Genomic DNA, 72089 nt, shown 5'->3' on the forward strand with positions numbered 1-72089 from the left:
CAGGCCATTGAAAGCACAAAAGAGGCAACATGAAGTTCAAAGACAAAAGGATCTACTCTCTTTAGCAAATTTTTGTTTTCATCTCTGTTGCTGCTTATCATTTTGTTTGGCTTCTTTTTTTTAACTGGGGATATAGTTGCTTTACAAGGTGTATTAGTTTCTGCTGTAAGACACGTGAATCAGCTACATGTACACATATATCCCCTCCCTCCCTTAGGGGTGGGATCACCCCTCTAGGTCACCACAGAGCACTGAGCTGAACTCTTGCTATACAGCAGGTTCCCGCTAGCTGTTTTACACCTGGCAGTACACGTACGTCAGTCCCAACCTCCCAATTCATCCTGCCCACCCCCGTGTCCACATGTCCATTCCCTACATCTGTGTCTCTATTCCTGCCCTGCAGGCAGGTTCATCTGTACCATTTTTCTAGAGGCCACATATTGGCTTGGCTAAAAAGTTTTGTTCAGGGTTTTCCATAACATCTCATGGAAAAACCCAAATGAACTTTTTGGCCAACCCGAAAATGCGCTCAACAAATTTTTAAGTATACAATACCATATGTTAACTACACCCCCATGAACGGGAGCTCTCTAGATGGTATTCATCTCACATACCTGCAACTCTATACCCACCAAACAGAAACTCCCCATCACCCTCTTCCCCAGTCCATTTTCTATACATTTAACTTTGTGCCCTTATGATAGACACACACACAGAGGCATGAAGAAATTCTTGGAGGAGATAGATAACGGATACATTTATTATCTTGATAGTGGTACAGGTTTCATGATTACATGCATGCGTCTTCACTTAGCAACTAGTGTACTACTTTTTGTATATCAGTTATATCTCAATAAAGCCATTAAGAAAAACAAACAATGTGTATAAATGTTGATGCTAAGAATACTAGGTGTACATGTGAATAAGGACAGTGTTAAGTGAGAGAATGTGTTCATTACAACGGGGAGCATGGCATACGTTGCAAATGCACCTGCATAAAATCTATCTCTAAGAGTGCTTGAAAAATACAATAAACTAAAATACTACTACAAAAGGAGGAAGGGAGAGTGTGTAGGAAAGAAAGAAAGAGACGGAGAGAGAAGGGAGGAAGGAGGGGAAAAAGAAGAGACTAAAACTTGCCATGTGGTCAGCTCTTGGATTTCCTTTTATAAATTCCCCTGAGTAGGCCATCATCCCCATTGCTCAGTTCCATGCATTCCTCAGCTGCCTTAGCAGAGCCCGAGAGAAGGACAATGAGGATGACTGGTGATGGGAGGTGGCAACAGTGGGGATTACATAACGCTGCTCTGCTCTCAATTCAGCTAAGAGCAAAGTCAGAAGGGCAAGGGAAGTCAGCTCTGTAGGACCCATTTAAGGCCTGGTGTGCATGCTCATTGGCCCAGTCGTGTCCTACTCTTTACGACCCCATGGACTGTAACCCACCAGGCTCCTCTGTCCATAGAATTTTCCAGGCAAGAATATTGGAGTGGGTTGCCACTTCCTACTCCAGGGGATCTTCCTGATCCAGGGATCGAACCTGCGTCTCTTTCATTTCCTGCATTGGTCTTTACCACTGTGCCACCCAGGAAGTCCAGAGCAGGCTCAAAATTCATAGCTTCAGTCCTTGTAAATCCTTTCCCTTACTCCTGCTCACCACTTACCTTGCTTACATATGGTGGTTCTGAAAATGTGGTCCCAAGACCAGAAGCATTAGCATCACCTGGGAACCTGCAAACTCCCAGCCTTCATACCATTGCAAAGAGTCGGACAGGACTTAGTAACTGAATGGCAGCAAGGCCTCATCCCAGACCTGGGATCAAACACTCTGGATTGGGATCCAGCAATCTGAGTTTTGACAAGTTTTCCAGAGGATTCTGATACAAAGTGTGAGAACCATTTCTCTAATAGCAGCTTTGCTTATCTTTCGAGCCTTATCTGCATCCAACCCAGGGACATTTAACCAGTGGAGGGAGGGAAGAGGAGAGTCATCTCACCACTGTCACCCCGAGGGGCATTTCTAGCAGGGAGGAGCTTGTGGATTTTGGAAAACAGAGTCAACACTTTAATAAAAGTTCCACAAACGTGGACCAGAGGAATCAGAAGACAAGGATTTAATGGACTAACTCCTTCCCAGGTGAGTCAGAGCTTCCAAAAGAACAGTAACTGGAGGTCATAATGGGGAAGCAACTAAAATCACCTCTTACTTGGCAACCCTGGAAACAGGTGAGCCTCCTGGGGAAGCAGCCATGTGAGAGAATCTAAGAGCTGCTCAGTTGAGAGCCCAGGTGTGATTCAGCATGGAACATTCTTGGCTGGGCCATCACGCACCTGGCAGTCTGCCGGAGGTGGGTGCGCCCAGGCACTTACAGGAGACATGGGGCAGCATCCTTGCCAGGTGCCTGGGACAGGGCTCCAAGCATCGGAAATGCCAGGCAGGGTAGCGGAGACAGCAGTCCAGCCTCGGAACAGGACACAGAGGAAGATGGAAGTCTTCTACCCAGCACCCGGATTGTGCATCCCGTCCCAGTTAGGGCTGGGTCAGGAGCTGGTGAGCCTCACTTGGATAGAAAAAGTGTCAGACACTTCTGTGAGGAGACAATGGAAAGGCAAGAGCTAATGGAGCCAATCCAACCTTGCAGGTTTAGGGGTTCAAATGAATTCAAGGACTTTTCTTTTTTTCCCCTAGATGTGGGATTTCAGGAGTGGGGCAAATACAACTGTGTGCTAAAGAAGAAAGAGCTTACGAAGAAGGCAGAAAAGGTTTGCAAGACATCAGAAAGCTCTGAGAAAACAATATTTTGTCACGTTAGGTGTAAATTAATTTTGAAAAATGGATTATATTTCTCTAAAAATACACACAACTCTGAAAATCAAGGCAGGGGAAGGAAACTGATAAAATCTGTTTTGGGTTTGGCAGAGCAGAGTCCAGTGTATTTCGGAGTGAGATACAGCACTTCAGGCAACAGGTTTTATCTATCATCTTTCTTTTTCTCTATCCATAATCATTTGTTTCTCTGGTGGCTCAGTCTGGTAAGGAATCTGCCTGCAATGCAGGAGACTTGGGTTCAATCCCTGGTTGGGGAAGATCCTCCTGGAGAAGGAAATGGCAACCCACTCTGTCCTGGACAGAGGAGCCTGGCGGGCTATAGTCTATGGGGTTACAAAGAGTCGGACATGACTTAGCAACTAAACCACACCCATAATCTTCACGATGCAAAGATTTTTAGAGGGGAAAACACCTTAAAAGTCATCCACTGGACTCCCTTGATGGATACATAAGAAATCTGCAGCTTAAGGAAGTTAAATAATGGTGTACAGTTCCACAAGCCAACAATGGCAAACTTTAGAGTACTTGAGGACCAGATCAGGGTCAAAATTAACAAGTCACACAGAAACCAGTAATAAGACAATCATGCTCCATTATCCGCTGAGAGATACACACATGATTACGTAATGATAAAGAGACCAATCCACCAAAAGTCACAACAACCCTAAACATGGACACACCAAACAACATAGTCTCAAAGTGTGTGAATCAAAACAGATAGAGCTGAACAGAGAATTAGACTAATTCTCCACTATTGTTGGAGACTTCCCTACCCCATTTCTCAGCACTCTGCTAACACTTGAAGGGGATGCCTGCAAATCTCCAGGAATATCTCTTCATGCAGCTCTCTCCCTCTTTTCTCTGCCCTATGAATTCTAGTTACCTTGATCTCCCTGGACTCCCAGCCCCACCTTGTCAACTCAGGGAGACTGCTGGGCTCCTCCCGAGGTCTCACTCACTGTTGCACAGCCTGGAAACTCAAGACAGTAAATTTTCTTTAAAACACATACACACACACATAATTTTTATAGATTTTGTCTGGATTTTTTAATTGTTTCTGGCAGGGTGATGGGCTTCCCTGGTTGCTCAGACAGTAAAGAATCTGCCTGCAATGCAGAAGACCTGAGTTCTATCCCTGAAGATCCCTGGGAAGATCTCCTGGAGGAGGGCATGGCAACCCACTCCAGTATTCTTGCCTGGAGAATCCCCGTGGACAGAGGAATCTGGCAGGCTACAGTGCTCGGTGATAAATTCCATGCCGGTCACTCTTCCTTGGGTGAGCAAAAGTCCTTATAGGAGTTTAAACTGGGGCTTGAGTCCAGTCACAGGGATCTTGGCAAAGAGGCCACAGCTAGGAATCTATCACACAGCATCCAGCAGGAATGTAGTCTCCGGAAGACTCTTGGGAGCCCATGATCAGCAGATTTATCAGCCATTTTTAATCCCAGTGGTAGAATGAAAATGTACATCACCATCTTCTCTGTGCCAATAGTGGCTAACATAGAAGAGTTCAACATGAGTTTTATTGAATATAGAGTTTGTTCATTTTTTAAAAATTGAAAACAGTTCATTGACCCAATTTTTTTAAAATTATAATTTAAACTTAATTCATTATAACCATCATGTAATAGAATGATAATGTTAACAGCTTTCTAAATAACTTTTAAATAATGGTATTAAAAATAAGTGAGATAATACAGCCCTTATAATTTAGAAAGCAATTTCATATGCATTATCTTTTTTAATCTTTTCTAATTTCTTTAATATAGATACATACACTAAAGCTCTTAATGATTATTTGACCTCAAATTTGATCACCTAGAGCTAGGACTCAAACTTAGATAATTATTTAACTGTAATTTACAACATATATAGACTCTACCTTTTGAAAAAATTGGTGTCCTTGGGGGAAAAGTTAGGGTCTGTTCTAAATTAAGAAGACTGAAGAGACAAAAGAAGAAAGTGACAATCATAACTCTAGATGGGATCTCAGTCCAAAGAAACAATCATAAAATATATATATATGGATAAAATTGAAGAAATTTAAGTATGGATTGGATATTAGATATCAAAAAATTATTATAAAATTCACAGATTTGCTCATGACGTCATCATTTGTAGGGGGAATATTCTTATTCCTGGGCTTCCCCAGTGTTTCAGTGGGTAAAGTGTGCCTGCAGAGCAGGAGTCACAGGAGACTTAGGTTCGATCCCTGGGTCGGGAATATCCCCTGGAGGAGGGCATGGCAATGCACTCCAGTATTCTTGCCTGGAGAATCCCATGGACAGAGGATCCTGGTGGGCTATAGTCCATAGGGTCACAAAGAGTCAGACACGGTTAAAGCAACTTAGCACACACATGCATGTGTGTTCTTATTCCTTGGACATGTATGATGAAATAATTTGGGGCACAATGACTTATCTACACAATTTAAAAATGATTCAGAAAAAGTTATATGTATATATTACACTCATATATAAATAAGCAAATATGACAAAATGCTAACCATCATTGAATCTAAGTGGTGGTACAGGTATTCATTCACCATATGATTCACTTGATGTTTCTTTATATTTGAAAGTTTTAATAATAAAAAGATGGGAGGAGATTGACATGACATTATTAGACTCTAAAATGAAAGAAAAATAATTACAAATGGACAAGGAACGGCTGTAGAACTATCTCCACTGGCCTATGAATTTTCCTTTCTTACATCAACCATATGTACGATTTTAGAGCCGTGAATGTGCTCATGCTAAGTTGCTTCAGTCATGTCCAACTCTTTGCGACCCTATGGACTGTAGCCCACCAGGCTCCTCTGTCCATGGAATACTCCAGGCAAGAATACTGGAGTGGGTGCCATTTCCTTCTCCAGGAGATCTTCCGGACCCAGAGATGGAACCCACATCTCCTGCATTAGCAGGCGGGATCTTTACCACTAATGCCACTGGGAAGCCCTGGTAATTTTAGAGTCACATAAGGGAAATTTGAACTGCATTTAAACTAGAAGCCTTTTTAGATTTAAATATTGTTCAAGTGAGTAAACTAGTATTTATGCAAATATATTTGAATGTTTTAAACCTTCTTTGTTAGAGCAATACAAATTTAGATACTTTTATTAATATTATAGAAACCCATTTCCAAATAGCCTGACAAAAGTAGAGAAAAAGACTACAAAGTTAATAATCTACAACATGCAATTTTCATGCTAAGACATACAGTCAGTTCTCCTTTTCCCTGGTTGTTAAGTTCTATAATGTTGCCAGGAACACTAAATTAACAAATGTTGAATCATTACTCCTGGAGGAAATGTGTATATATGTATAGATACATATCTTATATGAATTATATTCTTAAATCCACTAAACAACACATTCTTTAGATTCTATTGTCCTTGTCCTTATTTTTCCTAAGAGAAAATGAGGTTCAGAGTGTTAAATGATTTATCTGAGTCCGTGGATGTGAGAGTTGGACTGTGAAGAAAGCTGAGTGCAGAAGAATTGATGCTTTTGAACCCTGGTGTTGGAGAAGACTCTTGAGAGTCCCTTGGACTGCAAGGAGATCCAATCAGTCCATCCTAAAGGAGATCAGTCCTGGGTGTTCATTGGAAGGACTGATGCTAAAGCTGAAACTCCAATATTTTGGCCACCTGATGCGAAGAGTTGACTCATTGGAAAAGACTCTGATGCTGGGAGGGATTGGGGGCAGGAGGAGAAGGGGACGACAGAGGATGAGATGGCTGCATGGCATCACCGACTCGATGGACATGGGTTTGGGTGAACTCCAGGGGTTAGTGATGGACAGGGAGGCCTGGCTGCTACAGTTCATGGGGTCACAAAGAGTCAGACATGACTGAGTGACTGAACTGAACTGACTCCACATACAAGTGCTAGAGTTGGGGTTCAAACTCCTACCCAACCGGCCCCAGAGTGAGTTTCTCACGATGCTCTGTGCTGCCCCCTACCCTCTCCATCACCTGGTCCTCTCTCTGTGTGCATGCATGCTCAGTCTCTCAGTCATGTCCAGCTCTTTGCAACCCCATGGACTGTAGCCTGCCAAGCTCCATGAGATTCTCCAGGCAAGAATAGTGGATTGGGTTGCCATGGCCTCCTCCTGGGGATCTTTCTGACCCAGGGACTGAACGTGTGTCTCCTATGTCTCCTGTGCTGGCTGAAACAAGAAGGTAGAGAGTAGCTTTGCTTGACCTCCTCTAGGAAGTTGCCTGCTGGATGATTTTAAATTCTCACTGTTCTGTGCATGCCTGTGAATGACCAGAAAACACAGCAAATATCTATGTGAGGGTTATAAATAAATGTTAGCAAATTAGCAAATTCACATAGAATCTGCAAACAATGCAGATCGATGGTAATTTACAATTGTGAAACTCTCTACTGAATTATGATGGGCAGTACCCATGTTAAATTCATTTCTGTTTGTCCAACAGTGCTTACCCCCATGGAGGTGCCTGGTATATCTTTAATAAATAACTGAATGAATAAATGTAAAGTTAATATTCTAAACTCAATAGGTGGTGCTTTATCAGTAAGGTAACTCAGGACTAAGACAAGCAAGACCAGACAAAAATTACTTCTAATTCTTTCGTGACTTCAATCATTCAAATTCAAGATGAGCAAGCAATTAGTTAAAAGTTAAAGGGAAAAGTTAAAGCTCAGGACACTGCCTCCAGACTTATGGGGAGAGGGTGGGCAAGAATGCACCTACAAAATAAATTGTATATCTATCAAAACAAGAACTCATTCTTTAAAAATAAAGACAGATTTTCTCAATAGTGCTAAGTTCCCAGTCCACAGGCTTCCCAGGTGGTGCTGGTGGTACAGAACCCACCTGCCAACGCAGAAGACATAAGAGACATGGGTTTGATCCATGGGTCAAGCAGATCCGCTGGAGAAGGAAGTGGCAACCCGCTCTAGCATTCTTGTCTAGAGAATCCCATGGACAGAGGAGCCTGATGGGATACAGTCCATGTGGTCACAAAAAGAGTCGAACACGACTTAGGGACTAAGCAATTCTCTATAGCCCTTGAGAAAGAACTAAAGGTCCTTGACTATGCTTAATGACTCATGACTCCCAGTCCACAAAAAGCCAATAATAAACAGAATGCATCTTGTGACTGCATTCTGCATAGTATATTAACTATGAGTAAAGGCATAAAGTACAAACGTTAGTGCCAGCTCTTCCGTCCACAAACCTCATGATCAGTGAACGATCACATCCCTTCTTCCAAAGTCTGTTGGTGACTGGTCACTGTACAATCTGGATAACAATGAATAACAGTCTGATTCAGATGACACAGACAGCAAAGTGTGCGCTTGTGTTGCTTCTTTATCTCCCAGGGATAAACCTGTGACACATTATAAAAATGGGTAAGTGGAAGTGCGAACCGGCTAAAACAGATCACAGTGCAGCAGGAAATGAAAAGAGATCCTTCCAGAGGTGGAACCTGATTCTAATGTTAGTGGAGTCACAGAAGATCGTGGGAATGCGGACACTCCTGCCGTCACCTTAGGTTGTTGCGGCCAGAAGAAGTTAGTGAAGGCAAATGTATCGACATCAACGAGGGAGGATTTTTGAAAGAGGAGATATGTCCCAGAGGAAGTGATGCTTGCAAGGGACTTCACATGCAAGGCACACTCAGAGACATTTGATGATTTTGAAAGCACACAGAATGAAATGTTGAAAAGCTGATTCAGACTCAGAAAGGGCTATGACAGTTTACCAAAATGCTCACTGTGCATCATAAATTAAACAAAGAGAAGTCAATCACTGTTCAGACTACTCTTGATAAATTTTTTACAAAGAAGATGTCTTTATGCTCAATGTTTCAAATGCTTTCAATTACTTTACCAAAGAAACATCGTTTTTCCTATGTTTTAATTTTCCTACATATTTATAACTGACAGCAAGAATGTTCTTAATGTTTTGACAAAAAAATTAAAGGTCATTGAACACATAATTTTCCTATTGAGTATTAAGATCACTCTGCATGGTTTAAGCTTATGGGGTCAATTTATGGTTCCCACCATTATGAGAAGCATCTAGGATCATCTGTATTGGTAATAAAACAATATTATTAAACACAAGACTGGTAGGTAAGCAAAACAAAGTAAAAATGAAGTAAAAAATTATATTTACCTCTCCATGAAAAAAAAAAGTGCATTCCTATAAAACAAGCAACATACCAATGAAGTTCCAGAATTAAATTTTGTGTGAGAATTGGACCTTTCTTAAACAAAAATTCATAGCTCTGACATTTTCATTAAGAGGGAAAAAAATTTTAATTGTTTACATTTAGAAAAGAGAGAAACTTATAAAATCTGTCAGGGCTGCAAACAGAAGTGGGGAGAGGCTCAGAGCTGCCTCTGACAAGTAAAGCCTTGTGACACTCCAAGGTGTCTCCATACCTGGGAAGTCAGAGCCTTGCTCTCCCAGCCAGGCCACCCCTCTTGGAGGCTGGGCTTCATTGCAATAGCCTTCATCTGTAGCCTACATGGCATTTAACCAACCTAGGCAGCTAAGGTCAATCAGTGCTTGTTGCTTTATTGTGAATTAATTTTTAAAAACATACACCCAACGGGGCTTCCCTGGTGGCTCAGTGGGAAAGAGTCCACCTGCAGTGGAGGATATGCACGTTCTATCCCTGGGTCAGGAAGATCCCCTGGAGGAGGAAACGGCAGCTCACTCCAGTATCCTTGCCCAGAAAATCCCATGGGCAGAGGAGTCTGGCGGGCTACAGTCCATAGGGCCGCACAGAGTTGGACATGACTGAAGCAACTTGGCACGCACACACCCATACACACACACAATGACTTGAGATAAGGCTGTCATTCTATTCAAGCCCAGCCTACTCACCATCCGGAGTTGCAGATCAGATCAGGACGCTGTCTTCAAAATCCCCGACACCTCATACTTTATACAGTGGGGAAGGGCAACAAACAAGAGGATCTTACAGACCCTGTAGAAGTCAGCTGACAGCACAAAGACTGAGGATGAAAAGCCCAGTGGCCAAAGGGGAGAGGGATGGGGGAGGGAAGGACTGGGTGTTTGGGATTAGCAGATGTAAACTCTTATATACAGAATGGATAAACAACAAGGTCTTACTGTACAACACAGGGAACTATATTCAATACCCTAGGATAAACAATGGGAAATAATGCTTAAAAAAAAAAGAATGTCTATAGGTATATAACTGAGTCACTTTGCTGTACAGCAGAGATTGGCACAACAGTGTAAATCAACTGCACTTCAATAAAAATAAATTAAAAATGTGAGAGTCCAGTTTATTCCCGAGTGCTTGTCTGCTGAGCGTCTACTACAGCAGGCATGATGCTGTGAGCCTGGGACACAGAGATGGGAGTAACCACCAGCCATGGACCTCATGTGACCAGATGGACACATACACGAATGAAAACCTGTGAAGCTCTGCAGGAGCTTGACAAGGAGGTCATCCTCCTGCCAGGGCATGTAAGGGAAAGTTACAGGGAAAATGAGGCAGCTCCAGGCCCACTGCAAGGGCGGAGGTGCCCATCAGCTGGAGCCACAGAAGCAGGGCACAGACGGTGGAGGAAGGTGAGGGCGGTTCTGGGCAGCTGGCTCCGTATGCAGGTGGAGTGCAGGCCTGGTAGGAATGGCTGGAGATGGCCACTCAAAGGCAGGTAGCCACGGTCATTCCTGAAAATCTACTTTCTTCTCAGTCAAGGGAGATGCTTTAGATCCCTCAAGTAGAGGTGAAGGTTGGCCTTAGCTAATGATCACTGCACCCAACAGCAAGCCATGAGCCCCACCCCAAGCTTTGCTCAAGAGAGAGAATCATGGAGAGAGGACAGGATTAGAAGGCCTAAGCCTGGATACAATAAAGACCATGCATGTTTTTTCTGCTGCTCTGCCCCCAGGAGGCCACGCAGCTCCTAATAGATGGTTGGCAGCCCATCAAGGCATGTAGACTTAGCCCCAGTACCCTTCAAAAGAGGCTTTGGTTGTGCAAGGGAAAATATAAATGGAAGGGGCAGAAACAAAAAGTTTAAATCTCTCTTCCTTAGTGAAAGGCATCTTCTTTGATGAAGGCATTTTGGCTAAGTTTTTTCCATTATATGTTTTTCCTGTTGAGAGACTTAAAGTTTTCACTTGGCAGGCTCAAAGAGTTTGACTGGGGGCTGAGGCAGCTGCAAAAGATATTACTGGGTCTTTGCTCTAAGGAGGATTGGGCCTCCACGAAATAACATTCAGCCAAAACCGAAGAAAAATATAGCTTTTAAGGGACTTCCTGTGGCGAGGGCTAGCCAATAAATTTTAGGAACAGCAATATCTGGTGTCCATTTTTAAGTTGTTTCCTGCCCCAGGCTGTCATTTCCCGCTATTCCTCGATCCAGATTCTCTATAGAAGTCATTGTGGGTGGGTGGGGCTGGGGGCTTGAAGGTGGGGAGCCTCTATTCACCTTTGGTGTGAAATAGTAAGGAAGGCATCAAGGCACAGACATTCAGAAAATAAAAGACTTCAAAGAAAAGCTATGACAAACCTAGACAGCATATTAAAAAGCAGAGACATCACTTTGCTGATAAAAGTCCACAGAGTCAGAGCTATGGCTTTTCCAGTAGTCATCTACGGATATGAGAGATGGTCCATAAAAAAATGCTGACCACCAAGGAATTGATGCTTTCAAACTGTGGTGCTGGAGAAGACTCTTAAAAGACCCTTGGATAGCAAGGAGATCAAACAAGGCAGTCCTGAAGGAAACCAACCCTGAGTATTCAATGAAAGCACTGATGCTGAAACTCCAATACTTTGGCCACTTGATGCAAAGAGCCAACTCCAGTACTTAGGCCACCCCACAGGAAAAGCCCCCGATGCTGGGGAAGATTGAGGGCAGGAGGAGAAGCGGGTGACAGAGGATGAGATGGTTGGATGGCATCACTGACTCAGTGGACATGCGTTTGAGCAAACTCTGGGAGACAGTGAAGGGCAGGGAAGCCTGGGGTGCTACAGTGCATGGGGTCTCAAAGAGTCAGACATGACTTAGCGAGTGAACGACCCAGACGACCAGAGAGTTTCGGAATATGGGGCTGTTGGAACTACATAGCCCACACTGAAAGAAGAGTGGGGGAAACTCCAGATGTAGACCCACGAAGCAGGACAGAGCCTCCAGTTATACAACCTGGTTAATAAACGAAGGCTGCTGAGCCAGACACTCAGGTTACTTGCTGTGCTCCCTCCAGAAGGCTTCCCAGCTTTTAGATCATCGTGGGAGGCAGCGGCTACGTTTCAATTGAGCCTCTATGTTGGTTCTGTGAATCTACCTACGTGCAGGTCTTACCAGACTCACACTGGCTTTGCTGCTGCTTAAATATCCTACCTGCCACCTGCCAAGACCAACTGCCTCTTTCCTGACCGCTCAGCACAGCCAGCCCAGTCCCCTGCTACAGGCAGCAAAAGCAACAACTGTTCTCAGTTCTTGGCTCCAGTAAGATCTCACTAATTGGTCTTGCCACCAAAATACAGGTCATCCTGAATTGGGAGAGTAGTACTGGGGTGTGTGTGTGTTAAATACAGGTCATCCCGAATTGGGAGAGTAGTACTGGGGTGTGTGTGTGTGTGTGTGTGTGTGTACTACCATGTGCAAAAGAGATAGCTAGTGGGAAGCTGCTATATAGCACAGGTCAGCTGGGTGCTCTGTGATGACCAGAAGAGTGGGATGAAGGGGTGGGAGGGAGGTTCAAGAGGGAGGGAATATATGCATACAATATAGCTGATTCACTTCATGGTACAACAGAAACTAACATAGCATTTTACTATGTTTACATACTCCAATAAAAACAAAATAAAATGAAAGACTCCAGGTACAAAAGTAAAATAATACATCACCCTTATGGAGGCAACATCTCTGGAAATCCTACCAGGTTGCTCTCTTTTCTCATTCCCTTAAGAAATTCCTGATCCTCTGTGTTCAACCAATTGTCTTCTCCATCAGAAAGTTTGTTACCAAGAAGAAAAGGAAATGATCTTGATAGAGAAACCCTTAAAAGAGCATGGCAATCCAAAAAGGAAGGTCCATTCACTCATTTAACAAAAATTCCTGAGCTATGTGCTAAGCATAGGGAACACGATATAGAGTTGTTGTTGTTTTAATAAGATACGCAGAATATAGTCACTGTTCTCTGGAGCTCAGTCTTATCCAAGAGGCCCTGTGGTTGATTTGAGCACAAACCACAGGTGGGGCCATGAAAGGAAGGAACTCATTTCTTTGAGAGGTTTTTTATTTATTTTTAATTGGATGATAATTACTTAACAAAATTGTGTTGGTTTCTGCCATACATCAACACGAATCAGCCAGCGGTATATGTATGTCTCCTCCCTTTTGAACCTCCCTCCCATCTCCCTCCCCCATCCCAACCCTCTAGGTTTTAGGAGAAGACGTGGCTGAGCCTGAGCAGCCAAAGTGTGAAATCTGGCAATAAGCCCCCAGCAGTTAATTAGGCAAGGGGGGTGGGATGGGAAAGCAATGTGGCTCAGGGAGGCCAGCAGGTGCGTGTGGATCAAGGGAACAGAGCAAATCTGAGGAGCTGAAAGGACCCCTTCAGAGTGGGGTAAGCACAGAGCGAGGCAAGCCCACGCTCAGCTCCTACAGAGCCCCATACACGAGAAGAGGCCACTCCTAGCCCCACTCCAAAAGCAGCTCCAGAGGGGGCCCAGCTCCCAGCACGCAAGACCTTATGGAATCCCCACCCCCTGACTCTCAGCAGGACCTGCATTACTGCAGCCACCGCAGCAGGTAGGAGTTGGAAGTGGTCGACACACAATTTGGGAAAAAGAAACTAGAGACAGAATTAAAGTTTTAAGGGTGGGACTGGGGGACTCAAGACCTCTTGGATCAAGAGCCCTGTTCCTCAGAGCCACATCACTTCTATTTAGTGTCTGGGCAGGCAGAAAGGATCTGTTGTGTTACGAGGAAGTCAGTCTCCTGTGTCCCCAGTCATGTCTCCCATTTTATTGATTACTTTAAACTGTCTTTGTTATTTGCTTGTACAAGGGCTATCACCTAGCTGGAGGTCATAGACTCTCATATGCCTTGGGAAAACATCTTAGTGTGCACACAAGCAGCGTTCTGAACTTGGGCAGACCTGGCATTCCAAGGTCCACACTATGTTTTTCCTTAGCTTAACAGGGCATGGCAACCCCAACTGATCAACCCAATGTACTTTTATTTGGGTTATGCTGTATTGTTATATTTTGCTTTTATTCTTTTCCCATGGTGATTTTCTCATGGCTTAGCCAGAGCAACAGCAACAGGCAGTTGACTATTAACCCCTGCACTGCATCTTAATTTTGACCAACAGACTGTGGTAAAAGTTACTTTGCTTACTTCTTAGAAAGCTGGCACTGTCTTAAAACCACCGTGCCATGAGGAAGCCCAAGTTAACCACACAGAGAGACCACATGAAAACAGAGAGACACCCAGCCAGCACTTGGCCCAGGAACCCAGCTGAGGACCAGACACATGAGTGAAGACCTCATGTTAGACATTCATCTCAGCTGAACCTTCAGAAGACTCCAGCCCCACCCAAGGACTGACTGCAACTGAGTGAGAACCACCCAGCTGAGCCCAGTCCATCCACAGAACTGAAAGAGTGGAATAAACTGTGGTTTTAAGTCACTAACTTTTGGGGTGGCTTGTTCTGCCTGGACATTGGTGCTGCCAAGAAAACAAGACAAACAAACAAAAAAATTAGATAAAACAAAGCACAAGACATGAAAATGTAGAACTTCCCTAGTGGCCCAGTGGCTAAGATTCCTTGCTCCCAATGCAGGGGGCCCAGGTTCAATCCCTGGTGGGGGAACTAGATTCCACATGCCACAACCAAGAGTTTACACACCCTGACCAAAGATCTCACATGCCTCAACCAAGATCAAAGATCCTGTGTACTGCAATTAAGATCAGGTTCAGATGCTTTTGAACTGTGGTATTGGAGAAGACTCTTGAAAGTCCCTTGGACTGCAAGGAGATCCAACCAGTCCATTCTAAAGGAGATCAGTCCTGGGTGTTCTTTGGAAGGAAGGTTGCTAAAGCTGAAACTCCAGTACTTAGGGCACCTCATGCGAAGAGTTGACTCATTGGAAAAGACTCTGATGCTGGGAGGGATTGAGGGCAGGAGGAGAAGGGGACGACAGAGAACGAGATGGCTGGATGGCACCACCAACTCGATGGACGTGAGTCTGAGTGAGCTCCGGGAGTTGGTGATGGACAAGGAGGCCTGGCGTGCTGCGATTCATAGGATCACAAAGAGTCGGACATGAGTGAGCGACTGAACTGAACTGAACAGACAAATAAATAAATATTTTTTTAAAAAACCCACTGAATTCTCAGTTTACAGAATTGGAAAGACATTTAGTTACATTTATTTAAAAATAAAGTTTTCCAGTGGGCCAATACAGTTGTGCATTTCATGTCCTGAGTAGCCAGTGCTGCCCACACAGGCTTAACCGCTTCTGCTGGACGGAAGTCAGCTGGTGTCTACCTGTTGAATTTCTAGTCTCTGATTTGCGTCATGCGCTATCCTGACCGACGCTGATAGTTTCGTGTGTCCTTCTGGGCACGATGCTGTAAAACTGTAACCGAGTTGATTAATAAGGTGTCTCTATTTCCCCTCTTTCGTTCACTGCCATTTACAAGAAAACAGCGAAAGTGGGTGGCAAAATATAGCCCTGTCAGAATCCTGCCTTAACAGAAATAAAGAAAAATGTGAAACTGTCAAATCTCAAGTGTTCTATATCCAGAGGAACATTATTGCATCCTCTCTGGCATCCCTCAACATCCCATAATGCTCCTATCAGTGAGGGGGAAAAAAAAAAAAAAAGCAACACCATGATGAGCAGATGCTTCCTCTGGGTTTATTTTCATCTGGTTTGGGGAGGACCAGGCTGATTTTTGAATTCCAATAAGACAGTTACACATAGTATTCCTGCCTTTCCAGTTGGGCAGAAATATATTTTATTCATTATACCAGCCAGATTAAAATGCCCAGGAAGGGACTTCCTTGGTGGTCCAGTGGCTAAGACTCCGAACTTCCAGTGCAGGGGGCCTGGGTTCAGTCTCCTGTCAGGGAATTGAATACCACATGCTGCCAGGAAGAGTTCGCATGCTGCAACTAAAGATCCCACGTGGGGCAACAAAGACTGAAAATCCCACATGCCACAGCTAAGGCCCGGCACAGTCAAATAAACACATGATTTAAAAAATAATAATAATAAAACAGAATGCCCAGGAAGTTTCACCTTGGTCTGGGGAAGTCTAGTATTATTGGTAGAGATGGTGGATGTCATCTAATCTAGCTAACGACCTTAGACATTTATTTCTCCACTCAAAAATAGTTCCTTCCATGTCTCCTGTGAGCCAGGTTCTGTGCTTTCCCAATCCATCTGTCTCCTCTGTGGTGGATGGCTGTGGTCTAAGCCCGAAGAGTTTCATTTACTTGGGAGTTCTGATGGAGCTAGCTCTGAACCCAGGTTCAGGCCGTGATGCTCTGTGTTTTTCTATCACTCAGATTTCCAGAGTGGTGCTGGCACCTCTCCTTCAGGATGACTGGTTATTCAGTTCCCTCTTCAGTTCCAAGAAGCACTGCCTGTCCTTTCCATAAACTCCTTTTACTTTGTTTAAATAAGCCGGAGTCGGTTTTTATTGCTTACAACTGAGGAACGCCACCTGATCCATTCCTACTTACAGATCAGCAGGCAAGGAATTTTATTTTCCTCAAGACTTCTCTCCAGCTTCAAATAAAACAGAAAGCCCTGCTTTGTGTCAGCCTTAAACCCTTCGTGTTTTAATGTCTCTTGGATGCAGTGGAAGCAGTAACTTTTGATCATATTACCTTGAGAAGCTGTTTTGTGCCAGACATAATGGGGAAGTCCAAACTGCAAAGGCACAACTCTCAAAGCTGTGGGGAGACATCTCATCCACCTTACTAGACTGTAAGCAACTTTCTGTGAGATATTACGGTGTGTTTGTTTTTGTATCCTCAAAAATTCCTATGCATCAGCATGTGAAAGCAACCTAGATGTCCACTGACAGAGGAATGGATTAAAAAAAGATGTGGCACATATCTACAATGGGATACTAATCAGCCATAAAAAAAGGAATGAAATTGTGCCATTTGCAGAGACATGGATGGACCTAGAGACTGTCATACAGAGTGAAGTAGGTCAGAGAAAGAAAGATATATATCATGTATTTAATGAATATATGTGAAATCTAGAAAAATGGTACAGATGAACCTATTTGCAAAGCAGCAATAGACACACAGACACAGAGATCAAAGGTATGAACACCAACGGGGGAACGCAAATGGGATGAAATGGGAGACTGGGATTGCCATATATACACTGCTGCTGCTGCTGCTGCTAAGTCGCGTCAGTCATGTCCGACTCTGCAGCCCCATAGACGGCAGCCCACCAGGCTCTCCCGTCCCTGGGATTCTCCAGGCAAGAACACTGGAGTGGGTTGCCATTTCCTTTTCCAATGCATGAAAGTGAAAAGTGAAACTGAAGTCACTCAGTCGTGTCTGACTCTTCGAGACCCCATGGACTGCAGCCCACCAGGTTCCTCTGCCCATGGGATTTTCCAGGCAAGAGTACTGGAGAGGGGTGCCATTGCCTTCTCTGATATATACACTACCACCTATAAAATAGATAACCAATGAGAACCTACTGTATAGCACAGGGAACTCTATGCAATGCTGTGTGGTGACCTAAATGGGAAGGAAATTCAAAATAGAGGTGATATATGTATACATATCTTCCTACATGGTGTAGTGGTAAAGAACCCACCTACCAATTGCATCTCTCTTGAAGGAGATGCAAGAGACGTGTGTTCAATCCCTAGGACAGGAGATCCCCTAGGGGAGGAAATGGTAACCCACTCCAGTATTCTTGCCTGGAAAATTCCATGGACAGAGGAGCCTGGCAGGCTCCAGTCCATGGGGGTAGAAAAGAGTCAGAGACAACTGGGCACTGGACACACGTATACACACAGCTGACTCACTTTGCTGTACAGGAGAGACTAACACCGGAGAAGGCGATGGCACCCCACTCCAGTACTCTTGCCTGGAAAACCTCATGGAGCCTGGTAGGCTGCAGTCCATGGGGTTGCACAGAGTCGGACATGACCGAGCCACTTCACTTTCACTTTTCACTTTCATGCATTGGAGAAGGAAGTGGCAACCCACTCCAGTGTTCTTGCCTGGAGAATCCCAGGGACGGGGGAGCCTGGTGGGCTGCCGTCTATGGGGTCGCACAGAGTCGGTCACAACTGAAGCGACTTAGCAGCAGCAGCAGAAACTAACACAACACTGTACAGCAACTATAGTCCAATTAAAAATTTTTTTTAATTCCTGGGCATATGTGCTTTAAGAATAGAAGACATGGTTTTCAAGACTCAGTAGAATATATAAGACCACTGGATGGATGGGAGTCTTGGAAATAGAAGACAGTGTCTCCAGAGATTGGAGAGGATTTAAGAACTAAATCCTTAGGAACAATGACATTTAAGAAGAAGAAAGAGGTGGAAAGAAAAGCCAGTAATAGAAGCAAAGGAAGCAACCAGAGATGCAAGAATGAAGTCTGTTAACACAGAAGCCAGAGGAGACTAGAGTTTTGAAAACTGGACAATGGTCAACCGTACCAAATGCTGCGGAGAGTTTAAACCAATTGAATACCAAGAAAAATTCAAAGGTTTAGGCAACAACCAAAAACAAAATCATCGATGATTCAAAAGTCATTCCCAGCAGAGCAATGGCAACCAAAGCCAGGTTGTACTGGTTGGGGAGTCAACTCAGGGCATGACTTTTTACTGTGGTGATAAAAGATGAAAAGAAAGAATGGGCCATAGTCTGGGGCAAAAATAAGATGCAAAGCGTCTGCTCTTTGTGGAAAAAAATTCATAAAATGAGTAATTATTTTTAAAATGAAACGTCAAAGCTGATGCTTAGTTCTCTGACTACCACTACACCCCAAATCTCTTGCACTGCAAGGAGATCAAACCATTCAATTCTAAAGGAAATCAACCCTCAATATTCATTGGAAGGACTGATGCTGAAGCTGAAACTCCAATAAATACTTTGGCCACCTGACACGAATAACTGACCATTGGAAAAAACCCTGATGTTGGGAAAGATTGAAGGCAGAAGGAGAAGGGGATGACAGAGGATGAGATGGTTTGATGGCATCACAGACGTGGTAGACATGAGTTTGAGCAGGCTCCGGGAGTTGGGGAAGGACAGGGAAGCCTGGCGTGCTGCAGTCCGTGGGGGCGCAGAGTTGGACACAATTGAGTGACTGAACTAAACACCCCAAATGCCATTTTTAAATAATAAAAATAATTGGTACTTGTGCAGGACTTTGTGGTCTACAATACATGAGTCCATGCCCTCTCTCTGGTGTTTAACCAAAACTGATTTACTCAAAACCCCAAACCAAGAATAGTCTTATATTTAATCTGAGATGAACTAAGACTCTAAAACCCTTCCTTTGATCAGGAACTGAGAGCAGTTGAAAAGAGTACTGTGGTAATCCTCCCACTCTCCACCTCTTAAAAAAAGTAAGAAGCACTGATGCAAATAGGAGTGCTTTTTTTTTTTTTGGTGCTTTGAACTAAAAATCACCCAATACCACAGGAGTAGGAAAAGTGCCCACATGAAGGTTTTCTCTGATGAAGACAAAGACCAAAAAACCACTTCCTAACATGGTCAGTTATGACCAACCTAGATAGCATATTCAAAAGCAGAGACATGACTTTGCCAACAAAGGTTCGTCTAGTCAAGGCTATGGTTTTTCCTGTGGTCATGTTTGGATGTGAGAGTTGGACTGTGAAGAAGGCTGACCGCCGAAGAATTGATGCTTTTGAACTGTGGTATTGGAGAAGACTCTTGAGAGTCCCTTGGACTGCAAGGAGATCCAACCAGTGTTTTCTGTAGGAGATCAGCCCTGGGATTTCTTTGGAAGGAATGATGCTAAATCTGAAACTCCCGTACTTTGGCCACCTCATGCGAAGAGTTGACTCATTGGAAAAGACTCTGATGCTGGGAGGGATTGGGGGCAGGAGGAGAAGGGGACGACAGAGGATGAGATGGCTGGATGGCATCACTGACTCGATGGACGTGAGTCTCAGTGAACTCCGGGAGTTGGTGATGGACAGGGAAGCCTGGCATGCTGCGATTCATGGGGTTGCAAAGAGTCGGACACGACTGAGTGACTGATCTGATCTGAACATGGTCAGTGGGTCTGAGAAAGAAAAGTCAAAGTCATATTCATGGTAGCTGGATGCCAAAACTTTTATCCCTGTAATAATGCATTTTTTTCTAGGTGTAAGAGTTTCCTCCTAATGTTGGATGTGGAAAGCAAATGTGCTAAGTTGCTTCAGTTATGCCCGATTCTGTGCAACCCTGTGGACTGTAGCCCACCAGGCTCCTCTGTCCATGGGATTCTCCAGGCAAGAATACTGGTGTGGGTTGCTGTGCCCTCCTCCAGGGGATCTTCCTGCCCCAAGGATTGAAGCCATGTCTCTTACATTTCCTGCATTGGCAGGCAGGTTCTTTACCACTAGCGCCACCTGGGAGAGCAGACATCCACAGGTAACTATGATAAAATAGCTCGGTGGATCCTTTCTATACTCCATCCTCCCTGCCCACTAACGAGCCAGCTTCTTGAGTGAAGGGGCCTCTCCATCTAGTTCATACTGTATTCTCATGACATAGCACAGTGGCTGGCATGTCATAATTATCTAATTAATTAATTAGTGCTTTAGCTGAGGCTCTTATCATCTCTTGCCTGAACAATTATGTTGCCTAAGAGTTGCCCCTGCTTTTATTCTTTTCCCTGGTATCAGTTATCTATTGCCATGTAGCAAACCCTCACAAAATAGAGTGTCCTAAAACAGCAGCAATCCTTTATTTCGCCCTCGAGTGTGGAATTTTGGCAAGGCTCAGCAGGATCGGCCCTTCTCTGTTCCATGTGGCACTCAACAGAATGGGCTCAGCTGGGGCCTGGAAGATTGACTTCCAAGATGGTGCACTCACAGGGTGCAGATTGTCAGCTGGGAGCTCAGCCATGTCAGCTGGGAGCTCAGCCGTGTCAACTGAAGTCTGGAATTCCTCTCCTCGTGGACCTCTCTGTAGATGCTTGGGCATCCTCACGGTGTGATGGCTGAATTCCAAGAGCAAGTCTAACAAGAGAGCTAGGTGGAAGCTGCATTTCCCCCTATGATGTGACTTGGAAGACACAGAGCATCATACGTCTGCCCAGATACTCCTCCACAAAAGGAGTGTCAACCTCACATTATAGGAAGAGCATGTGGCATGTCTGACATTGTTGCAGCTGTTTATACAATCTGCCACATTCTCTCTAACCATCTTGATCACGGCTTCTGGATTTGCTGAAACACAAAGCTCACTGTGGTACCTCTCAGCTTAAAAGCATCCAGCGTTCCCCTTTACTAAAAGGATAAATTCCCTACTCCTAGTAGAGGAACAGAGAAGCATGGAGGGTGTAGAAGTTTCCATGGCTAGGCCCTGGTCCCTGAGTCTTTCCCAGTGTCCCTGCTCACCTGGTCCACCAAGTCATGCTGGTAACACCTTTGTTCCTCTGGCTATCTCAAAAAGATCATGTCATGTACCTGATCAAGGGCATCCTCACCCAGGAAGGGTGAGTGGTCATCCTCGCCACTGCTCCTCTGCCACAATCGGGGTTAGGATACTTCTCTACATCGTCCAGAGGAGCCTTCCATCAGACAATTTAAGAAACAGTTTATTTTTCAGTTTGTCTTTGAAAATGACCTCCTGGAGAGAGCAAACCTATTTTATATATATATATATATATATATATGAATTTAGAACCTCACAACAATAATGGGCTTCCCAGGTGGGGCAGTGGTACAGAATTCACCTACCAATGCAGGAGACACAGGAGACACGGGTTAGATCTCTGGGTCGGGAAGATCCCCTGGAGCAGGAAATGGCAACCCACTCCAGTATTCTTGCCTGGGAAATCCCATGGACAGAGGAGCCTGGGGAGATACAGTCCATGGGATCGCAAAGATATAAATTTATATATATATATATATATATATATATATATGAACTCAGAACCTCACAACAATAATAGTTATCACTATATTAAAGGATAAAACTGTGACATACCAAGAATAAGTAACTGAATGTTACCATAAATGGCCAGGCTAAATTTTAATCTGCATCTTCCTGGTTCTAAAGCTCTCATTCCCCTCAGAAAGTGATCTATAAGGCTCTTAAATGTACCACTAGCACAAGTAATATGAAGAGATAAATGGTTTCTTCAGTTCTCAAAACTAGCAAAATAAATTTGAAAGATAAATGTAAAACCAGCATAAAAAACAGGCAATAATCATAAAACAAAGGGCTGTAAGCTTATGGCATCATCCTTTTGGAAAGTCTAGAGAAAAAGGACTAGGAATTAGTGCCTCTTACTAGGAATTAGTGCTTCTTATATGCACATCCCACCAAAAAGCAGAACAGAATAAATATGGTCCATGGACACAATTCTAAAATATTTCATAAATACCTAGTAATTTCTAGAGAAGAAGGCTGAGGAGATGTGAGGCAGTCGGGGTAAAAGATGTAGAAACGCTTCGAAAACAAGAGCCCTCCCCCACAATCTCAGTGTCTCACCTTCACTTTTCCCTGGCTGGAAGGAAAGCTAGAGAGGGAATAGAGAATGATTATAATTGCTCAAAGCTAATTACCTCCAGCAATAACAGGGATTTAGCAATGCAGTAAAGAAAATAAATAAGACAAGATATCCTGAGGGAGGGAGAGACTTGGAAGGGAAGGAAACACAGAGAGACCTAGTTTTGCCTCCCTCTTCCTGCAGATCAAAACATTGTGGACAAAATCCTGAGCTTCACCTTCTGTAGTTTCTAGGGGTTGGGAGCAAAGTCAATACAGCTACCAGAGACAGGTGGATGAAATTTGGAAAGAGAATCACTGGGACTATAAGTCTGTTCAAGGTGAAGTTTTGGGACTCTGCTTGGAATTAGGAAAACAACCCAAAGCCCAGAGTGACTTCAATGATAACCCAAGAAAAGACTTTTTAAAAACTAAGCTGCAGAAAAGAAAGCAGAAGTTGGTCTACTTACCATTTTTTTTAAATTTGAAACAGTAGGAAGGAAAGAATAATATAGTCTAACATACACCCAAACCAAAATTCCAAAATAAGAAAAATATACCGAATAGAAAATATTCAAAGTGTGAAGGGGTGAAAATTTTCCAAAAACATTAAAAGATGTGAGTCTTCAGATTCAGGAAACACAAGATATATATAGCAGGATACCTAGAAAGGATACTATGATGTATCCACAGTACATCATGGTACAACCACAGAAAACCGAATGCAAAGAAAAAGAAAGAAAATCTCAAGTAGCCAAGGAGAAATGTTAAATCATATATAAAACAATGCCAATCAAACTGCCTCTTTATTTCCTTAACAGCAACTATGAAATCCAGAAAAGCATAGAATATTAACTTGAAAGTACTAAGAGACTGTCATTTTTATTAATGCTTCACCACTAAGTGAATCTAAGAACTTTCAAATATAGTCTTATAAAGACAGAAGGGGAAAGGTGGCCCAACAATAATAACTAAGGCGGAATTTTTTATTAGCTCATCAAGGTGGAAACTTAAGACTGGAAAATAAATATTGAAATAATAGGATGTGCTGTTTCATACCCAAAAAATAAAGTGTTGCAAGAAAATACATCCAGATAAACTGTGATCCCATCTCAGAAGGAGTACTAAATTAAATACAAAGTTGAAGAAATACTGCATCTATGACCCACGGGTCTCACTAAAGGGCCATCCAAATGATATACTTCAGGCAAAAGGAGATGACCTACAAAGGAAGTCTAAGGTTCAAGAAATAATGTTAACCAAATACAGAAATAGGCATCACAGAAAAATCTAAGGCAGTTGTTGGCAAACTATAGACAGATCATGGGTCAAATTTAGCTCACAGTCTATTTTTGAAAAAAACTTTATTAAAACACAGCTTCTCATTGCCTATGGCAGTTTCTACAAACAACAGCAGAACTGAATAACTGCACCAAAGACCCTAGAGCCTGCGTATCTAGCCCTTTGCAGAAAAAGGTTGCTGACCCCTGGTTTAAAGCATTTGCAAAATAAAACAACAAAAATAATAGTTAACGGGTTAAATGAAAAAAATAGCAGAAAATATTGATATACAATAATATGTAAAACAGGGTAAGTGATTGAATTTAAAGTGTTCTAAGTTCTACTATTATTATTTGGAGAAAAAAGACATTGTTTAACTTTGGATTTTAGGTTTTTTAAGCATATTGCAATTTTAAGAATAGTGGAAGTTTCCTCTCCAAAACAATTGAGGGGAAACATGAAATTTAAAAATGTCATCAATCCAAAACTAGACAGAAAAAGAAAATGGCAAAGCAGAGAAAAGACAAATCAAATAGAAGAACTACGATTCCAAAAAGACATTTAACCATATCAGTCATATATGTATAGACTGACTAATATTCACCAGTAAATAGAGAATGTCAAACTGAGGTTTAAAAAAAAAAAAGATATGCTAGGGTACAAAATGAATATTAAAAACACAGAAAAACAACTGGTATAGCTTCCTGATATCAGATAAACTAGACTTTATGGCCAAAAAAGTGCCTTTGTGAATAAAGAGGATTGCATTACAGTCAAGTGTTTGCCTCACCAGGAATATACAGCAGTTCTTTAATTGTTCATGGTTAACAGCATAGTCTCATTTACAAGATAAAAATTACATAACTTTCAGAGAAATTGTCAAATCCATCAACACAGATTGTAAAATACATCTTTCCTAAGAATAAATAAAGCAATCAGAAAGCTATCAAAGGTTTAAACTACACAATTATCAAGCTTGACCTAATGAACATGTGTATGTGTCCTGGCATCCAACAATTATGGAAATCATATTCTATACAACCACTCATAAAGCATTTATAAAAATTGGCATCATTACAGGTCAGAGAGTTCTTAAAGCTTTTCATAGAACCAACACCTAATAGACCACATTCAACCCCATTGATCAAGTTAGAAATCAGCAATAAGATAACTAAGTCAAATGTGTTTGGACACTTTAGACACATACTTTTAAAAGAACTTTTTTATTGTGGATATTTCCAAACATATATGTAATCAATCCTGTGTTTGTATCAACATTCAAACACACACACACTTTAAAACCACTCATGGGTCAAAGAAATCATCATGAAAATATTTAAGTACTTGAGACTAAACCATAGTAAAGTCTTATACAACAAATTTCTTGGCACACACTAACACAAGGCTCATAAGGTTAATTTATAATCTTAACTTATTAAAAAATAAAGGCTAAAAATTAATGATCAAAGCATCTAATTTAAGAAGTTGGTGACAGAACACAGAATAAACTCAAGGGAAGTAGGAAGAAAATAATAATAAATACTGGCTAGAATTAATGAAGTCTAAAATAAAGATAAAATACAAAGGATCATCAAAGATTAAAGTAGGTTCTTTGAAAAGACTTAAAAAGTAAACCTTCTTACACTGAAAATACTTAAGAAAAAGAGAACACAGTATCATGACTGAAAAGGCATAACTGAAAAAAAAAACAGATTAAATAGACAAGAAACATGATATACACAATAAGAGAACATTGTAAACACCCTTATACTGATAAATTTGAAAACAGAATAAATTGACGTATTGAGGGAAAAAGTATATGAAGGTTACTCAGGAAGAAACAACAGACCTGAATGTTCCTAAAACAAATAAAGAGATTGAATCAGTACCTTATCTGATAAAAAAGAACAAACTCAAAGAAACGCCCCCAAATAAGTAGGCTTTGAATTCTATAGGTTTTTTTCCTTCTTTTGCATTACTTACACTAAGGACGATAAAGAAGGCTGAGCACCAAAGAATTCATGTTTATGAACTGTGGTGCTGGAGAAGACTCTTGAGAGACTCCCTTGGACTGCAAGGAGATCAAGCCAGTCAATCCTAAAAGAAAGCAACCCTGAATATACATTGGAAGGACTGATGCTGAAGCTGCAGCTCCAATACTTTGGCTACCTGATGCAAAGAACCAACTCATTGGAAAAGACCCTGATGCTGGGAAAGATTGAGGGCAGGAGAAGGGGGTGACAGGATGAGATGGCTGGATGGCATCACTGACTCAATGGGCATGAGTTTGAGCAAACTCTGGGAGATGGTGAAGGACAGGGAAGCTTGGTGTGCTGCAGTCCATGGGGTCACAAAGAGTACAACTCAGTGATGGGACAACACTACTAAGGTTATCCATATCATTTAAAGCCATGGTCTTTTGGCCACCAAGTTTATACAAACTTGGAGATTCAGGGAAAACTATATAACCAGATACTCCAAACACTGAGAAAATACATCATAGAACTAAACTCAACATGTATGTTCTCCAAAACCACAGAGCAAGGCCTTGATATTTAAGGAGCTTCAAACAAATTCTTTATGAAGGTTGAGGTTCATGCTTAAGAACAGGTGAAGGGAATTAAGAAATACAAACTTTCAACTGTAAGACAAATAAGCCACAGGGATATAATGCACACATAGGGAATATAGTCAGTAACACTGTAACTACTTGGAATGGTGACGGATGGTAGCTGTCTTATTGCAGTGATCACTTCACAATGTATCAAAATACATGTTGAGTCACTCTGTTGTACACCTGAAACTAATAAAATATTGTGTGTTAGCAGTAACTCAATTTTTAATTAAAAAGGCAGGTGATCTGTCACATCATCCATGTTAGGAATTAAGACATTTCATTCCCTGAGTTTTCCCTTGAAATCCTAAAGTGGATCTAAAAAGTGCTTGAAAGTTTTCCAGAGTGAATGTGCAATAGGTCCCAGGTTGTTCTGTTGATGGTTCTTTAAGCTGCAGATGTCAACTTTCCTTAGGTTAAATTTCCCCTTGACTGTTTCCCAGGGCTTTCACGGTGAACTGCAATTCCCATCTCACGGTCCCTTCCCTCAGCTATTTGCTTTTTTCCTAGGAAACCTGGAAGAGTCAAGAACAGGTGGCTTTGGACTGTCAGAACAGAAACTCACTGAAGCTTGCATTGAAGAGAGCAGGAAGCACCTGGTTCACGCATGTGCGTGTGTACTCACACACACACATACGACAGCTCTTCTGTCATACACAACTGGAAAGAACACTCCCCCAATTATCCAAAGGCACCTCTGGGTGTGCTTCATCCTATAAGATCCAACAGTTGAAGGGGGGCGGACACAGAAAGAAGGAAAGGGAAGCAATAAAGCAGTGGACTTTTCCCACCTGACTCCACCCCCATCCACATTTAGCACAAGCTTATTACCATCATTTGCTTCTCCAGTGAATGCAATTAAACGCAACTCCATGTCTGATCCACTGGGAACCTGAAATGCTGCTTACAAATTACCTGCCTTCCTCGCCATTACTGTGCCTGTTTGAGCCAGCATTGCACTAACAACCAGAAGGGAACTGCAGAAAAACATGGCTTAGGATGAACCTGAGTTTACATTCTTCGTCCTGGTGGTCTCCCACCTCACAATTTAGGATGTGCTTCAGCAAAATTTAACTTTAACCTACCATTACCAAAGCTTTAATTAAAAACCCCATTCCCTTTGGACTCGCTATTTGTCCCAGATTCAGTTATGCCCCATCTCAGATCTACATAATTGCCCTGCTTTCTGGCTGAGGTGACCCTGGAGCAAGGTCTCTGCAGCTGCTGTCACTGCCACTACAGAGCCAGTGCCCACAGTGACAGCTGTCCCTGGTCCCTGATGTCAGCAGGGAGTACACCCAGATGGCATCTTACCTCACACGGGTGCCAGGCACCTCCGCATCACAGTCACTGCTCTGGGGTTTTCTCATAGCTCCTAAAGAGTAGAATGCCTCAGGACCCGCAAGGCACTCACAACTAACTTGGAAATGCAGGACAAACTTGGACCAATGGGAGATGGATGTCAACAGATAAATCCTCTCCCCACCCTTCCCTCTCTGCAACACAGGGGAGGGAGACGTTGCCTTGGGGTGAAGCTGGTAACAGCTGGAAATGCCTCCTCTATTTGCTCCCCTGCTTTCAGCCTCACACTGGCCACCCTGGGATTACACTCCCCAGTAAAGTGTTAGGTCTTACACCCTTACACCTCAGGCTCTGCTCTGCAGGCAACCTGGCATGAGACACCATTCTTTGCTGGTGGGAAGCTGCTGCATGGCTCAACTTGGTGCTCTGCGATGACGTAGATGGGAAAAGAATCTACCTGCCAATGCAGGAGGTGAAGGGGGAGGCGGTGCAGGGGTAGGCTTTTGATCCCTGGGTCAGGAAGATTTCCTGGAGTAGGAAGTGGCCACCCACTCCGGTATTCTTGCCTGGAAAATTCCTTGGACAGAGGAGTCTGGTGGGCTACAATCCGTGGGGCCACAAAGAGTCAGACATGACTGAGTCAGTGGGCACACACATCACATAGCTGATTTCCTTCATTGTACAGCAGAAACCAGCATAACACGTAAAGCAATTATACTCCAACTTAAAAAAATGCTTTAAAAATGGGTTTAATCTTTATCTCTCTGTGCTCCCTCCTTCAGGAACTGGACTCCTACTCATTGGCCATGAACTCAAGCCAAAACTGACCGCTCACACACACTCCAGCCTGCGCCTTGACTAGTTCCCACACCCACACTAAATCCATCAAAGAATGAGCAGTAGATCACGCACAAAACAAAGGTTCACCTTCAACTTTCTGAAAGAAACTTTCTGCTGAGGCGTTTCACAGCTATATTTTTTTAATATACATAGTCAGAAAGCAAACACTGAAGAATCCTTCTTTCAAGCAAATGTTGGTTCAAAAATATGTGAGGCAAAAAAGAGAGAAGAGAATCATTACCCAAGATCAACTGTCATCACAAATTAAAGCATTTTAACATTCAAATATAAAAGCTGATTTTTAGGCAATTGAGTGCCTTCCTTAAATTTTATTGACAAGAAAAAAATAATTTAAAAAATCAGAATGTTTAGAAGCAGCTTCTCTAATCATGTATGAGCAATGTAAAAAGGAGACATAACAGAAAATTTTCACTTTGCTAATCCATTAGGTATTACATTACATTTCATGCTTCTGAATCATTAGATTTCAAAAAAAGCAAACGATGTCACTGTTAGGATTTGACTTGCTACTGCTATGTTAAAATGAAACATTTTTACATGAAATGTTCATTTTTATGTTTCTAATGTTTAGGGTTTTAATTAGTAGAGGCAACAGGAGGATTTCATGTGGCCCAAGGGCTACTCTCTACTATATTAAATTTTACCCCTTCATGACTGGGAGCCAGAAAACCTTGAAATGCCTGGCAGTCTTTTGATAAACCACATCTTGAGATGTGCATTTTGCTATCTAAGCATTCCAGCTTTCTCCTAAATCTCTCTGTTACCATCTTCCAGTGAGGCTAAATGTACAGCACAAATATCAATAGCAAAGTGAAATTTTCAAAAGAACCATGCGCTTTAAGTAAGCAGATATACTCACTCATTGGCTATCTTCCCACTGAAGACACCTGTCTCAGCTGCAATTCCAGACTTTCCAAACAGATTTCATTTGGCATATCCGGATTCACAAAGATAACCTGAAGGATTACAACTCAAGGAATGTGCTGCCTCTTATTTGATTCTGAATAAGCAGGTAGATATAGATGCTTCATTCATCAAAGGGACAAAATAACACACTTACTGAGCAGTGCTGTCAGGCACTGAGCTTACCACTTTGCATACAGTATCTCCTCTGACAATGTGACAGTTAGGGCAACAGTAGCTGTTGCAACAAACAAGGCCCCAAATCTCTTATCACACTCTCTGGAGTCTCATCTCGCTGGCAGGCAAGGATAGAAAAGGGGAGAGAGGCGCACCAAGTTCCGATTCACTTCTTATCACCTGGTGAGATGGTGAGACCAGAGGTAAGGCCTCACCTAGAGGTAAGCTGCTTTGGAGGTGGTGGTGGTGGGGCAGTCAGCAAATGTAGAAACTGGCTGGAAAGCCGGTTCTCAGAGATAATCTATACTGCACAAAAGGGAGCACACTTTTCAGGGGTTTCTTTCCTGTCCCCACTACACACACACACACACACGGCTGTGCACACAGATCCAGCGAAGCAGGCAGCTTTTCCATTTGGCTAATGATGAAGTAGGCTAAGAGAGGTTTTGCAAATTTCCTAAGGTGTAATAATAACCCAGGTCTATAAGACTCTAAAACCCTGGGTCTTTCCCATATATCATGTGACATATAACAAGTATTTGTACAGCTCTTTCAACCCACAAAGCACTTGGGGCTTGTTGGGAACTGGTGTGTGAAGCAGCATGCCCCTCCTCAATTCATATCAATAATGTATTTCTCACAATTTTATTCAATCAATGTTAAATGAATTAGCATGTACCCTAAGGGACTTTGAACAATGATATATTTATTTATTTATGAAGGTTTTTTTTTTTTGAGGTTCATTTTAAAGAATAGCATGGTATTTTCAAAGCACAATAATTTTTAACACGGCAAAAATTGTTTTCTAAGATATATAGGTTTGGTTTTAATTTGAATAGAAGGCTTTTATTTATAATTTCTTTAAACAATTCTGGTTTGCGGTTCACTAAAAATAAAAATGATACCTAGAACTAGTTCTGCCTGGGCTCAGTAAATTAATGTGGTAAGTTCTGTTTTATAGCTAAGTTGAATTCTGGTTCCTAGTAAAAACAGAGTCTTATTTCAAATAAAAATAGCTTGTTACATGTTTTTTTAAAGACTTTTCATATAGAGTTATTAACTCCTTCTTTGAAGCAATAAATCTTGGAGAAGATGAATACCCCTTTTACTTTCCCATCATGTTCCTCCCTCTAACTCGGACCACCAATCCACTTCATCTCTAGTTTCTCTTCCGTGGTTTATTATATTGACTGTTGTGGTAATTAAAATGTTTCTGAGTTCAAGTTTTCATTGAACCTCAAGTGGAAAGTGAGCAAGAAGGGTGTTCCAGTGATTTATCTCTATATAACAAACCAACCTAAAACTGAGTGACACAAACAACCATTTTGTTAAGCTCATAGCTCTGTAGGCCTGAAATTTGAGAAGGACCCTTATAGGGACAGCTGGCAGGAAGGGGGCAGACAACAGCTGGAGACTGGAACCATCTGAAGGTGCCTCACTCACGTGTCTAGTGACGGACGCTGATCAGGACCTTGGATGACTGTTGGCCAGGCCGTCTGTATCTAAATCTACCTTTTCCCTCCGTATGTGGCCTACATAGCTGGGTTCCAAGAGCAAGTGTCCCAAGAGAACAAGACAGAAACATGTAACATTTTCAAGATGGACCTGAAATTATGTGGCATCGTTTCTAGCATGCTCTACGGTTGAGGCAGTTACAAAGATCTGCCCACGTTCAAGAGCTGGGGGACATGGAGGCTATCACTGCACAAGAAGGTCGTCATGATCAGAAGGTACGGGGTGGGAGATACCATTGCGATCATCTTTGGAAAATATAATCAGCCACAGGGGGTTCAGGAGACATGCCCAATAACACGGCAGACAGCTAACCACTCTTTCTCACAGGTTGCTGGGGCTCACAGAATCACACGTGTGGCTAGAGAGAGTCAGCGGAGGCCATACCAGACTGTAATGCTTACTGGACTTTCAGAAAGGCTTGGAATTAACCAAGGAGAATGACAATAGAGAAAACTTAGTTCTCTAGACTAGATGTGGCTGTTGCCAGATGCTCAGACCTGGTCCCTGCAGAGCAGCTTCTTTGGTCCCAAGCTCCTGGACTGCTGCCAGGCTGTAAGACTCAGCTTCTCTTCCTACAGCATCAATGCCCAGGCATATGTCTCCTCCACCCAAGGTTCAGAACACAGTTCTCTAAGGTTCAGATAAAGCTCGCTGTCATCCTCTAAAATCTTCCCTCCCCACTCTAGGCTTCTTGATAATGGAAACATACACCTCTTCAAATGTATGACCTTGCCCTTCGGTTCAACGTTCATTTATTTCCCAGAGCATCAGGCATTTAATACTGAATTCATCAGGTGCAGGGTCTCCATTGAATAGTCCAGGTTGGGTTTCAGCCATTCTATTCAGGCCCTTTGTGTTACCTTCCAGGAGAAAGATGAAACTGTGTTTCCTGTAACTTCCGAGTTTAGTTCCCTATTTCCTGTGAACAAATGCATGAAAATACATGCACACACAGCCTCCAAATACATAATCGCATTTGATACTCAAAATTACCTGTTGGAATAGACATTAATATCCCCATTCTGCATTTGCGGAAACTAAGGCTTAGCAGAAGTTAAAGGGCATGCTCGAGTGTCTTAAACCAGGATTAATAAGTCAGCCTCCAGCTCCCAGTTGTTCTTTCCTTCGGCCCACACTGGCTGGGCAGATACAGAAATTCTGCTTTTGAGTTCCAAGCACATAAGTCAGTATTTCCCACCTGATATTAACCCGTTCATCATTTCCTTTGCAGGAGCCTCAGCCACAGATGTAAGTAGCCCCCCATCTCTCTTCTCCCTCCCTCTTCCCTACCCCTCCCTTTGAGCCATTCAATTTATTTTCCATCATTATCATTTTGGCTTGGATCTGCACCCACTGTCTCTAAGTGACAGAACACCTTGTAGCCCAAAGAGAAATGCTGCTCCTCTGCAAAGCCAGCCTTTGAGTCTCTTTTTAAAGCGAGTTCCTACCGTGTGGCAGATTTTAATGACCCCCATCTCTCATGCCTGCATTGGGTCACCTGAGCCGCACTGCTCAAAATGATCTAACCACCTCGTAACATCGGCCAGGCAAACTCAGGCTCACCACAGGGTGCCCGGACTAATTCATTACACCACTCAAAGCCATAAATCACAGGAGTCTCCCCCTTCCCTCCCGCCAAAAGGAGAGCTCACATGAAATCTATTTACATGGGATGATTATTCAATTAATTTTTTCATTACACTTGCCAGGAAGCATTGCCAGGATTTCTAAAACTGCCCTGTGTGTTTGCATTAATGATGACAGTGGTTTGTGCTACTTAATTTAGCAATCATGGCCCATTTGGAGGTCATGCCCAGCCATATGCAGAGTGGAGGTGGTGGAGGGGCAGCGCCTGGTCAGGAACACGTGAGTACCTGACACGTGCCTAGGATGAGCACAGAGATACAAATCCCTGTACATGCTCTCCCCGACAGCCATTCCCACTGGGGTGGCCTTCAGGGCCAACAGCCTCAACAACCAAGGTGAAATAAGACACTGGGTTGTTCTTCCTTATCTCTTTCCACCCCTCCATATGGGCTGCCAGAGTGGTCTTCCTCAAGTGTAAATCTAATCTTGATGCCCCTCACATCAGTGGTGCCTGGTGGCCCATGGAAGAAGGTACAAACTCCCATCTCACTTTGCACGTACCCTTTGCCTGCCCAGGGCCAGCTTCAACTCTCACTACCTACTCCCCCACCCCAAGGTATTTAAGTGACTCGACCCATGCACCAGCCACTTAAATATCTCCACAGTACTCACAGTTCCTCAGCCAAACAAGCTCTCCCTGGCACCCAGGCTACTTCCTCTGCCCAAAATGCTTTTAACTTCCTTAGTTCAGTTCAGTTGCTCAGTCATGTCCAACTCCTTGCAACCCCATGGACTGCAGCACACCAGGCTTCCCTGTCCATCACTAACTCCCAGAGCTTGCTCAAACTCATGTCCATCGAATTGGTGATGCCATCCAACCATCTCATTCTCTGTCGTCCCCTTATCCTCCTGCCTTCAATCTTTCCCAACATCAGGGTCTTTTCCAATGAGTCAGTTCTTTGCATCAGGCCGCCCAAGTATTGCAGTTTCAGCTTCAGCACAAGTCCTTCCAATGAACACCCAAGATTGATCTCCTATAGGATGGACTGGTTGGATCTCCCTGAAGTCCAAGAGACTCTCAAGAGTCTCCTCCAACATCACAGTTCAAAAGCATCAATTCTTCGGTGCTCAGCTTTCTTTGTAGCCCAGCTCTCACATCCATACATGACTACTGGAAAAACCATAGCTTTGACTAGACAGAACTTTGTTGGCAAAGTAATGTCTCTGTTTTTTAATATGCTAAGTTGGTCATAGCTTTTCTTCCAAGGAGCAAGTGTCTTTTAATTTCATGGCTGGAGTAACCATCTGCAGTGATTTTGGAGCCCCCCAAAATAAAGTCTGATACTGTTTCCACTGTTTCTCTATCTATTTGCCATGAAGTGATGGGACCGAACACGCTTGCTTTTTCAATGATCCAGTGGATGTTGGCAATTTGATCTCTGGTTCCTCTGCCTTTTCTAAAACCAGCTTAAACATCTGGAAGTTCACAGTTCACATATTGCTGAAGCCTGGCTTGGAGAATTTTGAGCATTACTTTACTAGTGTGTGAGATGAATGCAATTATGCAGCAGTTTGAGCATTCTTTGGCATTGCCTTTCTTTGGGATTGGAATGAAAACTGACCTTTTCCAGACCTGTGGCCACTGCTGAGTTTTCCAAATTTGCTGGCATATTGAGTGCAGCACTTTCACAGCATCATCTTTCAGGATTTGAAATAGCTGAACTGAAATTCCATCACCTCCACTAGCTTTGTTCATAGTGATGCTTTCTAAGGCCCACTTGACTTCACATTCCAGGATGTCTGGCCCTAGGTCAGTGATCACACCATCGTGATTATCTGGGTCGTGAGAATCTTTTTTGTACAGTTCTTCGGTATATTCCTGCCACCTCTTCTTAATATCTTCTGCTTCTGTTAGGTCCATAACATTTCTGTCCTTTATCGAGCCCATCTTTGCATGAAATGTTCCCTTGGTATCTCTAATTTTCTTGAAGAGGTCTCTAGTCTTTCCCATTCTGTTGTTTTCCTCTATTTCTTTGCATTGATCACTGAGGAAGGTTCTTATCTTTTCTTGCTATTCTTTGGAACTCTACATTCAGATGTTTATATCTTTCCTTTTCTCCTTTGCTTTTTGCTTCTGTTCTTTCCACAGCTATTTGTAAGGCCTCCCCAGACAGCCATTTTGCTTTTTTGCATTTCTTTTCCATGGGGATGGTCTTGATCCCTGTCTCCTGTACAATGTCACAAACCTCATTCCATAGTTCATCAGGCACTCTATCTATCAGATCTAGTCCCTTAAATCTATTTCTCACTTCCACTGTATAATCATAAGGGATTTGATTTAGGTCATACATGAATGGTCTAGTGGTTTTCCCTACTTTCCTCAATTTAAGTCTGAATTTGGCAATAAGGAGTTCATGATCTGAGCCACAGTCAGCTCCCGGTCTTGTTTTTGTTGACTGTAGAGAGCTTCTCCATCTTTAGCTGCAAAGAATATAATCAGTCAGATTTTGGTGTTGACCATCTGGTGATGTCCATGTGTAGAGTCTTCTCTTGTGTTGTTGGAAGAGGGTGTTTGCTATGACCAGTGCATTCTCATGGCAAAACTCTATTAGTCTTTGCCCTGCTTCATTCCATATTCCAAGGCCAAATTTGCCTGTTACTCCAGGTGTTTCTTGACTTGCTACTTTTGCATTCCAGTCCCCTATAATGAAAATGACATCTTTTTTGGGTGTTAGTTCTAAAAGGTCTTGTAGGTCTTCATAGAACCATTCAACTTCAGCTTCTTCAGCGTTACTGGTTGGGGCATAGACTTGGATTACTGTGATATTGAATGGTTTGCCTTGGAAATGTCGTTTTTGAGATTGCAACCAAGTACTGCATTTTGGACTCTTTTGTTGACCATGATGGCCACTCCATTTCTTCTGAGGGATTCCTGCCCACAGTAGTAGATATAATGGTCATCTGAATTAAATTCACCCATTCCAGTCCATTTTAGTTCGCTGATTCCTAGACTGTCGACATTCACTCTTGCCATCTCTTGCTTGACCACTTCCAATTTGCTTTGATTCATGGACCTAACATTCCAGGTTCCTATGCAATATTGCTCTTTACAGCATCAGACCTTGCTTCTATCACCAGTCACATCCACAACTGGGTACTGTTTTTGCTTTGGTTCCATCCCTTCATTCTTTCTGGAGTTATTTCTCCACTGATCTCCAGAAGCATATTGGGCACCTACTGACCTGGGGGGTTCCTCTTTCAGTATCCTATCATTTTGCCTTTTCATATGGGCTCCAAAATCACTGAGATGGTGATTGCAGCCATGAAATTAAAAGATGCTTACTCCTTGGAAGGAAAGTTATGACCAAACTAGATAGCATATTCAAAAGCAGAGACATTACTTTGCCAACAAAGGTCCGTCTAGTCAAGGCTATGGTTTTTCCAGTAGTTACGTATGGATGTGAGAGTTGGACTGTGAAGAAAGCTGAGTGCCAAAGAACTGATGCTTTTGAACTGTGGTGTTGGAGAAGACTCTTGAGAGTCCCTTTGACTGCAAGGAGATCCAACCAGTCCATGCTAAAGGAGATTAGTCCTGGGTGTTCTTTGGAAACTCCAATACTTTGGCCACCTCATGCAAAGAATTGACTCATTGGAAAAGACTCTGATGCTGGGAGGGATTGGGGGTAGGAGGAGAAGGGGACAACAGAGGATGAGATGGCTGGATGGCATCACCAACTTGATGGACGTGAGTTTGAGTGAACTCCAGGAGTTGGTGATGGACAGGGAGGCCTGGCATGCTGCAATTCATGGGGTGGCAAAGAGTCGGACACGACTAAGTGACTGAACTGAACTGATGGGACCAGATGCCATGATCTTCGTTTTCTGAATGCTGAGTTTTAAGCCAACTTTTTCACTCTCCTCTTTCACTTTCATCAAGTGAAAACTCCTCATGCACCTGGCAAATCTGTTCCTACTATTCAATACCCAGCTCAAATGTCACTTCTCTGGGGAAGTTTTTATGACTCTCACAAGGCAACTAGCAATCTTTTTCTGAGGTCCAATAATGAAAGTGAAGCCACTCAGTCGTGTCCAACTCTGCGATCCCATGGGCTGTACCAGGCTTCTTTGTCCATGGGATTTTCCAGGCAAGAGTACTGGAGTGGGTTTCCATTTCCTTCTCCAGGGAATCTTCCTGACCCAGGCATCAAACCCAGGCCTCCTGCATTGCAGGCAGACACTTTACCCTCTGAGCCACCTGGGAAGCCCAATAACACATTGTAAACACTTTAATCCCAGCCCATACCTCAAATTTTAACTCTCTGCTTTCCTGTGAGTTAGTTAGTTCAGTGTCCTGGTCATTCTTTCTTGTATCCCTAATACATGGACATCACATGAGAACTTTTTGAAAAAGACAGATTGTTTGGAATTTACCTTGACCTATTGAAAATCCCCAGAATTGGTAATTTTTTCTACTGAAGTTTAGTTGATTTACAATGCTGTTTTAGTTTCTGGTGTACAGCAAAGTGATTCAGTTATATATATATATTTTTCTTTTCCATATTATTTTCCATTATGGTTTTATTTTTTCCATTATACTGAATACAGTTCCCTGTGCCATACAGGAGTATCTTTTTGTTTATCTGTTTTATATATTTTGTGGTGGTTGTTCAGTCACTAAGTCATGTTCGACTCTTTGCAACCATATGAAAGTGAAAGTGTTAGTCACTCAGTTGTGTCCAACTCTTTGCAATTCTATGGGATAGAGCCCACAAGACTTCTCTGTCCATGGGATTTCCCAGGCAAGAATATGGGAGTGGACTGCCATTTTCTTCTCCAGGGCATCTTTCCAACCCAGGGATTGAACCTGGGTCTCCCACATTGCAGGCAGATTCTTTACTGTCTGAACCACCAGGGAAGATCTTTGGGACCATATATAGTAGTTTGTATCTGCTAATCCCAAACTCCTAATTCATATGTCCTTTCCCTTTCCCCTCTGGTAACCATAAGTTTGTTTTCTATGTCTGGGAGTCTGTTTCTGTTTTGTAAATAAGTTCATTTGTATCATATTTTAGATTTCACATATAAGTGATATCATATAGTATTTGCCCTTCTCTGTCTTACCTCACTTAGTGTGATAATCTCTAGGCTGATTCACGTTTGCTGCAAATGGCACCATGGCATTCTTTTTTATAGCTGAGTAGTACTTTCATGCATTGGAGAAGGAAATGACAACCCACTCCAGTGTTCTTGCCTGGAGAATCCCAGGGACCAGGGAGCCCAGTGGGCTGCCATCTATGGGGTCACACAGAGTCGGACACGACTGAAGTGACTTAGCAGCAGCAGCAGCCTCATGCATTGGAGAAGGAAATGGCAACCCACTCCAGTATTCTTGCCTGGAGGATCCCAGGGACAGAGGAGCCTGGTGGGCGTCTATGGGGTCGCAAAGAGTCAGACACGACTGAAGCGACTTAGCAGCAGCAGCAGCAGCAGTACAGCACTGGTATTTTTTTTTAACAGTTTCCAAAGTTGTTTCTTTTGCTGCCAAGTCCACAGACCTTGAGTTGGGACATACCACCCCACAATATGGCCTGCCTCAAAGAAGGGTTTTAGTGATGATTTTGTAACAAGTGGAGGAATGCACACTTATGGGGAAGAATCACAGAGTAGGGTGGTGTTGATAAAGGAAACGGGGCAGAGACTGCTCTTTCCTCTCCATTATAGGCCAACACTGATCTAAAAGGGATCCTAGCCCTGGGAGCCTGTCAGAAAAGAAATGAATAAAACACCAATTTGTATCTCACGTAATTGCACTGGCTTCTACGCTCCAAGCACAGTGTGTGCTCTCTGCCGGGCACCTGCCCTTTCCTGTTGGCTCTCGGTACAGAAGATAAGGAGGATGGGCAGGTGATGCCTGTGGAGACTGATACAGTGCTAGGAGCTGCAACAGGGTGTCCAAGGATGCCTCTGGACATACAGCCCTCTCTTCCCTTGCCCAGGCACTGGGAGAGCCTTCAGGATCCACTGGCCCCCAGGCTGTGAACCAGAGTCATAAATGTCACCTTCTGTTCTACAGTTGTGGAAACCAAGCCCCTCGGATTGCTTCTGTCTCCTTTCTGAAGGACCAGCATCTCAAGGGTATTGCCTGTGGCTCCCAAACTGACTTCCCCCCTTGGTTTTACTTGGAATGTAGGTTCATTCTGAACCATTGGTATATAATATAGATCAGGGGTACCCAACCTCCAGGGTACAGACAAGTACCTCCCATCAGATCAGCAACAACATTAGATTAGAAATAAAATGCACAATAAATGTAACGCACTTGAATCATCCTGACACCATCCCTCCTCCTCCGGTCCAAGAAAAAATCATCTTCCACAAAACTGGTCCCTGGTGCCAAAAACATTGGGGACCACTGATATAGATCATACTGAGAACATAGGACTTAGTCGGTCAGGCCTTCACCTCAGTCCATCAAAGTCTCCACTGACTACGAACCTTCCCATGCCAGGATCTGGGAAGAGAGGGGAAATGTCTCTCATTGTGTCCAAGTTCACATCTGAAACTGCCAGTGCTTTTGTGCAAAGGACTGGCCCTACCATGGAAGGCTGGGGTGACCTCCAGGCATTGTTGATTCGAGTTACACAGAATTAGATGCCTTCCTGACGTCCCCTCTTGGCTACTTGCTGTGTCCTGAAATGCTGACCCCGGGTTCAACGCAGGGTCTCCTGACATGGACATTTATTCCTCCCAGGGATAACCAACACGATGTGCTTTTAGGAACTGGATTCTTGGTGGCTCAGACTGTAAAGAATCCACCTGCAATGCAGGAGACCTGGGTTTGATCCCTGGGTCAGGCAGATCCCCTCAAGAAGGGAACCCACTATAGTATTCTTGCCTGGGGAATCCCATGGACAGAGGAGCCTGGCAGGCTACAGTCCATGGGGTCACAAAAGAGTCAGACACAACTGAGTAACTAACACTCTCAGATAAGTCATCATTATACTCCAGTTGAGAAAATACTAAGGAAACCTAGCAAAATCTAGACAAACCCAGAAAATGAGAAAAACAGGGAAAGAAATGAACCTTTATTGAACCTTCACTATGCGCAAGTAAGCTCAATCACTTCAGTCATGTCTGGCTTTTCAAAAATCCATGGACTGTAGCCCACCAAGCTCTTCTGTCCATGGGGTTTCCCAGGCAAGAAGACTGGAGTGGGTTGCCATTTACTTCTCCAGGATATCTTTCTGACTCAGGGATTGAATCCATGTCTCTTGCAGGCAGATTCTTTACTTTTGAGCCACCTGGGGTTGCAAAGAGTCAGACTTACAATGTGCCTGGGATTAAATAATCCATTTAATGCCCACAACCACCCTATGACACAGGAATTATTGTGCTCAATTACAGATGAGAAAACTGAGGCTTATGTGGATGGGGTTACTTGTCTAACTTTGTATGGGAGTCAAAACCATGGCTACCTAGCTCTAAAGCCTTTAATTATGTCATTCTCCAATCCTTTTCCCAAGTGGGACCTTCTAGCAGGGCTTGAAGTAAAAGGTTTTGAGTCTTGTCTATGTACCATGCATTTTAATTTGGGAAAAACCTGAGAGAAAGAGGCAGTACTTAGAGCACACGTTACCACTGTTTGGGCAGCACAAGACCCCAGGGTTCTGAGGAAAGAGAGCAGTAGTGGGGGTCAAGGGCCAAGGACCCCTTGAGCTGCTAAGCTAGGGAAGTTCACATCCCCTGGTCCCCTGTGGGGTACGTGTGCTAAGTCACTTCAGTCGTGTCTGACTCTTTGTGACCCCATGGACCATAGTCCACCAGGTTCCTCTGTCCATGGGATTCTCCAGGCAAGAATACTGGAGTGGGGTGCCATTTCCTTCTCCAGGGGATCCTCCCAACCCAGGGATGGAACTGCATCTCTTACATCTCCTGCATTGGCAGGCGGGTTCTTTACCACTAGCGCCATCTGGGAAGCTAGGGGGGACAATTGGCCAACCTGTATTTCTCTGGTTGGGAGGAAAGGATGAAAAGAGCCAGCTATGACAGTTCAAAATCAGACCCACACATATATTTATGGGGTAGAAGCAGGGGAAAGAGAGAGAAATTTTCAAAGAATAGAAGGACAGGATGTCTTTGAGGAAATAGGGAGACAGTAGACTCACAGACACGTAATTCCTGTAAGCCTAAGAGCCTTGCTGCATTCTCACCACTAGACATGTGCTTAAAATGTGGGTGAGTCCACCAGGGGCAATTAGTTCTAGCGGACAAAAGAGGTGTTGGGAAACTGACACTTGAAGGGTGAGGACCACATCCCATCCCTTTGGCCTCAGCTGACGTGAGAGTAGCTGGCAGCAGATGGGCCCCCAGAGCTGGCAATTCCCTCCCGACCACAGAAAGGTGGCAAGTAATTACTTTGTGTCCCCAGGCAGGAGATTTATTTAACTTCTTTTCGGTGGAGACCTATAAATGTTATCATAGTCTCTGCTGTCAAGGTTTGCAGTCCCTTTAAAAACTCAGGCTGTTCGTTCACTTCATGGCCTCCCAGGAAGCATGAAACCCTCCACGGTTGATACAGGTGATGGAGGAGGTGGTGTTTGCAGCCAAGCTTCCCGAGGGGCTTCCTCACAGCCCCCTCCCTCTCTTCCCCTCCCCTCTCCCCTCCAGAAGGCTTGCTGGCAAAGCTAGTCATCGAAGACACGTTTGACCTTTGGAATGCATAGGATGGTTTAGTGGAAGTCCTTCTGGTTTTCTCCCATCAGTTGTTGTTTAGTCATTAAGTCATATCCAACTATTATGTGACCCCATGGACTGTGGCACACAGAGCTCCTCTGTCTATGGGATTTTCCAAGTAAGAACACTGGGGTGTGTTGTATTTCCTTCTCCAAGGGATTTTCCCGGCCCAGGGATTGAACTCGAGTCTCAGTGTCTCCTGCATTGCAGGTGAATTTTTTACCACTGAGCCACCAGGGAAGCATGTCCCAAGGAAGCTTTATAGAACTAACCTCCCCTCAGCCTCCCTGAAAAGACTCCATCAGCTGCCATCTTGTTCCCCTCTTGGGATTAGCAGTCAATCTGTCAATCTCGTCACTGGGCCTTTTGGGCAGACTTTTGACTGCTTTTGAGCCTTTTTACTGGGCTTTCCTAGTGGCTCAGACAGTAAAGAATCTGCCAGCAATGCAGGAGACCCGGGTTTGATCCCTGGGTCAGGAAGATCCCCTGGAGAAGGGAATGGCTACCCACTCCAGTATTCTTGTCTGGAAAAATTCCACGGACAGAGAGCCTGGAGAGATACAGTCCATAGGGTTCCAAGACACTGAATCAAAAACATAAGTGCTAATCTTTAAGTTACTCAATCGCTACAGTGCCTTTCCAATTACCTAACTAAACACAAGGTTAACCTACAACTTTAGCTCACTGGTCTTCATCTAAACAGTGTCAGGGGTGGCTGTGAAAAGTGTTGATATTGTAAGAAAGGCCACATGGCCTTCTGCCTGTGTCACTGATGAAGAAGGGAAGCTTGGAGGGTTTTGTTTGCTTTCTGTTATTATTAAAATGAATATGTGGGGGTTGGGGGGAAAACTTGAAATATTCCATAAAGTGTTGAAAATTAAATTTTTAAAAAACACCCTCATAATCCCACAATTCAGAGATAATCCTTGTTAACATTATGGTGCATTTCTTTTCACACACATATATAATTTGCAATTTATGACTTTTTTCCTGTTATTTTTATCAGCTAGTTTTCATAGGCAGCCCATCAGTTAGTCATCTTTTGGTTGTGACAGAAAATATAACTCAAAGTGCCTGAAGCAGAAAGGGGAATTTATGGGCTCACCTACATGAGAGCTCAGGGAGAAGCATGTGTCAGACGTGGTAGAATCTGGAGCTTTAAGCCACGTCCCTGAGGCGTGACTGCTTGTCACCTCTGCTCTGCTTTTCTGTGTGGTCTCCACGTCAGCCTGGCTTCTTCCTCAGGCTTGCAGAATGGCAGTTCACGACTCTGGGATTCTCCTCATAGCTTCATAGCAAGTTTCAGCAGAAGTGTCACATCATTAGCTCTGATGTGGTCCCCTAGCTCTGAACCAATCTTTGTGTCTGGAATGATACTATTCTCTGATTGGCTAGGAGTGTGTCACATGACCACTCCTGGAGCCAATAAGAATAGTCTCTGCCTCCCAACTTGATGGACTGAAAGGCAGAGATGATTTCATGCAATGAATTTGGGCATCAATGCCAATGTCACGATGTTCTGGTGGAATCAGTGTCATTGACACTGTCCACTGCTGTTGTGGCTGCCGCCATGTATTTTAAAGTGGCAGCCACATGTGGTTGACTCATGTCTCCATTGGTGCCAATGCAGACATAAGTAGGAGGAGAGAAACACATCATGTGACGATGGACATGAGTTTGGGTGAACTCCAGGAGTTGGTGATGGACAGGGAGGCCTGGCGTGCTGCGGTCCACGGGGTCGCAAAGAGTCAGACACGACTGAGTGACTGAACTGAACTGAACTGAACTGACCTTCTATCTTTAGCTAAATCTGATTTTTTATTTTTTATCTGTTTAACTGACTATTTGTGGTAGAAGACTTACAGAGTAGTAACTGAGCCTCTTACTCCTAGCCCCAAACTCCCAAAGACAGGCTAAATGTTCTGCTTAATTCTACCTGCTCTGTGAGAATTTATGAGATCCATACTCTGAACCCACCTCCTGCCACAGCCATGGGCTCCTAAAAGGAGACTTAGCCCAAGATAGTCCCCAGCTGGTCATTACATAATTCTTCCTTTATTGTTTTCCTTTATGTATCCTTTTAGTGGGAGCACAGAGAAGTCTGTAGCAAAAGATGCTTGAGTGTTTGGGATTTGGGAGGCTGAGCACATTAGATTTTTCAATTTATAGGTTTTAGCATGTGAGTGCTACTGCCATGTAGAACATGGGAGGGCTCTCAGCATAACAATCAAAGGAAAAGAAAAGGATAATAGGGAACAAAAATAACCATGTGCACAGAAAGCACTTTACCATGCCTGTAAACATCCTTTGAAAATATGATTTTAATGGTTGCATAAAACTCTATTGTGTGAATGTAGAGTATTAGCCAGTCATTGCTGGATGCTTTCTGGTTTTGTGTTTGCTTTGCACTGTGCTATTAATGTGTGTGTGTGTGTGTGTGTCACTCAGCTGTGTCCAATTCTTTGCAATCTAGTGGACTATAGCCTGCCAGGCTCCTCTGTCCATGAGATTCTCCAAGCAAGAATATTGGATAGGGTTGTCATTTCCTCTTCTCGAGGACCTTCCCAACTCAGGGATTGAACCCAGGTCTCCTATGTTGCAGACAGATTCTTTTACCATCTGGGCCACCAGAGAAGCCCGCTCTATTCATAATACAATGCTATAAGGAATATCTTTGCATATAAATCTTTAACTGCTTCTTTATTTCCTCAGGATAAATTTCTAGAAATGGAATGACTGGATCACAGGCTTTTTACACTGAACTTCCAGGAAAGTACTCAGCTATAAGACCACCTACTGGGTGTGACCTGGGTCTCCTCTGACCCTGGCCATGCTGCTAACATGAGAAAAAGAATATTGGGTTGAGGAGAAATGATAAAGCAGATGGCAGCCTGAAAGTGATTTCTTAGGAGAGCCTCAGGAGAGGGAAAGTTGAATCAAAATTAAAAACTGGAGCAAAGTTGTCTTCCTTGGAGTCTAGTGGAATGGAGCCATGAAAGTGTCCTGCACTCCATCCTGACACGAAGGTCACCCTGGCCAGTACAATATTGACAGACCCCTGGGTCCTAAGAGGTGGGCTAGAAAACTGGTTTTCAGCCATCCAATTAAAATCAACTAAATATGTCAAATAAAACCTACTCCTCTCAGTTAACCATTCAAGCTACACAGAGGCAGAAGTGAACCTAATCATGCATTCGTTCACTCAACAAACATTTCCCGAGATGTTTATTTGCAAAACATTATTCTAGGAATTTGAGGCTACAGAATTTGAAATGAAGAAAATAACTCTCTCTAATAGCTAAGCAAAACCTCCCATACATAAAGAAATAAGTCCTAAATATGTGCATTACTCTTACTGAAATAGAATGGTTCCTAGGTGAGACCAAGACCTGGTGGAGAGTTAACTGATTTTATTAACTTATCCAGAGATAGACTATATCAGAATAAAGAGAGATGTGATCAGAGAACAGTGAAGAGGGAAAATGAGAGAGATCCATTCTGGCAGTGCTCATCAAATCACTCCTCCTGGGACTTCCCCGGTGGTCCAAGGCTAAGACTCCCAATGCAGCGGGCCCAGGTTCAATCCCTGGTTGGGGAACTAGATCCCACATGTCGCGACAGAGAGTTCACATGCTGCAACTAAAGATCCTGAATGTGGCAAATAAAGATCTCACTCGCCACAACAAGAAGATTCCACATGCTGCAAGGAAGATGGAAGGACCCGAGTGCCCCAACTAAGACCCAGTGCAGCCAAATCAAATACATTACAAAAAAATAAACAAATAAATCCCAGGAAGTGGCCTAGGAAGCCCACAGGGACACATGATTTGTTTGATTTCTCTGTGGACATAGAAGCATCAGACCATCAGAGCCTGATGATATCATACATTCAAATCCACCACTGAGGCCCCTTGCTCTGCTCTCTTATAATCCGTGCAACCTTCTGACAATTTGACTCTACATGTAGTCTTCCGAGATGGAGAAAATGTGCAGATCAGGTTCATGTGAATGTCTACTTCTCTTGTATTTCCCGTTGTAAGTTAGTGAATTGACATTTTGATTTATATACATGAGTTTCTTGTGAGCTGGGTTAATTTGCACCCTGAGAAACTGGCTCACTTAATATGCTGAGAGAATCAACCTTCTATGCCCTCAAGGCTGAGGATTTAGATTTGCCAAAGTGGATCCATCCTGTACAGTCACTGATGACCAACAAACCTGCTCAGCATGGTGCCTGCTGTGTAGAAGTTGTCCAACGAATGCTTCCTGACTTAAATGGATGTGAATGGAAAGAGTTTGATTTAATTATTGTTGGGGTAGAGAAAAGGAGGAGGGAAGGAGTGGGAAGGGAGTGGGGAGGGAGACAAGGACAGGCTCACAGACTTGGGAGGTCACCAGGATAGTCAGCTGAAGCTATGGGAATGAATGAGGTCACCCAGGAATAAAAGAACTTGTAGGAGGGAAAAGAGTCAGACTCAACTTAGTGACTAAAAAACAACAAGAGGGAAGAAGGGGAGCTGATGGCAGTAAATTAGAAAACCGGTAGTTACTACTTCTGCTGGGCTCCATCCCAGTCTTTGCAAGACTGACAGGTGTTACTCACATTTCTCCTCCTAACCATCTCTAAGGACCCTATCAAATTACCCAGTCCCTTCAACAGCCCACTGAAACGCATCCCCTGATTCTGTTTCCTCCGTGGCACTCCCTTAGATGGTAACTTGCTAATGGTCCTAGCCCTGCCATCTCTCCACCATACCCATCCCATGAGAGCAAGGATATTTTTCCCCACCACTGTGTTCTCAAGGATCTAAAAGACTGCCTGGCATGTATTAGGTGCTCCATAAATATGTATTCAATAAAAGATGAATCAACAAAAGGTAAGAAGCTAAAGGAAATTGTACAGAAGGAGAAGGAAGTGATCAGCCTGCTCACTTTTTACCAAAATATATTTTTCTCTGCCAAGAATCCCCATTAAAGAATCAAGTTTCAATATTTGCAATATTTTATTTTGCATTCAAAGACCCAAAATGCTTGATCTCTGGCTCTTCTTAATGGCCTCAGGAAGAATGCCAAAAAAAAAAAAAAAAAATCACCCATACTGATACCAGAAAGATGATTTTCATTCACTCAAACTCAATATTTATACTGGAATATAGAAACATGATTCTAAGAGGAAAAAAATGTAACAAGAAGATATACCTTATTTCAGTCTTAGTCCTACTTTCTATTTTTACTCCTTGAACAAATGACTTAAACTCTCTGAACCTTAATATCCCCAGGTGTAAAGTAGGTGTACCAATACCTGCCTCTTTTCTTCCCAACTCTGAGGTCTATTTTAACTCATAAAATGTGGAAACTATCTAACAATGGCTTAAGGTTAGAGATTTTATAGGTTACAGAGCTTGTGAATTTTTTGATAGCTTTGGAGAGAAGAGTGAATTATTATTTTATGGTCATAATTCAGAGACAGTTTATCACATTATATAACTTTGAAAGGAATTGTTCTTTGACCAGAAAAATAACATGTTTACATTATGGACTGTTACGCTAGTAATAGGATCCATCACGACTGCATTAATGAAAAGGAAGATGCTAGAGTGAGAGGAATGGAAAATCAATTTATCTGCTTTTCCAACCCAACATTTGTATGCTGACACCAAGTGCTGATCGTTATTGAGTCAAGTATCAGATGTTTCTGTAACGTCTCAAACACTACAGGCTGCCAAGATTTTCTTCTGCAAATTCCAGCTGCCTGACTTAAGTTCCAAGTAGAATTTCTTTCTTCTCCTGCACATCCATGGAATTATTGGGTTGGGTCAAAAAGTTCGTTCCGATTTTTTCCATAAGATGCTATGGGAAAACTGGAATGAGCTTTTTGGTCAAGCCGGAATATTGACTATTTTCCACCTGTGACTGATAGAGTGGGATGAATGACCTAATAATTATGTAAGTTACGTTTTCACTGCAAATGCCAATAACTTGACTAAAATGGGCTTAAAAACATTGGGGTTTGTCTCACCCAGAAAAAATTCTGGGAAAGGACAGTCCAAAACTGACATGGCAACTCAATAATGCCATCAGAAGCTCACCCGGTAAATACTTAACAAACATCCTGAAGGATTCAATTCAATTCAGTCACTCATTCGTGTCCAACTCTTTGCGACCCCATGGACTGCAGCACGCCTGGCCTCTGTTCATCACCAACTCCCAGAGTTTACTCACACTCATGTCCATGGAGATGGTGATGCCATCCAACCATCTCATCCTCTGCTGTCCCCTTCTCCTCCTGCCTTCAATCTTTCCCAGCATTAGGGTCTTTTCCAATGAGTCAGTTCTTTGCCTCAGATGGCCAGAGTACTGGAGTTTCAGCTTCAGCATCAGTCCTTCCAGTGACTATTCAGGACTGATTTCCTTTAGGATGGACTGGTTGGATCTCCTTGCAGTCCAAGGGACTCTCAAGAGTCTTCTCCAACACCACAGTTCAAAAGCATCAATTCTTTGGCACTCAGCTTTCTTTATAGTCCAACTCTCACATCCATACATGACTACTGGAAAAATCATAGCTTTATCTAATCCTGAAGGATTCAGTTCAGTTCAGTTTAGTCACTCAGTCATGTCCAACTCTTTGTGACCCCATGAATCGCAGCACGCCAGGCCTCCCTGTCCATCACCAACTCCCAGAGTTCACTCAGACTCACGTCCATCGAGTCAGTGATGCCATCCAGCCATCTCATCCTCTGTCGTCCCCTTCTCCTCCTGCCCCCAATCCCTCCCAGCATCAGTCTTTTCCAATGAGTCAACTCTTCGCGTGAGGTGCCCTAAGTACTGGAGTTTCAGCTTTAGCATCATTCCTTCCAAAGAAATCCCAGGGCTGATCTCCTTCAGAATGGACTGGTTGGATCTCCTTGCTGTCCAAGGGACTCTCAAGAGTCTTCTCTGCCTAATGAGGTGGATGAAACTGGAGCCTATTATACAGAGTGAAGTAAGCCAGAAGGAAAAATGCCAATACAGTATACTAACGCATATATATGGAATTTAGAAAGATGATAACAATAACCCTGTGTACGAGACAGCAAAAGAGACACTGATGTATGGAACAGTCTTATGGACTCTGTGGGAGAGGGAGAGGGTGGGAAGATTTGGGAGAATGGCATTGAAACATGTAAAATATCATGTATGAAACGAGATGCCAGTCCAGGTTCAATGCACGATACTGGATGCTTGGGGCTGGTGCACTGGGATGACCCAGAGGGATGTTATGGGGAGGGAGGAGGGAGGAGGGTTCACGATGGGGGGCACATGTATACCTGTGATGGATTCATTTTGATATTTGGCAAAACTAATACAATTATGTAAAGTTTAAAAATAAAATAAAATTTAAAATAAATAAAATTTAAAAATCAAATAAAGTAAAATATTAAAAAATTAAAGACTTTTATTCAACACATAGACTTTTATGTTGGGAACATAGAGTGAGTACCTTAACATAAATAGAAAATTAAGTATTTTTAAAATATGTGTCAATAGCAACTATGTATTATTCCTTTCTGTATCATAAAAAAAAAAGAGTCTTCTCTGAAGGATTAGATAATAGTAAAATGTAATAGAAGAATTGGAAAATTAGAAGTTTAGGGCATTACATTTATTTTAATAGAATATATTTAATTGTAAGTTTATGTAATTAATAATAATGGCTGTGCTGAAAAACAGGCTTGCAAAATTCCTGGAAATTTAATAGTCAACTCTCACAAGCTGGTACAGCTGTCTCCAACACACCATTGAATGCAAGTACTTTACATCATTTTGTTCTTCTGTCTTCAAAGTATATACTTTCATCAGCATGCTTGTTGCCTCATGGTTGCAAGATGGCTGCTGCCTTCCAAACCTCACATGTGTGTGCCAGGCAGGGAGAAGAAAAAGGGGTAAAATAGCTAAAGCAGCATAATACTTGCCCAGAGCCCCACTCGGAGGTTTCTGGCTGGTTTTGTGCTACATGTGCATAGACCGAAGATGGCTAGGCAGAAACAAATTATGAATAAAGGCTAGGTTGGCCAATCAAATGGGTCTGCCATAAAAATAAAAATTTATCTTTGGAACTCCAACGTTCAAGACACCCTACCATGTCAGCACCATGGTGAAGGGATGAAAATAGAGTGGTTCAAGACTCAGTGCTCACTCTCAAAGATTATTAGAAGATAAGACAAGTACACAGAGAAATATAGCCAGTAATTTCCACGCTGAGAGCCAAGTACTTGTTCAGAAGCTAAGTGGTTCTGGACCTGACAGAGGCAGGCATCACTCATGACCATGTGGGCCATTTCAACAGAAGAGTTCATCATCACAGAACGAGAATTCAGGTCAAACAAGTAACTTCGACAGGTTTATAAATTCTGCTTAATTTGCATCATTAATTAGTATACATGGGCATGGCCTTTGTACACTCCCCAATTTCAGTTATTTTAGTTAATTACATGGGAGGCTTAAATTTGTGTGGAAATACGCAGACTAAAATTAAACTGCTCTCTCTGAAATGACCTACCCGCTTTTTCTAGGTAACAGATAATTATCATTTTTCTAAGCTTAGTCCAATATTCTTCAAAGCCCTCTGGGATCACATTACCAGTATCAAGTGGTTTTTAAGTGTTCCATTTTTTAAAAGTTCTATCTCTCTACACATGAAAGAACACCACAACAGCGGCTTAAAGCATCATGTGAATATTTCCAAATGATGATCGTAATACTGATTTGAATATTATTGCCATTCCCCTGAAAATTTCTATCGTCATCAAGGTTGAATTACATTATGCCCATATTTCTTTAAATGTTCAGAGCTCTGTCTTGCTACTGGGTGGAGTGGAGGAATAGACCCTTGCTCTTACCATGAATGGATGTCGCCTAAATGAACAAGAATGAAGGTTGCTCTAAGTTGCTGAGCTATACAAGCCTCTGGGCTGTGGAATCGGGCCATCAATTTTGCCTGATGTAAAAGGTTATTCTCTCACTGCCTTCCAGTTTTGCCCTTTTAGCTCCGTACGGGTTACCACTAAATTCCTGCCTTAAAAAATTTAGCATAATGCCCCGTCTGGCTCAGTGATAGGTCTGAAAAGTTCAGAGAAATTCTTGCTACGAAGTCCTTCAGGACCTGTGATAGACAAATAACAGCATCCTCCCCTCCCCCAGGGGGAGGTAAGCTAGAAATCTTTCTTTTCCCCCACCACCCTGCTTTTCTTCCCCAGGTAATTCACATGCATCCTACGTTGCTTCAGTCGTACCTGACTCTGCAACATCATGGACTATAGCCTACCAGGCTCCTCTATCCATGGAATTTTTCAGGCAATAATACTGGAATGGGTTGCCATGCCTTCCTCCATGGGATCTTCCTGACCCGGGGACTGAACTCATGTCTTCTGTGTCTCCCACATTGCAGGCTGTTTCTTTACCACTGAGCCACCGTGAAAGTCCATAACTCATGTAAAGTGATATACAGATATTAACCAACTCTTGCTACAATAAAGCTGCATATCTGAGTCCCTCAAATACATTGCTTTACAGCAGCAAAGGTGTCTTTTTCTAGCTCCAAGGTATGCAGTTTCTAGGACAGTCCAGGATGTGGGTCAGCTTAGCCTGGCTGCGGACTTCCAGCGGGGTTCAGGTCAGCTCCCTGTGTCTCTACTTCTCTTTGGACCACAGCTCCCTGGAGCACAGCCTTTGTCAACAAGTAGACACTGAATGACTATGAATAGCCTACTAGTCACCTGGGGGTATAATGAGGGGTACCTACTGCTCTAAAGAAAAATTTAGTAATGGAATCAATTTGTATAACCACAGTCCTAGCGGGTTGATAATACAAAGCAATACATGATTAAAGTCAAGAATGGGGATGGGTAGGTAGGATTTTGATAGATGTAAACAAGGGCATTTTCTTTTCTTTACTTAGGTATTGTTTTTGGCTGAGCTGGGTCTTCATTGCTGCAAGTGGGCTTTCTCTAGTTGTGGTGTGCTGACTTCTCATTCTGGTGGCTTCTCTTGTTGCAGAGCATGGGCTCTTGGGCATGCGGGCTTCAGCAGCTGTGACTTGTGGGCTCTAGAGCACAGGCTCAGGAGTCGTACACAGGCTTAGTTGCCTTGCAGCATGTGGGATCTTCCCGAACCAGGGATTGAACCCATGTCCCCTGCATTGGCAGGTGGATTCTTAACTACTGGGCTACCAGGGCAGTCCCAGCAAGGGCATTTCCAAAAGAAACACATCTGAGGGACACAAAGTTTCTATGTGGGGATGAACATTATTTCAAATATGCATGCATGCAAACTAAGTCACTTCAGTCCTGTTCAACTCTGTGTGACCCTATGGACTGTAGCCTGCCAGGCTGCTCTGTCCCTGGGATTCTCCAGGCAAGAATACTGGAGTGGGTTGCCATGCCCTTCTCCATGTTTCAAACATACATCATACTAACTTTTATAAGGTAAGCTATGAATGATCATGTTGAACCAGTAAGTAGGCTGGTTGTATGTTGGCCCTGTCTCTCTATCCCTAATTTTTAACTATCTTTCCATTACTTGATTTGTTAATGATAATATTTGTAGAATGGCACAAAAGGAGAGATTCTTTAGAATGCTTTCATAATGCAAATATTTATAGTACCTACACAATCAATTCATTTTATAGATTCAGGTTTCTTTAAAATCAGAAATACCTTCCTACAGAGACTTTTATTCACATGTGAAGAAATCACAGCCAAAGGAACAGTGACTGAAAGATTCCATTCCAGGTGGAAGGAGACCTCAGTCACCCAGTTCCATGGTTCCCTGGCAGTGGGGATGCATGAAAACATTATTTTATGTCTTTTATTCATTTCAGCTGAAGTCTGGAAGAACAGACATTTGAATGCGGCACTGGTTTGAATGCGGCACTGGTTTGAATCCAGTTCCTAAGTTTTCCCTCCAGGATTCAGAACTCTGCCATTGGATTGAATTGGATTCTGAGAACTGAAAGGTCACTGAACCTTCCTTCGTGTTACAGATGCTAAAATAACAAGCCAGGAGTTTATTCAAATAAATCTGCAAAAAAACTGGGGCTTCCCAGGTGGCACTAGTGGTAAAGAACCCTCCTCCCAGTGCAGGAGACAGAGGAGACACAGGTTTGATCCCTGGGTCTGGAAGATCCCCTGAAGGAGGGCAAGGCAACCCACTCCAGTATTTCCACCTGGAGAATTCCATGGACAGATGATCCTGGTGGGCTACAGTCCATGGGTCGCAAAGAGTCGGATGTGACTGAAGTGACTGAGCACGCATATATGGAAAGAAACTCCAGTATTTCCACCTAGAGAATTCCATGGACAGAGGATCCTGGTGGGCTACGGTCCATGAGTCACAGTCGGACATGACTGAAGTGACTGAGCATGCGTACGTGGAAAGAACTTATTTCCCAGGTGAAGGCAAGACTCTACCAGCACCTCCTGGGCCCCTCTTCTGCTCCCTGAGCACTTCCTATAAGACACCCCCTGCCACGGGCTTCCACAAAGTGAACTCTTCAGAATGGGAATGAGAGCTTCGACTTCAGACTGAACTCATTTCAAATCACAGCTCCCACTTATCTGTTGGGTGTTCTTGGGAAAATTACATGATCGCTCTCTGCTTCCACTTCCCCCTCCGTAAAATGGCTCTAATGATATCTAACTTGCAGTGTTACTGGAGGAGCAAATAGAGTAACACACTGCACAGTGTCTGACAGGTAGGAGCAGAGCTACAAAGAGTGGTCACGGTGTTGACAATTAAATGACTCACAGGTGGTGTGCACAGAGCAGCTGGTAGGGGCTGACCTGGCCTGAGACCCAGGTGGATTTCTGTCGTTTTTCTGCCCTAGGACAGCAGAACTCAGTCTTCTTAGAGAGAGAAGATATGGAAGCCTTCCAGCCCTGCCAAGAACCCTGTCTGGGGACTTGGGAAAAGCAGTTCAGTTCGAGGCTACACACCCTTGCCCACCCTGCCTGGGGTGTTACCATTAATTTAATGACTCAGATGAGGATAAATGTGCTGTTGAAGTGGGATGGGGAGGGTGATAATGCATCTTGAGATTCAGAGATTTCCCTGAGGATAGGGAGACAGATTTCCCAGAAGGTAGATGGAGATGTCCCCCCATGTAGACTGGAAGAATGGGATGCTTGATAACAGGGGACCTGAAGGCAGGGGACCAGTCAGGGAAGAAAGACCCCTGAGGAGAGTCTGCTGGAAAATCATATTGGACAATTATAAACTTCCTCCTCCAGTGTTGTAAGTCCCCGGACTCATCCACACATCCATGAGGATGATATAATCCAAGCTCAAGTCATAAGATGATGGAGAATAAAGCATCAGGAGAATAATGAAATGGGGGAGGGGGGACCTGCCCAAATTCTCCTAGAGGTGAATGTCAGGTTCTGCAGGCACATACACCTCCCAAGGATCTACACAAATTATCAGATATAATCCAAGCTCAAGTCATAATATGATGGAGAATAAAGCATCAGGAGAATAATGAAATGGGGGAGGGGGGACCTGCCCAAATTCTCCTGGAGGTGAATGTCAGGTTCTGCAGGCACATGCACCTCCCAAGGATCTACACAAATTATCAGAGCTGAAATCCAGGAGGGAAACTAATTTGTTCTCCTGTCCTACCCTGGTTCTGCATAATTTGAGAGGTTGTCTTGTACGCTGGAGACCACCCTCCACATTATTATACAGAAACCTGTTAGTTCCTATCCTTCACCCGCTCTTTTCAAATGTCACCATATGAGGAATATAACCAAAGAAGAAGCAGATTCACAGATATAGAGAACAAACTGGTGGTTATCAGAAAGGAGAGGGAAGCGGGAGGGGCAATACAGAGGTAGGCGATTAACAGGTACAAACTTTAGGTAAAAATAAGCTGTAAGACCTATTTGCAGGGCTGAAATAGAGATGCAGACATAGCGAATGGTGGACGTTTGGACACTGGGGTAGGGAGGGAGGGTGAACCGGGAGATTGGGATTGACATATGCACACCGCCACATATAAAATAGCTAGCTAGTGGGAAGCTGCCGTATAACACAGGAAGCTCAGCTCGGTGCTCTGTAATGACCTACAGGAGTGGGATGCAGGGGACGGTGCAAGAGGGAAGGTATCCATTCAGCTGACTCACGTTACTGCACAGCAGAAATGAACACATTGTAAAGCAACTATACGCCAATAAAAAATTAAATTAAAAAAAATAAGCTACAAGGATATATTCTACAACACGGGGAATATAGCCACCATTTTATAATAGCTAGAAATGGAATATAACCTTTAAAACTTGTGAATCACTATGTTGTTTACCTGTAACTTATATAATATTATACATCAACGATACTTCAATTTTTTTAAAAATGACACCACATGGCCATTGTAAATAAGGAAGGGCCCCTTGTCCAGTCATATATCTCTCAATGACTGCACAAAGGCCAGAGAGAAGCCTAGAATTACCATCTGCCAGGACACTGCAACTTTCTCTTAAAGGCAAGTTCCTATAACCCTGTTAGGCCTCTTTTACCCATCTGTAAGGGCTTCTCCAAGCCAGGCTTCAGCAATACGTGAACCGTGAACTTCCTGATGTTCAAGCTGGTTTTAGAAAAGGCAGAGGAACCAGAGATCAAATTGCCAACATCCGCTGGATCATGGAAAAAGCAAGAGAGTTCCAGAAAAACATCTATTTCTGCTTTATTGACTATGCCAAAGCCTTGACTGTGTGGATCACAATAAACTGTGGAAAATTCTGAAAGAGATGGGAATACCAGACCACCTGACCTGCCTCTTTAGAAATCTGTATGCAGGTCAGGAAGCAACAGTTAGAACTGGACATGGAACAACAGACTGGTTCCAAATAGGAAAAGGAGTTCGTCAAGGCTGTATATTGTCACCCTGCTTATTTAACTTCTATGCAGAGTACATCATGAGAAACACTGGGCTAGAAGAAACACAAGCTGGAATCAAGATTGCCGGGAGAAATATCAATAACCTCAGATATGCAGATGACACCACCCTTACGGCACAAAGTGAAGAGGAACTAAAAAACCTCTTGATGAAAGTGAAAGTGGAGAGTGAAAAAGTTGGCTTAAAGCTCAACATTCAGAAAACCAAGATCATGGCATCCGGTCCCACCACTTCATGGGAAATAGATGGGGAAACAGTGGAAACTGTCAGACTTTATTTTTTGGGGCTCCAAAATCACTGCAGATGGTGACTGCAGCCATGAAATTAAAAGACGCTTACTCCTTGGAAGGAAAGTTATGACCAACCTAGATAGCATATTCAAAAGCAGAGACATTACTTTGCCAAAAAAGGTCCGTCTAGTCAAGGCTATGGTTTTTCCTGTGGTCATGTATGGATGTGAGAGTTTGACTGTGAAGAAGGCTGAGCGCTGAAGAATTGATGCTTTTGAACTGTGGTGTTGGAGAAGACTCTTAAGAGTCCCTTGGACTGCATGGAGATCCAACCAGTCCATTCTGAAGGAGATCAGCCCTGGGTGTTCTTTGGAAGGAATGATGCTGAAGCTGAAACTCCAGTTCTTTGGCCACCTCATGTGAAGAGTTGACTCATTGGAAAAGACTGTGATGCTGGGAGGGATTGGGGGCAGAAGGAGAAGGGGATGACAGAGGATGAGATGGCTGGATGGCATCACTGACTCGATGGACATGAGTCTGAGTGAACTCCAGGAGTTGGTGATGGTGAGGGAGGCCTGGCGTGCTGCGATTCATGGGGTTGCAAAGAGTCAGACACAACTGAGCGACTGAACTGAACTGAAGGGCTTCTCTGGTGGCTCAGAAGGTAAAGAATCCACCTGGAGTGTGAGAGACCTGAGTTCCATCCCTGGGTTGGGAAGATCCCCTGGAGGAGGGCATGGCAACCCACTCCAGTATTCTTGCCTGGAGAATCCCCATGGACAGAGGAGCCTGGTGGGCTACAGTCCATGGATTCACAAAGAGTTGCGCATGATTGAGCGACTAAGCATAGCACAGCACCTATCTGTAAAATGGAAATAAAAACTCTGACCTCATGTGGATATCACAGAGCTTGAATGAACAGCCCGAGTTTAATTAAAGCAACTGACAGCACGTGGTATGTGGCAGAGTTCATGTTAATTTTCATCTTCTACATCTTAGTAGCTCACCAAGGTCAACCCTCAAGTTTACATGTGAAAAAATGAGTGCTTCCAACAGCACTGCGACAGAAGCCTGAAGCTGGGGCTCCCAAGTGAAGCTTTCCCAAGAGTACATAATTCGGCCTCTTCAGAAAGAATATTCTGCCAGAAAACTGTTTCTAGGAATGCTCAGCCACGTCCGACTCTTTGCAGCCTGTGGACTGTAGCCCGCCGGACTCCTCTGTCCATGGAATTCTCCAGGCAAGAATGCCAGAATGGGTTGCCATTTCCTTCTCCAGGGGACCTTCCGACCTAAGGACTGAGCCCACCACTTTTTCGTCTCATGCACTGGCAGGCAGGTTCTTTACCATAGGGCATAGTATTATTTCCAGGAAGAAAAAACACTAGTTAGAAAACCAAGGCAGTTGGCTGTTACTCAAGGTTTCCCCAAACTGGGTTGGTTCCTATCAAGCAGTGGGGGCCTAGGCAAACATCTGCTGTGATAGTTGACTTAAAATAGACAAAAAGAGACTTTAAGGGAAAAGAGACCCCAGAGTGGCAATCCAAGGAATGTTGGCAGACAGAGAAGACACAGTCCACACAGGGTCTTGGTGATGAGGGGGCAAGGGGAGGACTGACCATGGAGTGCCCTGACTGCTGGACCTCTTTTTAAGAGACTGTTGTCAGAGTCACCTTGATTTCATCAACTTCAAAGAGACCTGACCAGATGCCAGCGGGCTAGGAACTCAGGACCATAAACTCACTCCAAGCCAGCCAGTGCTGCCAAAGTGGGCAGGAGGCTCCAAACTCCAGGGATTCAGCCTTCAGGAATCCCCTCTCTGGAATCATTCCTGGTGGATTCTCCTGTAAGTCTCAGCACACTGCCCTCTCCCTGCCAGTAGGACCCTGGAGATCATTAAAACGCAAGCTGGTCCCACTCAGCAGCTGAGTCTAAGAAAGGAGAGCGTCAAGGAGTTATGGACATGGCTCTGAGTGTTTTTTCATCATCTGAGGGTTCAATATTTAGAGCAATATTGATTCAATTTATCTAGTGTTGTAATGGTCCATTGGTTGCTAGGCAACAGAGTTCTTGCTTCCCTGTTTTCTGGGTGGCTCATGGGAGTCTGACTACCAAAGAGATTACTTTGTGTATATGAGACTAAATGGACCATAGGTGTCATACATAAGTGGAGGAATACTGTTTTACTGGGCAACATTAAGACCTTGCTTCCTACCACATCTCAGTAATTGCAATTCAACCTCTAGAACAACAGGGCCATTCATATTCACATCCCCCTACAAGGTACCCGCTGAGAACAATTTAACATGAAGTTGTGCTGATGTCTAAAATCCGAGGTTGTGTGCTTACTCTTCCATCCCCATAAAGTTCAAACTACTGGGGTGAGAACAGGTTTATGCCTCCTCCCCATTCTGGTTCTCCCCCGTGCTGCTGCTGCTGAGTCGCTTCAGTCATGTCCCACTCTGTGCGACCCCATAGATGGCAGCCTACCAGGCTCCCCGTCCCTGGGATTCTCTAGGCAAGAACACTGGAGTGGGTTGCCATTTCCTTCTCCAATGCATGAAAGTGAAAAGTGAAAGTGAAGTCATTCAGTTGTGTCCGACTCTTAGGGACCCCATGGACTGCAGCCTACCAGGCTCCTCTGTCCATGGGATTTTCCAGGCAAGAGTACTGAAGTGGGGTGCCATTGCCTTCTCTACCCTACAACTGCACATTAATAACCCAAAATCACCACCAGAATAATAAGGCCAAATTCTGGTTTGCACTAAAATCCTGGTATGATAGGGCCATTCTTCATTTTTTTTATCCCATGTTCTCCCCCACTCACCCCAAAACTGCCTTCCCTTTGGGGGAGGCTCTTTTCTAAGTCCTTTCCACTGACATTCACTGCTTCTTTAAAATCCCAAGTCAGGAGCAGCAGGCATATGAGGCACTGTCAGCTTGGGCTGTATGGTTCAGTGATTTGGCATTAATGACGTTTACTTTGGAACCTGCATGATGGCCTGACCTATTTTAGGATCTCTGCTCTAACCATATCTCCCTCCCCTATTTTCCTAATTAGAAATGAAGGCGAAAGGGATTGTGGGGAGGTTGGGGGAGGGAAGAAGGGAAAAACCTCGCAGTTGCAGGAGTCACACCTGAAGCCGCTCGAGTTCACCATAACACTCACCATGGTCACAAGCCCTTCTGGGAAGAATGGAATTCAGGGCTGTGTCCACAAGAGGGAAAAGCTTCCAGAGGCCGTGCTCTGCCCAGTTTCCCTCCAGGGCCGGGGGGAAATACACATACCAAAGGCCACATTTGGTATTGTTCAGTGTTTTCCTCCCTGGAAAGACCTGTGTATGGAGAGAAATGATCTCGTTCTTCCAAAGAGAAAAGCTATCTGGGGAGGAGAGGACAGGGAGGAGGGCGAGAAGCAAGTACAGGCAACTAGCCAACTACGCACATTTACGGAGAGCAGGAATGTAAAACAGATGTTGTGCAGGAAAATAAACCACTGCCCTGGGAGCATCATCGTCAGCCTCTGGAGAATACAGTTTCTCAGATGCAGGCGAATAACACAGTAAGTTACTGAAACCTGCATACTCATCATAATTTGCTCTAAAGAATGCCCCTTCTGGGTTGCCAGGTCCCCTGTCTCTGCATCTTTCTCATTGCTGAGTGGTAGCCAACTTTCCCTTAAATCGATGTTATCCTGTCTCTTTAACCAGGACAGAGGTGTTCTTACCCACCCCAGAGTTTCTTCCCTGTGATGGAGAACAGGAGCAGCAAGACCTGGAGCTACAAAGAGGCAGAGGGTGATTCTACCAACCCTGAATATTCACTGGAAGGACTGATGCTGAAGCTGAAGCTCCAATACTTTGGCAACCTGATGCAAAGAACTGACTTATTGGAAAAGACCCCGATGGTGGGAAAGATTGAGAGCAAGAGGAGAAGGGGGTGACAGAGGAGGAGATGGTTGGATGGCATCACTGACTCAACAGACATGAGTTTGAGCAAACTCTGGGAGATAGATGAAGGACAGGGAAGCCTGGCATGCTGCAGTCGATGGGGTCACAAAGAATCAGACATGACTTATAGACTGAAATGGCTCTAGTGGAGTTTATTCCATGAGAGCAGGGTTATAAGAAAACAAAAGGACTTAGGCCACTATGTGAAGACCCAAACAGAAGAGTTACAGCACTCAAGGAACAAACGGTGATATCAAGGTCAGTGGCAGTTCCCGCTCTGGGGACTCAAGAGCATGTTAATGGCCATCAAGAAGATTCGATGCTCAAATGAAAATTGAAACTACAATGAGATACCACCTCGCACCTGTCAGAACGGTCATCATTAAAAAATCTATCAATAGAGAAAAGGGACCACCCCCCATACTGTTGGCAGAAATGTAAATTGGTACAACCATTATGGAAAGCAGTAAGGAGGTTCCTTAAAAAACTAAATATAAAACTACCATATAACCCAGTAATCCCACTCCTGTGCACATACCCAGAGAAAACTACATTGCAAACAGATACACTCACCCCTATATTCAGAGCAGCAGTATTCACAACAGCCAAAATATAGAGACAACCTAAATGTCCATCAACAAATGAATGGATAAAGAAAATGTGGTACATATATGCAATGGAGTACTATTCAGCTATAAAAGAACAAAGCAATGCCATTTGTCACAACACAGATGCATCTGGAAATCATCATACTAAGTGAAGTAAGTCATAAAGACAAACACCGTATGATATTACTTATATGTGGAATCTAAAATACAGCACAAATGAACTTCTCTACAAAGCAGAAACAGACTCACAGACACAGAGATCAGACCTATGGTTAGCAAGGGAAAGTGGGGGGAGGGAGAGGATGGACTGGGAGTCGGCGTTGGTAGATGCAAACGATTACACTTAGAATGGATAAAAAGCAAGGTCTTACTGTATAGCACAGGGAACTATATCCAATCTCCAAAGATAAATCATAATAAAAAATACATTTTAAAAAAATGTCTGTATGTGTTTATTGAGTGCAGCAATTTTACAGCATCATATTTCAGGATTTGAAATAGCTCAACTGGAATTCCATCACCTCCACTAGCTTTGTTCCTGGTGATGCTTCCTAAGGCCCACTTGACTTCACATTCCAGGATCTCTGGCTCTAGGTGAGTGATCACACCATCGTGATTATCTGGATCATGAAGATCTTTTTTGTACAGTTCTTCTGTGTATTTGCCACTTCTTCTTAATATCTTCTGCTTCTGTTAGGTCCATACCATTTCTGTCCTTTATTGAGCCCATCTTTGCATGAAATGTTCCCTTGGTATCTCTAATTTTCTTGAAGAGATCTCATCTTTCCCATTCTATTGTTTTCCTCTATTTCTTTGCATTGATCACTGAGGAAGGCTTTCTTATTTCTCCTTGCTATTCTTTGCAATTCTGCATTCAAATGGGTATATCTTTCCTTTTCTCCTTTGCCTTTTGCCTCTCTTCTTTTCACAGCTATTTCTAAGGCCTCCTCAGACAATCATTTTGCCTTTTTACATTTCTTTTTCTTGGGAATGGTCTTGACCCCTGCCTCCTGTACAATGTCATGAACCTCCATCCATAGTTCATCAGACACTCTATCAGATCTACTCCCTTGAATCTATTTCTCACTTCCACTGTATAATCGTTAGGGATTTGATTTAGGTCATACCTGAATGGTCTGGTGGTTTTTCCTACTTTCTTCAATTTAAATCTGAATTTGGCAATAAGGAGTTCATGATCTGAGCCACAGTCACCTCCCAGTCTTGTTTTTGTGACTGTATAGAGCTTCTCCATCTTTGGCTGCAAAGAATATAATCAATCTGATTTCAGTGTTGACCATCTGGTGATGTTGATGTGTAGAGTCTTGTGTTGTTGGAAGAGGGTGTTTGCTATGACCAATGTGTTCTCTTGGCAAAACTCTATTAGCCTTTTTCCTGCTTCATTCTGTACTCCAAGGCCAAATTTGCCTATTACTCCAGGTATTTCTTGACTTCCTTCTTTTGCATTCCAGTCTCCTATAATGAAACAGACATCTTTTTCGGGTGTTAGTTCTAGAAGGTCTTGTAGATCTTCACAGAACCATTCAACTTCTCCAGCATTACTGGTCAGGGCATAGACTTGGATTACTATGATATTGAATGGTTTGCATTGGAAACGAACGAAGATCATTGTGTCATTTTTGAGATTGCAACCAAGTACTGCATTTTGGACTCTTTTGTTGACTATGATGGCTACTCCATTTCTTCTAAGGGATTCTTGCTGACATTAGTAGATATAATGGTCATCTGAGTTAAATTCACCCATTCCAGTCCATCTTAGTTCGCTGATTCCTAAAATGTTGATGTTCACTCTTGCCATCTCCTTTTTGACCACTTCCAATTTGCCTTGATTCATGGACCTAACATTCCAGGTTCCTATACAATATTGCTCTTTACAGCATCTGACTTTACTTCCATCACCAGTCACATCCACAACTGGGTGTTGTTTTTGCTTTGGCTTTGTCTCTTCAGTCTTCCTGGAGTTATTTCTCCACTGATTTCCAGTAGCTTACTGGGCACCTACCTGGGAAGTTCATCTTTCAGTGTCCTGTATTTTTGCCTTTTCATACTGTTTGTGGTGTTCTCAAGATAAGAATACTCAAGTGGTTTGCCATTCCCTTCTGCACTGGACCACGTTTTATCCTGTTCAAATTCTTAAAGAGATAGGAATACCAGCCCACCTGACCTGCCTCTTGAGAAATCTATACGCAGGTCAAGAAGCAATAGTTATAACTCTATATGAATCAACAGACTGGTTACAAAGAGGGAAAGGAGCACGTCAATGCTGTATATTGTCATCCTGCTTATTTAACTTATATGCAGAGTACATCATGAGAAACGCTGTGCTGGAGGAAGCACAAGCTGGAATCAAGATTGCCGGGAGAAATAGCAATAACCTGACATATGCAGATGACACCATTCTTATGGCAGAAAGTGAAGAACTAAAGAGCTTCTTGATGAATGTGAAAGAAGAGAGTGAAAAGTTGGCTTAAAACTCAACATTCAGAAAACTAAGATCATGGCATCTGGTCCCATCATTTCATGGCAAATAGATGGGGAAACAATGGAAACAGAAACTTTATTTCTTTGAGCTCCAAAATCACTGCAGATGGTGACTGCAGCCATGAAATTAAAAGACGCTTGCCTCTTGGAAGGAAAGCTATGACCAACCTAAACAGCACATTAAAAAGCAGAGACATTACTTTGCCGACAAAGGTCCATCTAATCAAAGTTATGGTTTTTCCAGTAGTCATGTATGGATATGAGAGTTGAACTATAAAGAAAGCTGAGCGCTGAAGAATTTATGCTTTTGTTGGAAAAGACTCTTGAGAATCCCTTGGACAGCAAGGAGATCCAACCAGTCCATCCTAAAGGAAATCAGTCCTGAATATTCACTGGAAGGACTGATGCTGAAACTGAAACTCCAGTACTCTGGCCATCTGATGCAAAGAACTGACTCATTGGAAAAGACCCTGATGCTGAGAAAGATTGAAGGAGGGAGGAGAAGGGGACAACAGAGGATGAGATGGTTGGATGGCATCATCAACTCGATGGACATGAGTGTGAGTAAACTCTGGGAGTTGGTGATGGACAGGCAGGCCTGGCGTGCTGCAGTCCATGGGGTCACAAAGAGTCAGACACGAATGAGCGACTGAACTGATGTGTGTATAACTGAGTCACTTTGCTGTACAGCAGAGATTGGCACGACAATGGAAATTAACTCTATCTCAATAAATAAAAAGGAAGAAGACCATATGCTTGAAACACCTGGGATATGCCAAGTGGGGAATGGGGATATAGAAGGTAAGGGGTCCAAGCAAAGGGGGAGATAGAGGTCAGAGGTGCGACATCTCCTCCCGCTGGGTTGGAGTCTAGAAAGCAAACCCACAGTAGTTAACATAACTATCAAAGGGCCACAAGAACATAAAGGGCCAAGCGAGTCTTAAGAGAAATAAAATTAAGGAGCAAGTGTCAACTGTGGGAAGTCACCAAAGTTGAAGACAGCTCTAAGCCCAGCTAGCAAACTGCTCCCTGAGAACTGAGAACAAGTTTTATAATAGATTCTCTTTTTCTTTTTCTTCATGTGGACCATTTTTAAAGTCTTTATTGAATTTGTTACAATACTGCTTCTGTTCTAAGGTGTTTTGTTTTTGTTTTTTTATTCAGAAGATATGTGGGGTCTTAGCTTCCTGACCAGGGATCAAACCTGTACCGCCTGCATTGGAAGGTGAAGTAATAACCACTGGACCACCAGGGAAGTCCCTATAATAGATTCTTTAAGTTGACAACTTCTATGCCCCAGGGGAGGGCATGCCAATCCACTCCAGTATTCTTGCCTTGAGAATCCCATGGACAGAGCAGCCTGGTGGGCTACAGTCCATGGCGTCACAACAAGCTGGACGTGACTGAGCAGGCATGCATGCATGACCTCTGAAATGTATTGACAAAATCAGAAATAGTCCTTTTCCTAAGCATTCTTATTTGCTTTTTTTGAAACTCCCTTTAGAGTTTCACACAGCATGTAGGCACTGCTATATTTTGGGTCCCAAAATATTTTTTTTAGGAATGTGAGCCAGAAATATCAACCTGTCAGACATTGTCTTAAATTATTAGCTTATCTGCTGGATGCCTTGGGAGGCTGGGTGGACATGTAGCCAGGCATTCTTCCTCCTCTCTATATTTCTCTTCTTCCCTCGTGTGTTTTCCTAGGACTGTGATTCACATATTTCTAATTAGAGCAGAAAAGGGAGAAGGGAAGTTTTTACCCCATTCCAGGCCAGACTTTCACCTCTGGAATCTAAATTAACCATGTTTCATATTGAAGGCCTGGAAGGATATGGAAGAAAGAGGAGAATGAAGTGAAAAAGAAGGAAGAAGGAGGAATAGAAAGAAGAGTTCACTGCAAACTGTATTTCCAGTTCCCAGACCTGAAGTTCATTGAAATTGCTTGCTCCTATACCATCCTATCACGTTGGAAGAACATATCTTTTTCCAAGTGGAATCAGGTTCAATGGAGGAATCCTGTGCCCTAAAATTAATTAGAATAAATTAATTCCTTAAGGAAACACTGGCAAAGCATGAGGAAACTAAGGGTACCCAGTACTGCTAGGCCAATTGAGAGCCATGATCATAGGAATGTCAGCCGATAGGAATTCCTGCTGTGTCTGTACAAACAGACAGCTTTGAAAGACACCAGCCCTTCTGAGGGCTGATTATAAAGCACCAGTTAGTAACTGCCTGGTTACTTGACTGAATTCAGCCAGTGTGCTTTTTTTTAAATTTCTTTTTAATTGGAGGATAACTGCTTCACAGTGTTGTGGTGGTTTCTGCCATACACAACATGAATCAGCCATAAGTATACATATATCCCCTTCCTCTTGGACCTCCCTTCCACCCTAAGCTCATTCCCATCCCTCCAGGTTGTCGCAGAGCACAGGGTTTACCATGTGTAAAGTAGATAGCTAGTGAGAAGCTGCATATAACACAAGGAATTACTTTGAAAATAACTCACACCCTACCGAACAGCATCACCTTCGCACCAGTGCACTGCGTGCTCTGCTCACTGCTCTGCCGGGTGCAGTGGGTGACAACTTCAAGTTGAAACTGAGCTAAGAAAGGAAGTGTCAACAGACAGCCCAGCAGTGAGGAGTGTACCAAACTAGGGCCTCTGGTCAATAGCTTAGTCCAATTTAAGAGAGACACAGAACTGAGACAGTGGAACTGCCAGAGAGAAAACCAGGTGATTCTAGAAAATTCCACCCTAACACATATCACAGGAGCCTAGTTTTTCCCTGGCACCAGGGGTCAGGATGCAAGCCTAGAAAATAGGAAGAAGAAACTTGGAGGCAGTCTGAGGCCTCTATGTGGGGATTTGGCGAGGTGGGATTATCACTCAGTGACATGTCAGCACGCTCCTCTATATGGAATGTTGTTTCTATTTTCGTAATCGAGAAGTCTTCAGGAAGAGCCCTCTTGATGTACTGCTCAACTGACCTTTTGTGAGTTCCGGGAGAAGGGCGGAGAAGTCCGCCAAGAGCTGGCTGCTTATTCTAAACAGCTGGGCTGGAGTTGGAATGACAGAAATGTAGACATCCATTTCTAGCACCTCGCACTAGTAACACAGAGCCAAGGAAAGGCAGGGGACAGCCTCTTTTCTAATTAGTCAGAGAAGCTTTTGATAAGAACCCCAGGAGTTCCTCATCCCAAAATATCACTTGTCACATGAGCACATGGACCCACGAAGGCACCCTGGATGAGATGGATGAATGGTGTCAAGTTCTAAATCTCCTATGGGGTTCCCCCTTGACAGGCTGCTCTTATGATTTAGGGCACCATCAGTGGCCCTGGTTTGATTCATCACTTGGTGATTCATCTTTCCCAACAAGCTATGGTTCCTGTTCTATAACGCCCTTTCCATTTCTCTTCTCTGAAGAGAGAGAGAAAGAGGTGATGAAAGCCAGGTTTTGGAACAGAATCCTGCCTTGTCCTTGCCAGAATTAGCCCTCAGTAAGAATGAGAAGCAAGGAGACTATCAGATTAATTTCAGAGAAGACTATGCATATTGACAAAACAATGCCCATTTACATCAAATATGTCACATGCATTATTTCGCATATTGGTATGGTAATTAGTAATGCTATAAATAGCCATGGCAACATATGAACAAGCAAGTGAAGTTTTTCTAACTGAACATTATGGTTATTTAAAAAATAAGCACATTTTATCTTTTAAAGGAAAATTGTATTTGGATACAAGTATACAGACTTGTTACTATATTGAATCTTACATTTCTGTCTTAAAATGTATTATCACCATTTTGAATTTTGCCACATATTGTCTGTTTTGGCTATTGTAAGTCCCTGTATTTCTTACTTTTACAATAATTTTAAATGAAGTGAAGCCACTCAGTCATGTCTGACTCTGCAACCCCATGGACTGCAGCCTGCCAGGCTCCTCCATCTGTGAGATTTTCCAGATTAGAATACTGGAGTGGGTTGCCATTTCCTTCTCCAAGGGATCTTCCCAACCCAGGGATTGAACCCAGGTCTCCCGCACTGCAGGCAGACTCTTTACCATCTGCACCACCAGGGAACCTGGCTTTCCTGGTGGCTCAGTGGTAAAGAATCCGCCCACCAATGCAGGAGATGTGAGTATGATCCCTGGGTCGAGAAGATGCCCTGGAGTAGGAGATGGCAACTCACCCCAGTATTCTTGCCTAGGAAACGCCATGAACAGAGGGGCCTGGTGGGCTGTAGTCCATGGGGTCGCAAAAGAGCCGGACACAATTTAGCAACCAAACAACAGCAACAATGGTGTTTTTATCACAGAAGCAATGCATGAGAATTATAGTGAGCTTAGAAAAGTAAAATTTCAGGCTAATATAAAGAAAAAATTACCTATTATACTACTACTCAGAAATAATAATGACTCATAACTTGTTGAATTTCATGTATTTATACATACTGTACATATTATATAAAAATATACAAATTGGCATCATCTGATATAAAAGAAACATAATATTTTGCCTTTTTCTATGCATAACCTTCATCCTAGTCAACCTTCATCAGCCTCTAAGGCCCATCTACCTGGAGGGGTTTATTAGAGAAAGAAACCACAGAAACTAAAGTAAAATTCAGCTTCTGGAATTCAAAAATAGGATTTTGCCAGATAATACCTTGCAATTCCAGGTATTATCTAAAGAAAGCTTTGTCTAAACTTCTTAATCTCCCTCACTCCAACACATCCCAAACCAATGATTTTTATGATCCAAATTAAACGTATATTTAAGAGAAGCAAAACAAAGTAATCTCACTGGGCTGACAGACCACTAGCTCAGTAGTTCTCAAAGTGTGGTCCTTAGACCAGCGGCATCAGCAACTCCAGAAACTCTGGGAATGAGGCCTGGTAACCCGTGTTAACAAGCCCTCCAGGCGATTCTGTCACAAGTGTAACAACCACCCCTCTGACTTGAACTTGACTTTGACCTGAGCCATAGAAAAGTGCCCTGTGTCTACTGGTAGCACTTCATTTTAGTGGTAAGCAAACCACCCAAGAGGAATATTTGAAATTCTGATTTGAAAAACTAAAAACATAGAGTGATGATATTAAAACTTTTGATACATTCTCTCTCTGTGATATATCAAAATGATGATCAGTGATGAACACAGAATCACAAAATCTCTGATACAGAAGGGATCTCGGAGACCATCAAGTCCACTCACCCATTTTATAAATTGGAAAACTGAGGTCCGGGAAGAGTTCATGTGGTCCTAAGGTGCCACCTCGGTGGGAGAGCCAGACCAGAACGAACGTGAGAATCCAGATTCGTGGTCCAGCTGTCTTTTTCATGAGATCACATTTGTGAAACTCTGAAAAATATAAAGTGTAAAGTGGTTACATTATATGAATATTGAATTGAGTTCAGATCATTTGAATTCCAAATCCTAAAGAGCCAAAGTTAAATGTATGTGCAAATTTGTTCTCTAAGCCCTGTCCAAATGCAAATAAAAAATGAATGAACAGCATTGCCTTAGAATTACAGAACACTTCAGAACATTGTTATTGATATTAAGAAATGTAATGAAAAAGCGTCAGGCAGTAGCCTCCAATATCTTCTTTTTGTGTTTTCTTCCCAAAATGTATGTGATGTCATAGAAATCTGAGTGAAATTTCCTCTGCCTATAGGATCGATAGACCTGAGTAGAGAAAGGTAATATGTAGTTTCTTTTCATCTATTTCACAAGGAGAGAAACTCAAGCATCATGAAAGAATGTGCGAGGCCAATAGACCCTTCCATCACTCTTTGTCCTGAAAAACTAGAGCAAAAGCAACAACAAAAAAAGAAGACAAGAAGAATACTATTGGAGATGACAGTAGTCAGAACACTGCCCTCCACTGGCCCCGGCCTCAGTCCCACCCCAACATTCAACATCCCTTCAGAGAACGAAACTCATGGGAATGCACAAGGTTGACTGAGTCAGAGACTTTCAGGGTTTTTTGTTTTTATTATTATTATTGCTATTACATTTCACTTCATTGTACTTTTCAAATGTTGCCCAGTGGCATGTGGAATCTTCCCAGACCAGGGGTCAAACCAGTGTCTCCTGCATTGGCCAATGAATTCTTAACCTTAACCACTGAACCACCAGGGAAGTCCCTAAAAGTTCCAAATAGGCATGTGAGGCAAAATACTCATGATTTTAAAAGATTAGAAGAAATAAACAAACAAACAAAAAAGTTCCTGATACAGAGAATAGATTGGTTGTTGCCAGAGGCAGGGTTTGGGAGGGTTGAAAAAATGGGTGAACTCTTCTGCCTTTGGGAGAAGGCAATGGCAACCCACTCCAGTACTCTTGCCTGGAAAATCCCAGGGATGGAGGGCTGCCATCCAACCCTGGTGGGCTGCCGGCTATGGGGCTGCACAGAGTCAGACACGACTGAAGCAACTTAGCAGCAGCAGCAGTTTCTGTCTTTTAGTTTAAATAGATTGAATAATTCACTTTCACTTTTCACTTTCATGCATTGGAGAAGGAAATGGCAACCCACTCCAGTATTCTTGCCTGGAGAATCCTAGGGACATCGGAGCCTTGGTGGGCTGCCGTCTATGGGGTCTCACAGAGTCAGATATGACTGAAGCGACTTAGCAGCAGCAGCAGCTTCTGTCTTTTAGTTTAAATAGATTGAATGATTTATATTTTTTTTAAAAAGGTTATAAGACACCATGAATATTATTTGAATATTATTCCATTTACATAGGGCTTCCTATGTGGCTCAAATGATAAAGAATCTGCCCATGATGCAAGATACCTGGGTTCGATCCCTGGGTTGGGAAGATCCCCTGGAGAAGGGCATGGCAACCCACTCCAGTATTCTTGCCTGGAAAATTCCATGGACAGAGGAGCCTGGCAGATTAAAGTCCATGGAGTCACAGTCAGACACAACTGGGCAACTAACACTTTCACTTTCCTAGGTGGCTCAGGAATAAAGAATCTGTCTGCCAATGCAGGAATCGCAAGAGACTCGGGTTTGATCCCTGGGTCAGGAAGATCCCCTGGAGGAGGAAATGCCAATCCACTCCAATATTCTTGCCTGGAGAATCCCACGGACAGAAGAGCCTGGCGGGGTTCAGTCCATGGGGTTGAAAAGAGTCCCACACGACTGAGCGACTGAGCACAGCTGCTTTCACTCTGTAGCCACAGTTAAGTAGTTGCAGCAGAGCCTATACAAGTCCTCCTGAGAAACCTAAAATATTTACCATCTGATCCTTTACAGAAAGTCTACAGAAAATACAACAATGATTTACTATTTCTCCCAGTTCCATGGCTGGCTGGGCTCAGCTGAGCAGGTTTTTTCCTCTACGTTGTCCTGACGAGGCTGCGTTCATCTGAGAACTTGACTCACGCTAGAACATCCACCATGGTCTGCTCACATGTCTGCGGCCTTGGTCCTGTTGGCTGCAGCATCTTGATTCTCTTCCAGGCAGTCTCCCTTTCTGGTCTCTTACTATTCATTTGTCCATCCCAAGTTTCGTAATTGAAACTTCAGAAGCGAGAGCAAAAGCAGAAGCTACCAAGCCTCTTAAGACCTAGGCCCAGAACCTACACAGCATTCCTTCCTTTGCCTTCTATTGGTCAGGGCAAGTCACAAGTGAGTCAAGATAGGACAGAGGGCTCTCCACTCCTGGTGAGGAGGAGCAACATGGATGTACAGAGAGAGCAGAAGTTGGTGGTGGTTTTCTCTGGAGGCTATCTATCATATAAAGCACACAGTAAGTATTTCCTGAATGAAGGCAGGAGAGCTTTAAGCAGGCATAAACAGAGAAAGAAAAGGAAGCACCTAGAGAAAATCATAATTCAAAAAAGATACATGCACCCCAATGTTTATTGCAGCACTATTTAAAACAGCCAGGGTATGGAAGCAACATAATATCCATCAACAGAGGGATGGATAAAGAAGAAGCCATAAAAAGTCACAAAAAGGAACAAAACTGGATCATTTGTAGAGATGTGGATGGACCTACAGACTGTCACACAGAGTGAAATGAGTCAGAAAGAAAAAATCTCATATATTAACACATCAATGTGGAACTTAGAAAAATGATATAGATGATGTTAGCAAAACAGAGAAGGAATTGGCAACCCACTCCAGTGTTCTTGCCTGGAGAATCCCAGGGACGGGGGAGCCTGGTGGGCTGCCTTCTATGGGGTCACACAGAGTCGGACACGACTGAAGCGACTTAGCAGCAGCAACAAAACAGAATAGAGACACAGACATATGAAGAGAACAGACATATGAACACCAAGGGGAGAAAAGGGAGGGATGACCTGGGCGATTGGAATTGACATATATACACTATTGATACTATAGATAACTAAAAAGAACCTACTGTGTAGCTCAGGGAACTCTACTTAGTGCTCTATAGTGACCTAAATGGGAAGGAAATCAAAAAAAAGAGGGGATGTATGTATACATATAGCTGATTCACTTTGCTGTGCAGTAGCAACTAATACAATATTGTAAAGCAACTATACTTGAATAAAATTGATTTTAAAACATAAAGAAAAAGGAGCAAAGTAACAGGACACGTCTTAGGTTATCCGCATAGGGAAGCAAGGTCTCCCTGAGCTGCCCACTCTAATGGCACCAGTGCGGGTGAAGAAAAATCCCAGGTGAGCACAGAAAGAAAGGGAGAGAAGTCAGGAACAGTCAGTGAAGCCACTGGGATGGGAGGCTCCAGGGGTGGGGTCAGATACCAGGTCTACACAGCAGGAAGCACCAGATCTCCTCAGAAAAAATACTAGAGTCAGACTTGATCCATGGATGCCAGACAAGAGCTAGCAGTGACTGGAGAGGAGGCAAAGCAGCAGGCTTTTGTATCTGCAGCATCTGGATGAATGTACTGGACAGCCTTCTCTTGTGCTGGTCTTGTGGCAGACCAGACGGCTGACCTCAGTGAACCCGACTCCTCAGGCTCAGTGGATGTGTCCTGACAGCATCAGATAAACTAGTGATCCAAACTGCTTAGTTAACAGGCTTAGGAGAACTTGTGACAACCCAAGAAAGGAACGTGGCAGCTTCAACAACAACAGGAAAAAACATTACCTTCCAATGGTATACACAGGCTGTAACTAGCAGAACCAGCAACTCGGCAGGTACTATGACTAGGAGGAGATAAGAATCGTGTTCATGATTGCATGCAACCCTGTGAAGATGTTAAAACTTCCCCCATTTCACAAAAGAGGAAACTTAAGCTTGCAGAGATGAAAGAACTCCCCCATGTTCATATAGCTAACATGCAGAAGAAGCATGATTTGGATCTAATTCTGCTTGAAATCTAAAATAGTCATGTTGCTTCCCTATGATAGAACACAGATGAC

This window comes from Bos indicus x Bos taurus, chromosome 25 (assembly GCF_003369695.1).
Source record: "Bos indicus x Bos taurus breed Angus x Brahman F1 hybrid chromosome 25, Bos_hybrid_MaternalHap_v2.0, whole genome shotgun sequence".
Lineage (NCBI taxonomy): Eukaryota > Metazoa > Chordata > Mammalia > Artiodactyla > Bovidae > Bos > Bos indicus x Bos taurus.